The following is a 72,089-nucleotide window of genomic DNA, read 5'->3' on the forward strand; positions in this document are numbered from 1 at the left end:
ATATTGTAATATCAACCAAATGATCAATTGCTTTTGTTATTTTACAATCATACCATCCATCCATCCATTATCCAACCCACTACATCCTAACTACAGGGTTATGGGGGTCTGCTGGAGCCAATCCCAGCCAACAGAGGACGCAAGGCAGGAAACAAACCCCGGGCAGGGTGCCAACCCACCACAGACAACCATACCCTGTCTTGTATTTATTTTCTGATTACTTTGAAACATTATTTTTCATCCATCCATCCATCCATCCATTATCCAACCTGCTATGTCCTAACTACAAGGTCACGGGGGTCTGCTGGAGCCAATCCCAGCTAACATTGGGTGCAAGGCAGGGAACAAACCCCAGGCAGGGCGCCAGCCCACCGCAGGGCACACACACACACACACATCCACACACCAAGCACACACTAGGGACAATTTAGAATCGCCAATGCACCTAACCTGCATGTCTTTGGACTATGGGAGGAAACCAGAGTGCCCATAGGAAACCCACACAGACACGGGGAGAACATGCAAACTCCATGCAGTGTGGACCCGGGAAGCGAACCCGGGTCTCCTAACTGCGAGGCAGCAGCGCTACCCACTGCACCACCATGCCGCCCATTATTTTTCATGTTTTTGTGTTATTACTTATTAATTATTTTCTGTTTCTTTAAAATTGTTTATTTAATATCTAAACGTATGAGTAATGATTTGTTCCAATATGGTGCTTCTGCTTTGTGGGTGAATCCTCAGGAGGCGGGGCCACCCTGATGTCACTGCTGAAGGACTGCTCTCAGCTTTTATCTTCAGCGGCTGAGAGTAGATCCTTCAGCATTATAAGTATTAGATTTTTGTGGTATTGTAATTTTTTTGGTTCTGTTCTTGGTTTGTAATATTTGGATTAATCTACGATTGCTTTTCGACAAGTCCTTTTTGTCTTATTTGTCATGTTTATTCTTTTTACCTAATAAATCACTGCATTTATAAAGATTCTGCACCAGCTTTTTATTTCCTAGCCAAAGATTATAACGGTTCCTTTCCCTAGAAGGGCATTTTTGTGTATTTTAAATTTTTGGGACATATAAGAAATTGTTTGAAACATTAAAAGCAAGTTTCTGATTTTCAGCTTAGTAAGCCAAAGCCTCCCTGTGGAGTTGAGACATCAGACTGGTTAGGGTGAGGCCTATTTTAGGCAGGCAGGGAAGGTCTGAACTGGATTGTGGAGCTTTTTAGGAGGCCTCACACCCTCTTCATAAATAGAAATGCAATCAAATCATAAAATCTTTTCACAGCAGAGTGCAATTTTTGTGTCAGTTTAAAATGCAGCATGAGGGTGAATTAGCTCGTATCCATAGATTGAGGAACATAACTAACACAAAGCAAACGTAATGTACTGTATTTCCTTTAGCAGCTGCTCCTTGTTTTGCAATACATTAATCACACCGAAACTGAAAGTGATTAAATGACCGATCAGCATCAGAAGGTGGGGCAATGGGTGTCAGCAGTTGAGTAGGAAGCTTTGCTTCCAGTTCTAAACATTTCTGTGTTCTGGCAGCAAGTTTCATCAATGTGGAGTGTTTGACCAAATCTGTGAAAAGTATGTTTCAGGTGTCATTGAAAAATGTTATCCTTATGTTGTCTAAACAATATCTTATTCTTGGCTTGTATCAAATGGTTCCTGTAACAATAGCCAGTATTGTCATCACACTCTATTTACAAATCATATATATGGTTGATGATATACATAATTATATGCTGCAGGTTTTGGAGACATTAGGTCTTGAATGCGTTCTAAGGATGTTACCATAGAAGTTGGAAATTCTCCTGTTCTCTATTACTCTGGTCCTTTGCAGCAAGCAATCGATACAGAAGAGGTTGAAATTATCATTTACATCTCCAACTTGCACTTGTTCAATAAGACGGCTGCCTCTTTAGTGCTGGTGGAATACACTCGTGATTGGAATGCCTCCTACCCCAACTGTTGGCACCCCTTGCCCCACATTTTGATGCTGAATAGTCATTTGAATACGTTCAGTTTTGGCAAAAATGCAATGCGTTTGCTTTCCTTTTAGTGATGACACGTGATTTTTGGACAATAACAAAAATAAAATATGTTCATGTATTGCATTTTAAACTCACGGGAACATTGCATGCCATAGTGTAAAAGCAACCAATTCTTTGGTTTACATGTTTTTAATTTTGACACGACAAAACCATGCCAAAGTCAAGTGCACTATATGCATATGCATTTTATTACAATGTTGTTAATACATTGGATGGTACGGAGCCCCTAAAGAGATCTGACCCAAAAAAAAAAAAGTTATTTTTTTATATGAACGAGAACATTACACATTGCGAAAGCAGAACAGGTCTACCAGAAATATATACAAATACTTGTAGTCCAGAAACACTACTGCATGCAGGGTGTAAAATTTTCTCATACACATGCAAATAAGATCTCGTGCGTATACCAAAGGATATCATGAGCTTGTTAAACTGTCTTGTTTGCATGAGATCTTTTCTGTACATACACGTGAAACTGTAACTTTCTTTTCTGAGCTCATGTGCCTTTAGGGCCTCTGTAGGATGGCATTTAATTCTTCATAGACCATACATAAGACAAAGACTTGGGGCACCAGATGGTAACCTCTTGATTGCTATTCGGCTAGGTTTAAAAAAAAATAATGTATAATGCATATAGTGCATCACGTGGTCACTTGTAATATCAGGCATTTAAATATAGTTAGGACTGGGAAAGGCGTAGATTAAAGTGGTATGGCAGAGGGTTCACAGATTCTGTTCTGGGTCAGATTCCTTTTGGAGATAAATAGTTAAGCTGCAGTATCACATCTAAATCTTTCCCCCCATGCTCATTCCAACAGTCCTAGTAAAGTTTCATACATGTAGCAACAGTGTCAGGTCATAAGCTCCACTGAATTTCAAACTTCACAGGCGGAAGGTGGGGGGGGGGGGGGGGGGGGGATCAGACTAAAGATAGGACTCCGCATTTTATTAGAAAAAATTGGTAGCATCCAAAACTAACAGCCAAAGTTGTGGTCAAAGATCAGATCTGATGAACAGTGGGGCAATCTGACTGACAGAGAGGGAAAAGACAGGCCAGTTGCTTTGGATGTCCCAGTTCTTGTCACACAAACATTTTTCATAAGACTTAGGGGTCGTAGTGACCTTAGAAAGCCACCAAGCTTGATTAGTGCGGAAGCGGATGAGTTCCGGAGATCATTAATTAGTGAAAAAAGATAATAAAGTCAAAATTACAGGTTATTTACAACTTCCCATTCAAGTATTTTAATATTGACAACTGGGGCTTGTGACCTGCTTACATGGTCACTTATTGTTTGAGCTAGAAAGTTATTTATTCTATTCCAGGAAGTGGTGGAATACTTAAAATAGCGTTTTTAGGATTGGTAGGAGCAAACACTTAAATAATACAACATGATATACACTCACATGAAATAAAGCACTTGAATGATTCAGGTTGCATGAAAACCATCATATTTTAGCATGCAAATTATTAGGATTTCTTTTCCATGACACTCACAACCACCAGAAGAGAGCAGAATATTGGAGCTGTCATAAAAAGAAATGAATTGGGTGCGATCAGATCACAGTGATGCTTGTACTGCCCCAATAGCACACCAAGAACACTGTGGTGAAATATCTGTCAATTATACAAGTTTGGTAGTGTAATAGTCATTTCTATGTGTGTATTTTTTGTGATATTAATTTTTTTACCAGGGGTACTGAATAGGGTTTTTGGACAATTGGAATATTAGAACAATCCGGACAAGAACAGGCCATTCAGCCCAACAAAGCTCACCAGTCCTATCCACTTAATTCTTCCAAAATAACATTAAGTCGAGTTTTGAAAGTTCCTAAAGTCCTCCTGTCTACCACACTACTTGGTTTCCTATTCCAAGTGTCTATCGTTCTCTGTGTAAAGAAAAACGTCCTGATGTTCGTGTGAAATGTACCCTTAGTTTCCAACTGTGTCCCCATGTTCTTGATGAACTCATTTTAAAGTCACAGTCTCGATCCACTGGATTAATTCACTTCAGTCAGGTCACCTCTTAATCTCCTGTAAAGGCTCAGCTCTTTTCATCTTTCCTCATAACTCATCCCCTGTAGCCCTGGACTCAGCCTAGTCGCTTTTCTCTGGACCTTTTCTAATGCTGTTATGTCCTTTTTTGTAGTCTGGAGAACAAAACTGCACACAGTACTCCAGATGAAGCCTCACCAGTATGTTATAAAGTTTCAACATAACCACCTTTGACTAAAACTTAACCTCCTTATACTTGGGTTTTGGCAGGTTGGGTGATACCTTGGTGGTCCAAAAGCACTCTGATATGCACAGATTATATTGGAGATATGAAAGTACATTGTTATACAGTAATTAATGTTATGAACTACAGAGCTTCTAAGCACAAAGTCCAAAAATATCTCCAGAAGTGCACACTAGAGGGGCAAAAACTGTCCAACCCTGGCTAGCCAAAACAAATGTTGAATCTGTATAAATTAAAAGAGCTGTTTTTCAGGAGACTCTGTTTAACAAAAATAAGCTCAGAGAAGCACAAAGGCACAGAAAGAAATGCCTTCAAAGCAGGCATACCCAAAAGCAAACAAAGTATCAACACACAAATCCAGAATGAACAGTCAAAAACAGTATTAGGTCAAAAATCCAAAAAAATACACAAAAAAGTGCACTGTACATATCGAAAACTCTGAAACTCACCAATGCCAGCACTTTCAATGAACCCCTAGGGATTGTGGGTTTCCCATTCTGAGGGCCGCCCATTCTGTTGATGGACAGGTGGCCACGCCTCTTGGTGAACCACCCACAAGACACATGGAACCCAGCAATAGATACATATTGTCACATGCATGTGACATGCTTAGGGGACAGTTTACGGGCTCTAGTGATGGTGTTTCTCCACTACTCCAGGAGGTGGCACTGTGTGATGACACCTTCTCTTTTCCTCCCTCTGCACACTGGAAAATTCACGGCCTTTCCATCCCCAACGTCACTTCTGGTGTCTGCCCACCTGGACCCACATCTTCCTGCTGGAAATCAACATAACTGGATACTCCACAGTTTTTGAGTGACTTGGACTCCAGTCTGAATGGATGTTACTTCAGTGCTTTGAATCACATTTTGTTTCTATCTTTACAAACCAATTATTTGGGGTTTGCACAAATCTTGTTGTGTCCTTTTGTTCTTATAATAAATATTGTCATGTAAACCAAGCATAGACTAATTTCCTGGCTGGGATGGTCCAAGGATCCTTTCCTGACCGGGAGGTCAGTTTTACAGTAGGATGGAAGGAGACTGCCACCCAGAGCCATTTCCTCCCCAAGTCTGATAGGTGGCAGCAGCATTCTGATTGTTCTCCCATATGCACTCCCTTTATGGGAATTGGATTTCTAATGGGCAGCCACTAGAGGGAGCTGTGTGGAGGAGGTTTCCTCTTTTTAGGGAGGTTCCACCTGACCAAGAAGTACTTCCTGGATGCAGTATGGTAGCACCAGAAGAACACCTGGGTCCAGTATAATGGAAGCCATTCCTCCTCACTCAGGGAGTCAGAGTCGGGTGGAAGAGGACAAAGCTGACCTGGAGGAATGGAAGGAGAAGAAAGACAAATAGGGATGAAAAAGTTTATTGATTGTATTTTGTGTTTGTGTAACATTTGAGAGAAGCCTGTGAGAGGTATTTATGAAAAATAAAATAAAAAATTTTTTAAAAAATAAAATTGTGTTGATGTGTTTGCTGTTTGGGCCTCAGTGGTGCCACCCTAATGGTCACCATATATAGAAAACTAAAGAATCAAAAAATGAACATAAAAGAAAATAAACATTGCATTTGAACCCAGCCTGGGGGGACCCTGGCTGAAATGTAATAACTAGTGGTGAAGAATGAGAAGGTTTTGGAAGTAGTGCAAGGACAGATTTGTTTTCTAAATACAATACAGGTCCGTACACATACATACATAGATACATTAAGTATCGGTGATGATAAGTAGTGTTGATTGGTGAAATTCACCCAAACATTTCCCCGATTTCACCAAATCCTGAGGCAAAGTGAATTCATTACTTTATTATATCCCTCATGTCCTTTTCTTTACATATGAGAGTGATCAAAATATCTCATTCAGACATTGTAAAAGGTGTCAAGATGCTTTACTTTAATTTCATTACTCGGTAGTTTGTTCCAGACAATCCAATACCCTTTGTGTGAAGAAATGCTTCTTGGCTTCTGTCTTAAATGCACATTCCCACATTTCCAATGGCGTCCTTGAGTCTGGGCTTCACTGTTAACCAAATGAGTCGTGATTATCAATTCTAGCAATGCTTTTGAGAATTTTGAAGGCCTGGATTAGGATGTACAATGTCTTTTCTGTCTTTTCTGCTCAAGAATAAGAAGGTTTAATTCTCTTTGCCTTTCAGGGTAGTGTCGAGATCTGACTCACCGGCACAGATAACGTTGTAATGGATTACAATTTCATGTTAAGTAAGAGAAATTGTTGGAAAAGAAATGCCAAGAGAGATCAGTGGTTTTGTACCCCCTTCATTCCTAACAACATGTGGGAACCTACAAGGTTATGATTACTAGCTCCTACAAGCCAAGAAGCATAATGATACCACAAGTTCCAGCAGGCACACCTATGAAGAAATGAAAGAGCCAGAAGTCACAAGCAATGACTAACTTAACCACTTAATTCATGTTCAACAGCTTTTACAATTTAATGTTGTACTTGCCTTTTAAATTTTATTTAAATGCATTACATGAACAATAAAAATGTTTCATCAATGTAAAATCCTCAATCCTATTTCAATTCAATTGAATTCTTAATGTCAGCACCACCCATCTTGTATTTATTTGCATACAGCACTTTGCATGTCTCGACATTAAACTGTTTCTGTAACCCGCCATGGAAGGCCTAGTAGGGGTCAGTTTTCAACGGGATATTTCAGGAATGCCTATGGCTATAATCACACTGCAGCTAAATTCCTCTTTTTTTAAATGTACGTATGACTCAGATTTGATCTTTTAGAGAAGTGTGTACAGCAAAAAAAATATGGAATAAGAACTATTTGGTTAAATTTGGGCCTATTTTGTACATGGAATTTAATCTCATAGAGGTATATGAGACATGAATGTGACCTGCATATGAACGCTTGATTCAGATTTTTCAGGAAATTTTTCTTTATTGTTTATGTGAAATTCATCATATCTATGCATTGAAAATTATAGTTTGGACTCAGCATGCCAATGGGGTGAAAGTGAGGTAATCGATTATTTTTTTTTTATTTTTAAGTTCAGTAATCAGAAAAAGCACAATTTAGGAATTAGTTATTAACAACAAACTCCTGAAATTGCCCTGTAAAAAGGGTTCCATATCAAATTAAAAACTAATGATGTCTGCACAAACCGGGAAGAGAGGCCAGACAGAAAAGAGGAAAATAAGGAATTCAAATTAGTGGCCTGACATGGATACTTTTGCCAACCAGCTCTGAACCAAGTACGCAGCAGTTTGCCACTTTTCTATACTAGAAACAGATGATCCACTGATCTGCACTGCTGAACATTTAAGTAGAGTTAGACTGAGGAAAAATCAGGGTTAAGCTTTTCTGAGATAAAACTCTGTTCCCAAAGTCACTTCGGAATGCCCAAGAGCTTTCTTGGGAAGGGATAAGGCACTGTCCATCCAAACTTGGAGCCGTCACCCCTTTTCCCAACAGGTGTTTTTGGCATTATTATAATGTCAATATCTGCTTACAGATGGAGGATAGGGAACCCAGGGCTTATTTGCTATCTTTTTCCAGCCTTTCCTTTGGCCTTGTGGGCTTTGGAATTGGGTTAGGCTTTGGGGACGTGACTTTTGATCCTCGTCGCCCAGGCTCCCATGACCCTGTTAGCTCTGAGTTAGGGTTAGGTTCTTGGAAGTAGCTTCCTTGCCTCTAAACTCTGGGAGCTTCTACCTTGGCCTTGTGTGCTGTCCTTATGTGGGCCATGTTTGGGTTAGAGTTAGGGTTATGGCTTAATGTTATGAACAGGTTGTGCAAAAATCTGTTAAAACCATTCAGTAAACTAACACAGTAACATCCTCAGCCTTCGTCATGCAACAAGTTACTCTTGTCAGGCATTTTGCTATCCATTTTCTGATGGAAGTGTCTCACCTCATGCACATACTTTCAAAGAGAGCCTTGAAGACGAGCATTGGCATAAGTAATTGAAAGTCTCTCTCCAAAACGCTGTACATCTTGCCCCACCAGACCTAGTTCCTTTCTCGTGTCCACTGATTTCTACAAACAGCAGCAGCCTCCTGCACCTGAACAAGGTGGAAGGCCAGTTAGAGGAGGTCTCCAGGACTGTGTCTTTGAATTTGTCTGCTATAGCTGACCGTGAACACCTCAAAATGGTACTGCCGGGAACTTTTGCTTTCCCTTCCTCCATAGTTTAACAATTAATTAATTCACAGACATTACTGAGTTCCATTTCAAACGACTTTATTTCATGCATTTTTAAACAAACCTTTGTCTTTATATGCAGCCCTCAGTAATTTATAAAATGTGCAGTTGTGTCTAATGTGAACTTGTCATTCAGTGAAGAGCACCATGCAATAATAAACTGAATTGAATTTGAAGAAATGAAACTTAAAGAACTCCAAATACCAGCATCCTCAGGATCACTGCGCCACCAGGCTGCCTTTGCTCGCCTTGCAGGGGCTGTTGGGATAAGGATGAGCAAGGCGCTGGATTTAAATGGAGCTTACAAGAGGCCAAGGGGGATTGTGATCATCTTTTCTGTTTATCATAAAGCAAACCTTTTGACCAGGTATGTCTGGATCTTTTTCGTGAGTGATGGAAAAAGGGAATGTGAAATCAACAAGCAGACTGAAGTGGCAGCAGGTGTTCTACAGGTGCTATGCAGGGCTATGATGGTGAAGACACAATTCTCAGTTAATCCATTGATATACATTCCTGTCCTCAGCTATGGTCTGTGGGTAATGACTGAAAGAATGAGCTCACGTGTATGATTGGCAGAAATTTGGTTTCATTGTAGGGTAGATGATCTGATACATTGTGATATGGTCAGAAGATCAGCAATTCGGCAGAGCCTCAGAGTAGAGTCACTGCTCCTCCAGATTAAGAGAAGCCAATTAGTGTCGTTTGGACATTTTGTAAGGATGGCCCACTGACAGCTATTCCTAGAGCTCCTCCAAGCACATTGCACTGAGTGGAGACTTTGCAGCAGACACAGCACTCACTGGAGGACTTATACGTCTTGGCTGGCTTGGAAACACCTAAGAATTCCCCAGGAAGAGCTGGAATCTGTAGCAGGGGACAAGGAAGTCTGGGCTGACCTGCTTGGCCTGCTGCCACCGCGACTGTCAACAGGAAAAGTGGTTTCAGAAAATGAGATGAGGTTTGACAGTGTGGATTTGTATAGTGGACAAACATACATTCCACTTTAAACTCAGCTATTATCCACCTTCAGGATTCTTCCAGTTTAAGTAAGGCTAGCTGGGGAGAGCTGATTGAGAAATTAGGTCAACAAAGAACAATACTTTGTTATCCAAAATCATTATTGTGATTGAGAAAGAAGTGCTCCAGAAATAAAATGCATTACTATTTTTATTATTGTGCCTTTTCTGGAAAGTGTGGAGTGCAAAATACCCAATTTTAGAGAGTTTACCTTTGCTGACAGCCAAGGACATTCTCTCTGTATGTCTGTGCTTGACAAACCAAAAGGCTAGAGGAAATACTAAAATCAGGCCATGCTTGATGCATCAAGTTAGTTATTAAGGTTCACTTTATAAGCCAGATATCTCTATTATGTATCCATGCATGTGATTTTGGCTTTCCTTCTTCTTTGGGGACACCCAGTACAGCCTCTCAAACCACATTTCCATCACTTTGGTGTCTTTGTTATGCTCCATTCAGGGACCTACCCAGAAAAAGTGTTCCTTCTAGAGATGCCTTGTCCTATTTGTGTGGTGTCAAGCAGTATGGAGTTCTTTAGGCCTCTTGCAGACATTCAGTGTGAATGAAATTGACTTTGAGACTACTAGTGTGATCTTGTCAGTGCTTCAAGGGGTTTCAGCAGGTGGAACAAGTTGTGGGTTTTGTTTAGCTGCATCTTCACACAAGAGGGCCTGTTGTTTGTCAAACACGCTCATTTAAGCATCCCCATATTATTAAACAAATGAACAGTATAATCATATAAAGATGTGAATCAATACTTTTAGTGATGCAATGTAGTCAAACGTTGAAACAACATCTATAAGTATTTCTCATATAGGCAGGTACTTGAAACCCCTGCTCTAGGCTCTGGATGCCTGCTGTCTGGGTCATTCCCTTGCTGCTAATTAAGAGCATCCCATAACAATTTTTATCACTAACTCGTAATCAACTCAAAAATGAAAAAAGTCAGTCAGTCATTGTCCAACCCACTATATCCTAACACAGGGTCACGGGGGTCTGCTGGAGCCAATCCCAGCAAGCACAGGGCACAAGGCAGGAACAAACCCCGGGTAGGGCGCACACGCACACACACACACACCAAGCACACACTATTTTGACAATTTAGGATCGCCAATGCACCTAACCTGCATGTCTTTGGACTGTGGGAGGAAACCCATGCAGACACGGGGAAAACATGCAAACTCCACGCAGGGAGAACCCAAGAAGCGAACCCAGGTCTTCTTACTGTGAGGCAGCAGCGCTACCACTGCGCCACCGTGCTGCCCAGTATGAAAAAAAGTCTTATTTTTAATTATGGGATTTTATTAATTATTTAAATCAATTATATTCTCACTCATCTAATATCAGTCCATCTTAGTCCAGTTGAAGGTTGCAGGGGGCAAGTGCCTATCCAAAAAAAGTATGAAACACGTCAGGAATCAATCCTTGAATGAGCTACCAGTGCTTGTCAACCCACCCATCTATAGTTTCTCACATGGGAGCAGTTTAGAGTTCTTTAGGTGGTGGGCAGAAAACTAGAAGACCCAAAGAAACACTTCACAGAGCCACAGAAAGATCAAAGAAACTTCAAACAAACAGTGAAGACACCAGGATTTCAACCCTGGAGCTGTAAGGCAGCTGCGCCAAACTCCAAGGCACCATGCTGCCTACCTTAGACATATGAGATATACCGTACATTATGTGCTGTGATAGACAACAGGGATGGAGATAGGGGTTCTTACTTGGCTGGTCGTCCATTATTTAAGGAAGGCACAGATGGATGGGCACCCGGGCGAGGATGGTTCCTATTCACTTTCCCAGTCCCCAGGTAAAATGGATAGACTTGGGGAGACAGACAGCCTGCCAAGGACACTTCATTCTCCAGTATGACAGGTTGCAGTTTTCATGAGCGTAGTAGTTAGAGATACTAGCTCTGTCTGCATTCCTGGGTTTTGCCACAGGGTGCTGTTTTATGGAGGCTATACCTGGAACATGTTTCCTGTGTGCAAGGTTGTGGCACAGAAAGTACTCCCAGGTCCTGCATAAATGGAGCCACCTCACCTCATTCAGGGAGTTGGATTTGGATATGGAGTCAGGCAAAGCTTACCAGGGAGGACTGGAGGAGATAGAGGAAGAAGAAGAACAACAACAACAATATTTATTTATATAGCACATTTTCATACAAACGATGTAGCTCAAAGTGCTTTACAGGATGAATAAAGAGAAAAAAGACAAAATATAAAAATAAAATTAGGCAATATTAATTAACATAGAATAACAGTAAGGTCTGATGGCCAGGAGGACAGAAAAAAAAATAAAATCTGCAGAGGTTCCAGGCCATGAGACCACCCAGCCCCCTCTAGGCATTCTACCTGACATAAATGACCTCAATAAAGAAGGAGGAGAACTGTTTGTGGAGAGTCCAGAGAAGGTATTTTGTAAAATAAAAACATATTTATTTGAACCCAGGACTGTGTATTTATAGTTGTGTCAAGTGTTTGGAACTTTGAGACATCCTGCCGAGTGATCACAACGCACCTTAATAAAAGAACAAGTGTCTGTGTGTTTCTAGGCTTAGGAAGAAACATTTACAAATACAATAAAACCCCGCAACATGAACTTAATTCGTCCCGGAAAACTGATTGTGGACTAAGTTGGTCGTGGACCGGGGTAATTTATCCCATAAGAAATAATGGAAATAGAATTAATCCATTCCAAGCCCCCAAGACTCCCCGTATATAACCTATTTAATACCCATGTTTGAGTTTTTTCTGCATAATAAAATACATTATAGTTTAAGACTCCCATACCTAACCTATTTAATACCCATAATTCAGTTTTCTGCATATTAAAATATTGTTTTATGGAAAAACACATGAACAAAGAATAAATTGTACACTGCAAGAGATTGACATAAAAATAAGCTTAGCATGGCCGACACAATTGAAATTAAAAAAGAACATTTACTGTAACAGGACATTCCCTATCAGCCCTCCCTGAAGGATAATCATTCGTAATATCCGCATGTATTGCCCTAGCCTTTTCAGAAATAATAGCCTCTGATAGGTTCTCTCCGGCGCACTGTCTTTCCGTTATCCAAAGTAACAATAATCTTTCAACTTCATCGATCGCTGGTGGTCTGTTTTTAGAGAATACATGTGTCACAGAAACTTAGAAACATCAGTTTTTTTAATTTCCTCTTTGTTTTTCAAAATCATAGATCTAGTAGACTTACTCACGCCATACGAAGCTGCAAGATCAGTCACCCGTATACCTCTCTCGTATTTTTCGATCATTTCTTTTTCGTTTCTATTATTGATCGTTGTACCTTCTTTGGTTTTGTGCTTACCTCTCTAGCTTTCTTTGGACACATTATTATTTAGTAAAAAGCACAAAATAATCACAAAATAACCGTAATATCACGGGCACAGTAAGGAACGTTGTTTAGAAAGCACCGGGTAACGCCACACTTAACGTTTGTTAAGGCTTTGTTAACGACGCAGAAGGCGGCCATGTGATCGGAACGTGTTGGATCGTTAGGATTTTGGTTGTTTTCTAATGCATTTTGGACACAAAAAACCAGTCATGCTGTGGGTTATACATGTAAGGTACGTTTGTGCTTCGGGGTTTTACAAATAACGCAAAACATTTAGAATAAGGATAAAGAGAAATCAAAAATAATAATAAAAATAACAAATAAGTTGTCTATTCTGTTCTATTGGCCTATTCTGTTGTTCAACCTTATATTCAGGCAACAGCAATGCGGTAGTGACTTTCTTGGCATGTGAACGAGGTTTATAGCTGTAATGCTAATGACTGATAACTTCACATGGTGGGTAATAATTGAGCGAAAATGATGATAAATCAACACACACACGTTAGGAAACTAAAGCCACGACGCGACTAGGCTATGGTCATTAAAGCAGGTGACACATTTTCCCAGCAAAACACTACAACTATAAGAATGGTCAGTTCAACAAGCAATGGTGAGGACAGGCAGGTATATCCAAAGTGGAAAAGGCCGCCATGAGGGAAAAGGATCGGGTGCGTAATATTAAATCAGACCAAATGGACAACCCATGTATCAAAAAAACATGAGGTCTACATTGATAAAAGTCTTAGATGGATAACACAGCTAGTCTTTTATGCTATTTATATTACTTTCAAAGTCTGTCCATATAATGTATTGTACGTATTATATGAAACAGAGCTTTGATATTTGGATCAGCTGATTGCCTGCAGTCATGCAGACTGTTACAACTTATATATGAAAGGTCACAAGCCACGGACTTATGCCGGGAGTAAGTGTAATGCAAAACAAACATGTTATACAAACAGCTTTCTTTGTGCAAGCCTCATCCTGTTTTTCAAAAAGCCATAACAAGCAGCATTTGTGCCCAAGATAAATGATCTTAACCCCCCCTTGGAAGAAACTGCTGTAACAATAAGATGGAGAGAGTTAAAGGCTGACTAAGACTTAATTGATTCATCTGTCACTGAGTAAAGCATGATGGCCGCCTTATGGATTTTCTAAGCTGCTGTCGAGTAATAATTGCTTCCTTACATATTTCTTGCATACTTCATGACAGGGGTGTGAGAAGGTGAGATGTAACCTGGCAGCACTGGGTGAAAGGCAGGAATCAATGCTAAATGGCATGCCGGTCTATCCGATTTAACATCCATCAGGGAATCCCGCAAACTTACCATCATGACTTTAGGATGTGGGATGTGTATTACAGTAGTAGGTATATTGTTAGAACTTGCAGTAAACTCCAAACTTATTATCTAGATTTTTAATTTTCTTATTAATCGCACCCAGCAAGTGAGATTTACCATAATGTCCCAGGTCTGTGTGATGTCTCCTGCGCTGTACACTTTATATACAAATGAGTCCCGGGCTTCGTCACCAGCCAGCGCCTTTTATAAATTTGCAGATAACATGGCACTGGTGGGACTCTTAAAAGACTGACGCTCTGTCTAGTCATTATTTTGTCTGAAATATAGAAGAAATTACCAAATGGTGCTCTAAAAATTTCTTTATAATAAATGCAATGAAAACTAAAGGGATGGACATTGACATTTCGAAAATAAAGACAGAGGGCTCATGTATGGAAATAAATGGTGAGCTAGTAAAACGACTCACATGCTATAAATATTTAGGAGTGGGGACTGTTAACCAGTTACTATTCAATGAAAGTGCTTTGGAAACACTTAAACAATTCCAGAAAGGGCTGTTTATTCTTGAGTAACTTGAATGACTCTAGTGTGAACTGCCATATTCTCTAAATCTGCTTGAGTGTTGTTTCTGTTGGCTCAATCTGTGTCATTGGCAACATGCATGACAAAATCAAACAACATTTATTTACGTTGCACATTTTCATACAATGTAGCTCAAAGTGCTTAACATGATGAAGAAAGAAAAAAAAGACAAAATAAATAATTAAAATTAGAGAACACTAATTAACTTAGAATAAAAGTAAGGTCCGATGGCCAGGGAGGACACAAAAAAAAAAAAAAAACTCCAGATGGCTGGAGAAAAAAATAAAATCTGCAGGGGTTCCGAGGCCACGAGACCACCCGGCCCCCTCTAGTCATTCTACCTAACATAAATGCCCTCAATCAGTGCTCATTGTATTCAGGGTTCACATGGAAGAACTTGATGATGACGGTCATGTGGACTTCTGGCCTTTAATCCATCAATGTAGGAACATCACGGTGCTTTGATTATGTGGTGGTGGTGCAGATTGCCACCACAGAAAAATGAAAAAAGAACAGAAGAGAAAGTAGGGGTTAATACGGATTTTGGATCCACCATGAATAATAATGATAATTAATTGATAATAATGAAGCTATGAGAAAGCCATGTTAAAGTAACGTGTTTTCAGCAGTGTTTTAAAGTGCTCCACCGTATTAGCCTGGCAAATTCCTATTGGCAGGCTATTTCAGATTTTAGGTGCATAACAGCAGAAGGCTGCCTCACCACTTCTTTTAAGTTTAGCTCTTGGAATTCTAAGCAGACACTCATTTGAAGATCTAAGGTTACGATTTGGAGTGTAAGGTGTAATTCCAAAATATAAGATTATGTAAGGCTTTGTAAACCATAAGCAGTATTTTAAAATCAATTCTAAATGACACAGGTAACCAGTGTAGTGACATCAAAACTGGGGTGATGTTCTCGGATTTTCATTTTGTAATCAGTGCCTGATTAAAGCAATGGGTAATGCCTTTGGGGTGGAACAAAAATCAGTGCAACAGATATATGAGGGCCTCGTTCTTCAAAGGTTCCATCAAATCCTCAACAATCCCAGACACCCACTGCATAATAAATTTAATTTCAGCTCCATGGCATTAAACGGATTCTTACAATGCCGAATAAAAAATTTCCATATATAAGAGATCATTAGTAATGTCAAGCACTTAAGCTGTTTAATGAGAGAAGGTAACTGTTGTGAAATGATGAGCCTTGGCACAGAACAAAGGTTAGGGGTAGCCACCCGTGTACTTGACCTTGGCTGCATAAAAGGCAAAGTTTTTCAGCACAATAGTGTACAGAAGTGAGTACAAAGCACAACCCCTCAACAGAGGAAGGAAGTAGGGTTTTATAGGGAAGTTTAAGTACTAGGGTGTTGTACCGTGTTAGCCATTATGAATGTAGAGAAAAGCCAAGCAAAATGACACCTTTTATTGGCTAACTAGAAAGATTACAATATGCAAGCTTTCGAGGCAACTCAGGCCCCTTCTTCAGGATTACATCTTGCCTGAAGAAGGGGCCTGAGTTGCCTCGAAAGCTTGCATATTGTAATCTTTCTAGTTAGCCAATAAAAGGTGTCATTTTGCTTGGCTTTTCTCTAGGGAAGTTTAAGGAAGTGATGTCGTCCTTGGGGCCGGGGCAGGAAATGATGTTGTTCTCAGGTCCAGGGTGGAAGTGATGTCTCTGTACTCAGGCAGAATTTCCCGTGACTGGTCTGCGGGGACAAAATAAGAGGGTTGAGTGCACCCCACCACCTCCAGGCCAGGCATGGAATTCCCTTCTTTTGGTCCCTGTGGCTGGCTCCCATGCGCACATATGTGACACTGTCTATCAGATGACATGGCAGATGCATAGGATTGCAAGACGTCCCTTATATACGGGACATGCCCCATATTTGATAATTTTGTCCCCTGTCCCATACTGACCTTTCAGGGACACCCAAATGTCCCGTATTTAGTTCATTTTCAACTTTTGCAATAAAAATATATTTTTACTACCTTCTTACGGTAACTTTATAAGTAATTATACTTTCTTTTCTCAGATTCTCTTGATGAAAATAACCCAAATGTACTGAGGAAACAAGTGTTTGCTGCCTGTATGCAACTTGTTCAGTTGCTATGGTTGGCTGAGGACAGCGACACTCTTACCGTTTTGCTCTCCAGCTGCGCTGCTGTGCAGTTCTGTATCGGCATTGCAACATACGGGGTCAACAAAGGGTGTTCTTACTATTTGTCACGGCCCACTTTTTTTTCTAACTGCCTGTATTAAATAATAATAATACTGTATTTCTCTGTTGTCTGTATTAAATAATTTTGAAATGACTTACTTTTGTTTTCATCATAACCCATTAAAATCCTTGCTTTATGTTTTTAACTAATGTCTCTACTTTTATATAATACCAGTAATGGCGTACTGCACGATAATGTGCAGTGAATACACTTGACTTGAGCATTCATCGTTTCCATCCTCTTTCTCTATACATTTACAATTCATTTGCTCAGAGGTTGATGTGCTTGCTGCTTCCTGAGCAGCTCTTCTTTTCTCCACCCTAGCGGCCCGCTGCTTCTCTTCTTTTGTCGGCATCTTTTCACGTTAAAACTGATCAAGTTAGTTTTTGTGTTGCAATTACTTAGTACATTTTCTTTAATTTTTCACTTAATCTGGCACTTAAGTCTTCAATCTGCCTCAAGAATGATTAGCGAAGGTGGTAGGGAATGAGAACGGCGCCCGTACACATGCGCCGCACAGCCGCCCTGCTGCGCGCTGCTGACAGTTGATTCTACAATAAAATAAAATAAAAATAAAAAGAGTAATACAAATCATCACCCCGAAAGCGGATAGTAGACGTCACGTAGTATATGTGTACCAAATTTCAAGTCAATAGGTGAAACGGTTTGCGAGTTACAGGTGATTTAAAATTCTGGACAGACAAACGAACAGCCACTGTAGCGTATTATAGAAGAAGATATTTGTCTAGGTGTGTAGGGAGCATGTATAAATTTATATATAGTAATATAGAGAGAGATTTTAAGAGTGTCCTGTATTTCTAATTTTCTAATCAGGCAACCCTACAGATGCATGAAGGCACTATATACAGTATACGGGTGTAAAGTTTTTTGAGTGTATGTATTTGTATACACCGATCAGCCACAACAGATGAACAGAAGACAGGTGAGGTGAATACAATACAATACAATACAATACAATACAATACAATACAATACAATACAGTTTATTTTTGTATAGCCCAAAATCACACAGGAAGTGCCGCAATGGGCTTTAACAGGCCCTGCCTCTTGACAGCCCCCCAGCCTTGACTCTCTAAGAAGACAAGGAAAAACTCCCAAAAAAACCTAGTAGGGAAAAATGGAAGAAACCTTGGGAAAGGCAGTTCAGAGAGAGACCCCTTTCCAGGTAGATTGGGCGTGCAGTGGGTGTCAAAAGAAGGGGGTCAATACAATACAGTACAGTACACAGAACAATTTCTCAATATAGTAATAAATAAAAAAAAAAAAAATATATAAATTTTAGAAGTACAGAGCAGAATTTAACAGTAGATGATATATCCCATAATAAGATTTGTATTTGTATAGAGTCCTAGAGACCTCATCCTTCAAGCTGCCTCCCCCATTTGGCCATTCCACAGCTGAAACAGTGCTGGGCCAGCCAATCCGATGAAAGGACCCCTCTCTCCCACGATTCCTGCGATCCTCCATCTGGGATGACTTTTCCTTAGGCAGGCAAAACAACTTGGCAGGTGGGCCGTGGCACCAAGTGCCACATTTGAATACCGAGAAGAAAAACAGAATAAGTGAGGGTTAGTATACAATTATAACTGTCATGTTACTTATGTTTAAGTGCTAATGACTAACAACAGAGATGCAGTCTGTACAGTTAATCAGCAGCTCTAGTCAGGATATGCTAAACTGAAGTAGTGAGTCTTCAGCAGGGATTTAAAAGCTGAGACCGAAGGGGCATCTCTTATAGTAGCAGGCAGACCATTCCACAGTTTAGTTTTTTGAATACCATTGATTACCTTGTTACAATGGCACCTGTCACTGTATGGGATATATTAGGCAGCAAGTGAACTGTCAGCTGTCAAAGGTGATGTGTTGGAAGCAGGCATAAGGATCTGATCAGCTTTCACAGAGCATGTCCAAAATGGCAGGTCATGGTCACCCAAGGCTCACTGATGTACTTGGGGAGTGAAGGCTAGGTTGCCTGGTCTGATCCCATAGAAATGCTACTGTAGTACAAATTAATGAAAAACTCTGGCCTCACAGTTTGCTGCTTAGAATCAGCTTACTTACTCCTGTCAGAGTGTCCATCCTGACCCCTGTCCACTTGTGAAAGCTCCTACTGTGGTCAAGTGAGCATCAGAACTGGACCATGGAGCAATGGAAGAAGGTGGCCTGGTTTGAAGAATTGCGTTTTCTTTTAGTTCATGTTGAAAGTGTGTATGCCTCATTTCCCTGGGAAAGGGATGGCAGCAGGATGCATTATGGGAAGACGGCAAGTCGGCACTGTGATGCTCAGATTTTCTTCCGGGAAGCCTTGGGTTTTGGTATTCATGTGGTTGTTACTTTCATATGTACCATTTTCCTAAAGTTTGTGGCAGACCACTTACATTTCTTCATGGAAGAGCTGATGGCAGTGGCCTCTTTCAGCAGGATAATGTGCCCTGCCACACAGCAAAATAAAGTGTTAACGAATGGTTTGAGGAACATGACAAAGAGTTTAAGTGTGTTGACTGGGCATCCAAATTTGATTCAGCAAATGTGGATATACTGGAAAAACAACCATGGAGACCCCCACCTCGTGACTTTGAGGACTTAAGGGATCTGCTGCATACATCTTGGTGCCAGATACCACAGGACACCTTCAGAGGCCTTGTGGAGTCCATGCCTTGATGGTTCAGTGGCACAAGGAGGACCTACACAATATCATGCAAGTTGTTGTAATGTTGTGGCTGATTGCTGCATGTATGTATGTATGTATGTATGTATGCATTGTAGCAGAAGTGCTTGGTTGGCGCCATCCCGACACAGACTGACACCGGAGGCACAGGTGAAAATGAAAATAAAAGATTTATTTTGTCTTCAGCCATGGGGCACGTCTTCTCCGTGTTCCACAGGCCCTACACAGTCCCCAAAAATACACCAAACGAAAACACCAAAAAAAACACACTCTTCTCTCTCCTCCTCGCTTCCCAGGCAGCTTTGTTCTTGTCCTCGTTGTCGTCGTTGTCGTTGTCGTCGTCGTCGTCATCGTCGTCGTCGTCGTCGTCCTCCTCCTCCTCCTCCTCCTCCTCCCGACTCTGACGCCTTGAGTAGTGGCTGCTGGCTCTTCTTATAGCCCACCCGGTAGTGCTTCAGGTGATAATTAACCTAATTGAGGCTGCACTTGCGGGTGTGGCTGCATTCTAGCCCACACGGGCTCGTTAAGCCGTGCAGCTCCTTCCGGTGGTGGTCACGGAGCCCAACAGGGCTGAGCCCTGAAATCTCACGCCTGTGGCCCCGATGTAACCCAGGAGGGCTGCCACCATGCGTTCCAGTAGTAGACATAGTGTGCATCCCATGGCTGCTGCTCCGGTCCCAGTGTCAAAGGGGCGTCCTGGCTGGGCATGGATCCCGGCCATCCGCCACAGCATGTATGTATGTATGTATGTATTGTGGACCACCAGGGGGCATACTAGCCACCCTACCCGACACAGACAGATGCAAGACGCGTTGTTTTAGTCCAGTGATTCTCAAACTGTGGGGTGGGCCCCCCTAGGGGGGTGCGAAGTAACAAAAAAGGGGGGCGCGAAGATGTGAAAAAAAGAAAACAAGAATCGAAAATATGAAAAATACATCTGTTGAAACCAAAACAAATTAACTTAAACTACATTCTGATACTAGAAAAATAAATATAGAGTTAGATAAATGTTGATAAAAGTTAAGTAGGTATAATAAAATATGCATCTATGATATATCATTAATTAAAAAAGAGTAAATTGGTATTAGTGGGCTCGTTTAAAAAAAAAAAACGTTACGGGGGGGCGCGATTAAAACTGTTCTGAAAACTCGAGCCACAAATACTTAAAGGTTGAGAAACGCTGTTTTATTCTAACTGAGGCAGCGACTGTTCTTCCCTCTCCACTACAGAGCACAGTACAGAAGTATAATCAACTAAACACAGTCCCTTCCCTCTTCTCTTCTTTAGTCTACCGCCTTCACTCCTTTCCCAGCAAGCTTCGTCCACCTCTTCACGACTCTGGCTCCTCGAATGGAGTAAGGCGGCCCCTTTTATAGGGCACCCAGAAGTGCTCCAAGACCTTCTTCCAGCAGCACTTCCAGGTGTGGTTGAAGTGCTGCAACCCAGGGCTCAGCAACTGTCCAGGCACACTGGCAGGGTTGAGCTTCTATGCTAAAAACCTGCGGCCCTGCTGTGAGTTAGGAGGGCTGACCTCTAATGTTCTGGGGGAGAAAATACCCTGGACAAGCTCTCTCCCCAGGTCCTTCCATCACAGGAGCGTCCCTGCCGGGTCCTCCACAGTATGTATGCATGTTTATTATATGTATGCAGGCAGTGTGGTGCAATGATTCAGGCTTTGGACTTTACACTCTGAGGTTGTGGGTTAAGATCCCACCACTGACACTGTATGACCCTGAACGTCTGAATGGATGAGTAGTAATTTTCTCATCTCTATATATAATCTTCATTTGGATCTTGATCTTTGTTTGTCCGCAAATGAATTAGAAGAAGAAGCACTAGATGGCAGTAGAGAGACAGCTAAAACATAGGCATTGCATTAAGAATCTCCTCCAGGCTTATACTACTGAAGACTGTAGTACTCCAGTCACACCTCAAAACACAGACATTCAAACTAAACAAATTGTTGTACTTTAAATTAACTAATCTTTATATATAATCTTCATTTGGATCTTGATCTTTGTTTGTCCGCGAATTCATGTTCCCCTGACACTGCCTAGGTTGTTACTTTTCTTTACAAACACTGTCGATACCACTCTTTGTGTTTAGATCTGGCATCGACACCGTGCTTTGTGTTTAGATCTGGCGTTGACACCTGCTTCGTTGTCGAGACTGTGGTTTTTTCTGTTTCTATCCACCGTCGTTGGCAGCACTTTGTCCAAATCGAATGTTCACCCGCTTCTTGGAGTCGGCAGTCAGAGTATATAAGTCGGACACACTTCTGTGATTTTCCATCAGTCGGCGTTTGGAGTTCAAGAAAGAAGCATTGGTTCTTCCTTACTCTTTGGATTGGCGCAAAGCAACCTGAGAAGAGATCGTGAGAGGAAACGACAGCGTCGTGAAAATGAGACGGACTGTGAATGGAGAGAAATAGAAATGCTCCTCCACCACCACATAATTACTATTCGGACAGTGATTCTGAGTAGGCTGTTCCTATCGAATCAATGTCCAAGGGTTTTTTTTTTAAATTTTGATTCCCTTATAAAAAATCAGAATGCTGTGCGACGAAGGGCCCAGTTCATGACTGGCAGCCGCGTTTAAACAGGGAACCCTTCACAGACAACTTTAACACGCGCAACGTAGTTGGGCGCACATGGCTAGTGCTAAATAAAGAGAAAACTGAAATTTTTGTGATTGGCAATAATGGATATAATGAGGTTATTAGAAACAAACTTGATGCATTAGGATTAAAAGTCAAGACGGAGGTAAAGAATTTAGGGGTAACTGTTGACTGTGACCTAAATATTAAATCACATATTAATCGGATCACTAGAACAGTATTTTTTGACTTAAGAAATATAGCAAATGTTAGACCTCTTATATCATTGAAAGATGCTGAGAAATTACTTCACGTTTTTGTTTTCAGTCGACTAGATTACTGTAACGCACTCCTCTCAGGACCACCCGAAAAAGACATCAATCGATTGCAACTTGTGCAGAATGCAGCTGGTAGAATCCTAACTAGGAAAAGAAAATCAGAGCACATCACTCCAGTTTTGATGTCACTACACTGGTTACCTGTGTCATTCAGAACTGACTTTAAAATACTGCTTATGGTTTACAAAGCCTTAAATAATCTCGCTCCATCTTATATATCGGAATGTCTGACACCTTACACTCCAAATCGTAACCTTAGATCTTCAAATGGGTGTCTACTTAGAATTCCAAGAGCTAAACTTAACAGAAGTGGTGAGGCGGCCTTCTGCTGTTATGCACCTAAAATCTGGAATAGCTGGACAATAGAAATTCACCAGGCTAATACAGTGGAGCACTTTAAAAAACTGCTAAAAACACATTACTTTAACATGGCTTTCACATAGTTTGTTTTAGTTTAATCCTGATGCTTTGTATATTCAATTCATTATCATTATTATTCATAGTGGCTCCAAAATCCGTACTAACCCCTAATTTCTCTGCTGTTCTTTTCCGGTTTTCTGTGGTGGCGATCTGCGCCTTCACCACCTAATCAAAGCTCCATGATGTACCTACATTGATGGATTAAAGGCCAGAAATCCACATGACCATCATCATCAAGTCCTTCCATGAGAACCCTGAATACAATGAGGACTGATTGAGGTCATTTATGTTAGGTAGAATGCCTAGAGGGGGCCGGGTGGTCTTGTGGCGTTGGAACCCCTGCAGATTTTATTTCTTCTCCAGCTGTCTGGAGTTTTTTTTTGTTTTTTCTGTCCTCCCAGGCCATCGGCCCTTACTCTTATTCTTTGTTAATTAGTGTTCTCTTATTTTAATTCTTACTTTGTCTTTTTTTTTTCTCTTTCTTCACCATGTAAAGCACTTTGAGCTACATTATTTGTATGAAAATGTGCTACTGTATATAAATAAATGTTGTTGTTGAACAAGTCCCTTCACCCATCTGTGCTCCAATTAGAAAAACAAAAGAACTGTAACCAAGTGTATTTCACATGTTGTAAGTCGCTTTGGATAAAAGTGACGGCCAAATGAATAAATGTTAATATATGCATTTTGGTGTTCAGATATTTGTGGTTCCATGTACTGTATTTCATTCTTGTCTTTTCATTTCTAAAAACTATGCCTAATTAAGTTGATGCATAAACTAAATACATTTTCTCTTAAGGGACAATAAAGTTAAAGTTGAGTTGAAACCTCCTTAACAGGAGAAAAACCACAATGTCTGTGAGGTGGATGTGCAAAATTACCAGAAAAAGTGAAAGGGACAAAGCTGGAACCTGATACCCCAGAACTGTGTAGCAGAGGAGCAAACTACTGCATCACCTTTGTATCTTAACTAAAAAATAAATATGAAACATTTAGCTCTGATATCCACTGTGGCAAGCGCGACATAAAAATAACAAAAAGAACAATGGCACATGGGATGTTTGTTCTCCTCTCCTACAGTTAGCTGGGCAAATGGTTCCAGCAAAAGTAGCCAGGACTATTCGAGCAAGCCTATGTAAACTTTAATGTCTTCTTTTCCTTTACCTTTAATTTTGTTACTGACTGAATTACAAATCTCAGCTTGCTTATCTCCTCTCATTCTCATACATCATTGCCCAAATCTTCCAATCTTGATAGCCTTTCTTCCTTCTTTGCCAGCAGCATTCCAGCTGTAGTAATTTCCTTCCTCCATGTCAATCAGCCCCACTACTGTAACTGCACATAAGGGCTCAGTTTCATCATTTTCACGCCTTGTTGTTTATGTAGACTTGAACCTTAACTAAATTCTTAGGCATAGCATTTAACATGTAACACAATGCATTCCAAACCTGTGAGCTTATTTGTATTGATGACACAAATGCAGCCAACTTCAAAGTAAGCTAGAGAACCAATCTGATTTTCACTTTAAAATATCAAAAAGTGGCTGATTCTGATTTGCAGAGTCAATGGAGGCTCTGATCGGGGCTCTCGAGAGACTGAGTGTCTGGACCTGTGAGTGTCCTGATGAAAACCAAGATCCAGGCCTTTAATGACTTCTTGGGCACGGCCATCAGCAGTGTGTCTGTCTGTGGAGATAGTGTCGACCTCGTCAAAAGGTTTACTTACCTCGGCAGTGACATTCATGTCTCTGGTGACTCTTCTTATGAAGTCAGTAGATGGATTGTGAAAGCATGGGGGCTCATGAGGTCGCTGGAAAGAGGTGTATGGTGCTCCTGACATCTCTGTAAAAGGGCGAAGGTCAAAGTCTTTAGAGTCCTGGTGCTTCCTGTCTTGCTATACGGTTGTGAGACATGATTGCTATCCAGTGACGTGAGATGAAGACTGGACTCTTTCAGTACTGTGTCTCTTCGGAAAATCCTTGGGTATCCGCTGGTTTGGCTTTGTGTCAAGTGAGTGGTTGCTCACAGAGTCCCAAATGAGGCACATTACCTGCATTATGAGGAAACGTCAATTATGGCACTATGGGCATGTGGCGCGATTCCCCCGAGGGTGATCTGGCTCACAGGATCGTTATTGTTAAGGACCTGAGTGGCTTGACCAGGTCAAGGGGACACCTACTTTACACCTTGCTGTGGCAGATAGATGGTCATTTCCAGAGGGTGGGACTGGACTGTGTGTCTGCCTGGGGGGTTGCAAACTGAGATCCTGAGCTGTTTCGTCCTCTGGTGGGTGTGGCAACACGCTGTTTCAGTGCATGCTCCCCAACCTGACCTGACCTGCGGATTCTCAATTATTGTATTTTACACTACCAGTAAAAAGTTTGGACACAAAAATAGGTCCCAAAAAATAAAAAAGGACCAAATGACCAATAAGACCATTGAAGGTACAACAAAGGTGGCAGAGATATCTAAGAAAGAACAAGAAAGTAGGTTAAAGGTGCTGATCCTACTAACTTCAATAATTTTTGCCCTATTTCTAATTTGCCCTTCATCTCCAAAGTTCTTGAAAAAACAGCAGCTATCCAACTTCACTCCCACGTATTGTATAATAATCTGTATGAAAATTTCCAGTCTGGTTTTCGCCCCCTCCATAGTACAGAAATGGCACTTGTTAAAATTACTAACGACCTTTTTATGGCTGCTGACTCCGGTTTAATTACTATTCTCATCCTCCTTGATCTGAGTGCAGCCTTTGATACTATTTGTCATATCACTCTCCTTAATAGATTATCTTTGATTGGCATTACCCACACTCCACTAGACTGGTTCAAATCCTACCTCTCAGGCCGCACTCAGTTCATTCAGCTTAAAACTTTCACATCCCAACCCACCGCTGTTACTTCAGGTGTGGCACAGCGCTCTGTCCTGGGGCCTCTTCTTTTTATTATTTACCTTCTTCCCCTTGGCAATATTTTTTGTAAATATAACATTAATTTTTACTGTTATGCTGAAGACACCCAGCTCTACCTTGCTAGTAAACCCACCTCTTCCTTTCCGCCATCTTTGCTTATTGACTGCATTGCTGAAATTAAATCCTGGTTTTCTTCAAATTTTCTTAAATTAAACAGTGACAAAACTGAGGTTCTCCTTATTGGTACAAGATCATCATTATCCAAAGCCAATAATCTTTCTCTTATTATTGATAACTCTGTTGTTTCCCCATCACCGTAGGTCAAGAGTCTGGGTGTCATCTTTGACAGTACTCTATCTTTCCAATCTCACATTAATAAGTAAACCAGTCTGCTTACTTTCACCTACGTAATATTAATCGCAACCGCCCCCCCCTCACTTCCCATACCACTACCATTCTTGTTCACAATCTTGTTACTTTTCGTTTGGACTATTGCAATTCACTCCTGTTTGGACACCCTAATAAATCTCTCCATAAGCTTCAGCTAGTCCAGAATTCTGCTAGTTGCATCATTACTCGAACCTCATCTATTCACCATATTACTTCCGGTCCTGCAGCAGCTTCATTGACTCCCGATTAAGTTTTGAATTGTATTTTAAAATTCTGCTGTTAACATTTAAGGCCATCCATAACCTTGCCCCTCCATATCTGTCCAACCTTCTTCATGTTGCCATTCCCTCCCGTAACCTTAGATCCTCTTCCTCAATCCATCTGACCGTCCCTTTCACCCGTCTAACCACCATGGGGAGCCGAGCATTCAGCCGTTCTGCTCCCAAGCTCTGGAACTCACTACCTACTGAGCTTAGAAATATCGAATCATTTTCAACCTTTAAATGTAAACTTAAAACCCATCTGTTTAAAATGGCCTTCTCTCTGTGATTACAGTGGCTTGGTTTGGTTTTAATTTTTATATTTTCTGTATTTTCTGATGTTTTAAGTTTTGTTTATAAAGTTTTTTTTTATTTATTACTTGTTCGGTGTCCTTGAATGCTTAGAAAGGCACCTTGTATAAATAAAATGTATAATTATTATTATTAAAGTGGTGTGGAGATGTAATGAGGTGAGTCAAGGAATATGCGGGCAAAAGAGTGATGGCAATGGAAGTCCATAGGAAGAGAAAGTGAGGGAGTCCAAAGTGGAGGAGGATGGACAAAGTAAAAGAAGATTTGAAGGGAAAGGGCTTGACTGGGGAGGAGGTGCAGGGCTGAGCTGTATGGAGAAGGTTGATCAGACACATCAACCTCACATAGAAGTGGGAAAAGATGAAGAGGAAGAAGAAGAAGAAGCATCAATTTACATGCAAAAGTACAACGTAAATTTGGTTAACATGACAAAGAGAAGAGAAGAAGTTAAAAGTTTGGACACACCCAGAAATGTTCACGTTTTTGACAGAAATTGATACCGATTTTATGAAGATACCATTAAATTGATTTAAAAGTATAGCCAAGGCACTACTAATGAGTATAATGGCAGACCTAATTTTAATTTATCATTTACATTTGACTGCCAAGCCCTATTGTCAGCAGGCATTCCTTCAGTGTCCTAATGGTCAACTCCCTTAATTTGTCTTTATTTAGTCATGTTTAAATACTAATCGGTTATTAGAGAAACCTTTGTTATTGCATTAGCAACACTGGCACCTGTTATATTATTCACTTGTCCTGACATTGCTAAAGTTCAGTTCTGACTTCAGAAATGGCCAAAATAAAACAGCTTTCTCCAGGGCTGTCTTAATGCATGGGCACGTTGGGCAGTTGACTGGGGACCCCTCAAGCATAGGGGCCCCATGCTAATCTATGTAGAGTAGTTGTGTAGGTAGGGGACCCAGTGCACTGCTTTGCCCGGGGACCTATAATGATGTTAAGATGGCCCCGGCTTACTCAAGATAAGCGTCAGTCTGTTTTTTTTTTTTAAGCAGAATGAATTTTATTTCATATGACAGACTTACAAGAAATTGCAGATTTCATATAAAGGTATCTATTACTGCCTTCAGAGAATGTGGCGAACTGGATCCAACCAGGACAGACTGACAATACAACATTAGAACAATCTAGATGAGGACAGGCCATTTAGCCCACTAAAACTTGCCAGTCCTCTCCACTTAATTCTTCCAAAATAACATCAAGTCGAATTTTAAAAATTCCCTAAAGTCCTACTGTCGACCACACTACTTGGTCACTTATTCCAACTGTCTGTGGTTCTCAGTGTAAAGGAAAACTTCCAAATCCATCCATCCATCCATTTTCCAATCCGCTGAATCCAAACACAGGGTCACGGGGGTCTGCTGGAGCCAATCCCAGCCAACACAGGGCACAAGGCAGGAACCAATCCCGGGCAGGGTGCCAACCCACCACAGAACTTCCAAATGTTTGTGCGAAATTTACAGTTGACAAGTTCCCAATGGTGTCCCTGTGTTCTTGATGAACTCATTTGAAAATAACAGTCTCGATCCACTATTGACAGGTTTGAATTCTTGTGTCAATGGGCTATTTCAATTTCTAAAATCACATTTTCAGTTTATCATCCTGGGGTATCGAGTGTTGCTTGATTTGGGGGAAAAAACAAATTTAAATCATTTTAATTGCAACGTAACAAAATGTAAAAAAAGTGATGGGGTCTGAATACTTTCTAAATCCACTGTATATGAAATGACTGCTGTTTCTCAAAAGAGTTCCTCTTCCTCCTTTTAAATATAATATTTAATAGTTGCCATTTGTTTGTTTATTTCCTCCTTAATTTGAGTGTATGCTAAATAGTCTTTACAGCATATGCAGTATCTCTCACTGATGTCAACAATTCTGTCTGTCCTGAAATCTATAACAACAATAGCAACATTTATTTCTATAGCATATTTTCACACATAAATTGTAGCACAAAATGCTTTACAAGGAAAGAAAAACAAATGACAAAAGATAAGAATATTAATGAACCAGTAACGGCGTACTGTACGATAATGTGCACTGAATATTCTTGACTTGAGCATTCCTAGTTTTCAGACTCTTTCTCTGTACGTTTACAGATCTATTCACAGATATGTCCACAATCATTCACTCCCTCAGTTCATTATTTCTTCCATCCATCCATCCATTTTCCAACCTGCTGAATCCGAACACAGGGTCACGGGGGTCTGCTGGAGCCAATCCCAGCCAACACAGGGCACAAGGCAGGAACCAATCCCAGGTAGGGTGCCAACCCACCGCAGGACACACACAAACACACACCAAGCACACACTAGGGCCAATTTAGAATCGCCAATCCACCTAACCTGCATGTCTTTGGACTGTGGGAGGAAACCGGAGCGCCCGGAGGAAACCCATGCAGACACGGGGAGAACATGCAAACTCCACACAGGGCGGACCCGGGAAGCGAACCCAGGTCCCCAGATCTCCCAACTGCGAGGCAGCAGCGCTACCCACTGCACCACCGTGCCGCCCTCATTATTTCTTGACATAATGTATTAGATATTGAAAGTGGGTTAATGAATCCTATAGCTAAGGGAAAGAAAATAGTGTGAGGTCAGCTAGACTAACAGAACTGAAACTTAGAGAAAAAAAACAAATGACATTGCAAATCAAAATAAAACAGACAAAGTGGTGAAATGTTAGATGGAATATTTAACTTGCTGAGACGCTGAACAGGAAGAGCATAAACATGGAGTTGATGTAGCCGTCGAGAAGGAGTGTAAGCACTGTGCCCAAATAGGCACGCTGGATTGTCAAAGTAAGAGTCTGTGATCGGAAATCTGTACTGACATGACAGGAAAAGTGATATTTAAATAATTACTGTGGATGAACCGACCAGAGGATGGGTAAATGAAATATGTGGCCATTTGCTTCCTATCATCTTTAAATTCCAGTAATAAGTTTTTTTTTCCCTGATCGGTATTTGGCTTGTTTGTCTTGTTGGCCAGACTGCCATCTTGTAGTTTGAGGCTCTCACACATAAATAAAAAGCTTATCTTAAAAGACAGTTTACAGCACATATTCTTAATTTTGTTATTATGCACTTTCTGTGTGTAAACATAGTTGGTGTGTGTGTATGTAGTTGTCTTTGCTAGCTAAAAGCAAAGTAAAGGGGGACACTGAATTCACTGTGCACAAACAGACGTATCAGTTTTATGACCTTAATCATTGCCCGTATTTACCAAGGATGCTGATGTGGAGCGCTGCTAAGGTGCCAGGTGGACACCATGAGAAGCCAATGTGTGTACATCTCATGGGCACCAAGAAAGTTTGGCAACTTTTTATTATTATTGTTATTATTACTATTATATCTATCTATCTATCTATCTATCTATCTATCTATCTATCTATCTATCTATCTATCTATCTATCTATATCTATATACAGTGCATCTGGAAAGTATTCACAGCACATCACTTTTTCCACATTTTGTAATGTTACAGCCTTATTCCAAAATGGATTAAATTCATTTTTTTCCTCAGAATTCTACACACAACACCCCATAATGACAACGTGAAAAACGTTTACTTGAGGTTTTTGCAAATTTATTAAAAATATAAAAAGTGAGAAAGCACATGTACATAAGTATTCACAGCCTTTGCTCAATACTTTGCCAATGCACCTTTGGCAGCAATTACAGCCTCAAGTCTTGTTGAATATGATGCCACAAGCTTGGCACACCTATCCTTGGCCAGTTTCGCCCATTCCTCTTTGCAGCACCTCTCAAGCTCCATCAGGTTGGATGGGAAGCGTCGGTGCACAGCCATTTTAAGATCTCTCCAGAGATGTTCAATCGGATTCAAGTCTGGGCTCTGGCTGGGCCACTCAAGGACATTCACAGAGTTGTCCTGAAGCCACTCCTTTGATATCTTTGCTGTGTGCTTAGGGTCGTTGTGCTGCTGAAAGATGAACCGTCGCCCCAGTCTGAGGTCAAGGGCGCTCTGGAGCAGGTTTTCATCCAGGATGTCTCTGTACATTGCTGCAGTCATCTTTCCCTTTATCCTGACTAGTCTCCTAGTCCCTGCCGCTGAAAAACATCCTCACAGCATGATGCTGCCACCACCATGCTTCAATGTAGGGATGGTATTGGCCTGGTGATGAGCAGTGCCTGGTTTCCTCCAAACGTGACGCCTGGCATTCACACCAAAGAGTTCAATCTTTGTCTCATTAGACCACAGAATTTTCTTTCTCATGGTCTGAGTGTCCTTCAGGTGCCTTTTGGCAAACTCCAGGAGGGCTGCCATGTGCCTTTTACTAAGGAGTGGCTTCTGGCCACTCTACCATACAGGCCTGATTGGTGGATTGCTGCAGAGATGATTGTCCTTCTGGAAGGTTCTCCTCTCTCCACAGAGGACCTCTGGAGCTCTGACAGAGTGACCTTCTATAGACAGGTGTGTGCCTTTCCAAATCATGTCCAATCAACTGAATTTACCATAGGTGGACTCCAATTAAGCTGCAGAAACATCTCAAGGATGATCAGAGGAAACAGGACACACTTGAGCTCAATTTTAAGCTTCATGGCAAAGGCTGTGAATACTTATGTACATGTGCTTTCTCAATTTTTTTATTTTTAATAAATTTGCAAAAATCTCAAGTAAACTTTTTTCATGTTGTCATTTTGGGGTGTTGTTTGTAGAATTCTGAGGAAAAAAATGAATTTAATCCATTTTGGAATAAGGCTGTAACATAAGAAAATAGTGATGCGCTGTGAATACTTTCCAGATGCACTGTATATTATATCTATATATCTATATATGGCATTCGTAGTCTGAATCACAATCTGATTCTATGAGTGGTTACCTACCAGGTAACGCTTGTGGTTGGTCAGCAAGTCGGCTAACATCTGCCACGGTGCCCTGTTTCAGTTGCGAGAAGCAGATCATAGAATGGTTGAAATAGTTTTACTGTCAAATAATGCAAAGAGTACACAACACGTGTTTCACCCTAATTCGGGGCTCATCAGGCGTACACACTCACTGCACCCACAATCTCGGGGAATCAAACCTAGGACAGTAATTACATTCATGGCATCGGGGTAATTACGTATCGGGGTAATTACATTCATGGCATCAGCGCCTCTGGCGCTGACGTCTGAGGTTCGATTCCCCGAGAGGGGGGGGTGCAGTGAGTGTGTATGCCTGATGAGCCCAGAATTAGGGCGAAACACGTGTTGTGTACTCTTTCCATTATTTGACAGTAAAACTATTTCAACCATATCTATATATCTATATCTATATACAGTATATATATATATTTATACTAGCCATGTAAGCCGTGCTGTAAAAAGCCGGGGTCCTAGAAACTATTGAAATCATCAGATAATAAACTGAAACATAGAGATGTCAGATAATTGAAAGGAAAGACTCTGGGCATCTCACTCCTAGGAGGATTTGTTTTGCCGATGTGCTCACCTCACTTGTGCATTAGCGGCAGGAGGAAAAGTAAAAGGAATACCGTTTTGCTGATGTTAGTGGCTAAGTGACTTTGTCTTTCTTTGGTGGTTTCGTTTTGCTGACGTGTTGGCCTCACTTCTGTTATTTGCGGCTAAGCGAGTTTTCTGTTACCTTACCCCGACTCCACCTCTCACTTCCGGGCTGTACAGACACACACACTTCCACACGTAGACGTTTAAATATAAGATATATATAAAATTCAATGTCTGTCTGTCTGTCTGTTCGCTTTTCATGAGAGAACTACTTAACAGATTTAGATCGTTTTTTATCTATAATTTGCTTTAACATTCCATTAGTTTTGCGACTTCTCTCATCGGGCTAAGCATCATAGTTCGCTTGCTTTACTGATTTATTTGTGCAAATCCGAGAGAGAGGCTGCGGGACGATGGGAGGGGGATGAGAGCATTTATCCAGCTTTTAGCTCTTCCTGCTTTGAGATTTTAACATTGATTTTAAAGAATACTTATTTATAAATATTTTTTTCAACCTCTACAGTCACATACATTTTTTATTGGATTATTTTTTTATTTATTGAAGGTTTCAGTGCACTGCACTTTTTGAACACAGTTAGGTTTTTGTTTAATTTTAAAAAAGCACTGACTCTTTTTGCTCCTACGCCTTGCTTTAAGTATGTGTCCTCATTTGCCCGGCTCATCTTGGTTCATGACTATCAATGTTTTGGGTTCAAGAGGCTCCCAAATGCAACTGGGACCATGGAGCCAACCTGGACTGTCACAGACACTTGTTTCCACTTGCTGTTCTGCTGCTGCTGACCAGTGAAAGTCATGAAACCATCTGTAACTTTGTGGAGTGTAAAGTGTAGTTTTTCTTTTACAATACATATGCACATAATTCAGATGTATATATTTATTTCATATCACACTAATTATACTACCTGTCTAGGATGGGCTGAAATCTAAATAATCAAGGTAGACCTCAGTGTTACCGTTTGCAGTGTACCATACAATGCTTATGTCTCTGTTGGATGCCATTGGGTATGGAATTAGTGAAAAGCTGTCCTAATGCTTGCGATGTGCCCTCTGTTGGAATGATGAATGTAATGCATTTAATTACTACAAATGTTTGTGATGTACCGTCTTTTGGAAATGACAGACACATAGAAATCAGATGGCCAAATAGTCAGACAGACGCTTATTCTTTTATTAAGGTGGACTACATGGCCAAAGGTTTGTGGACACCTAAGCGTCACTCCTATATGAGCTTGTTGGACATCCAATTCCAAAACCACAGGCATTATAATGGAGTTGGCCCCCTCTTTGTAACTTCTCCACTCTTCTGTATCTGTGGGAATTTGTACCAATTCAGCTAAAGGAGCATTTGTTGGATAAGAAGACCAGGCTCACAATCAGTGCAGGATTTACGTATAAGCTACACAAGCTATAGCTTAGGGCCCCCGCCTTCTTGGGGGCCCCCAAAACAAATTGTCCGAGTGAGCAATTGTCATATATACTTAAATATACTACAGCATTATTTGTCCCAATCAGGCCCGGCCTTAGGCATAGGTGAAGTAGACGACCGCCTAGGGCCCCGGCGTCTGGGGGGCCCCGGATCGACACCTTGGTCTAATTTTCACGCATTTCACAGAGGGGGGCCCCTGGACCCCCCTTTCGCCTAGGGCCCCATAATACCTAAGACCGGGCCTGCTCACAATCAGCATTCTAAATGACCTCCTAGGTGTTCAGTAGGGTTGAAGTCAGAGTTCTGTGTACATCTTGCTTTCCCTGGCTTTATGCATGTGGGCACAATCATGCTGGAACAGAAAACGGCCTTCACAAACTGTTTCCATAAACTTTCAAGAACACAGTTGTCTAAAATGTACCTGTACCTTTCAGTGAGATGAAGGGGCCTAGCCCCAAACCCTGAAAAACAACTCCAGACTGTTATCCCTCCTCAACCAAACTTTACAGTAGGCCCTATACAGTTTGGAAGGTAGCATTTTCCTGACATCCACCCAACCCAGATTCATCCATCAGACTGCCAAATATTGAGCATGACTCATCACTCCAGAGAACACATTTCCACAACTCCAAAGTCTAATGGCGGCATTCCTTTACGCTGCCACAGCCATACTTGGCATTGAGCACAGCAATCTTAGGCTTGTTTGCAGCTACTTGTGATGCACATCAAATGTCATGGAGCTCCCCACTCACAGTTCTTGTGCTCATGTTGCTTTCACAGGCAGCAATGCCACAGACGATTGGCAATTTTGACGTGCCGTGAGCTTCAGCACTTGATGGCCCTGCTCTGTGACTTTGTGCGGTTTACCACTTTGTGGCTGAGCTGCTCCTCAATGCTTTTACTTCACAATAATGGCACTTACAGTTGACTGTGGCAAATCTAGCAGACCACAAATTTCACATGCTGACTTGTTGGTAAAGGTGTCATCCTATGACAGTGCCACGTTTAAATTCACTGAGCTCTTCAGTATGACCAGTTCTACTGCCAGTTGATATCGTGCGGCTCTGTGCTTGATTTATGTGGCTGGCACACCTGAACTTATGAAATTTGGAGTGTTGTCCACATAATTTTAGTCCTATAGTATAGATTAGTTTTAATAAAATAATGCAACAGGATAGACTTAAGCAAGGTTATGATGCCGTCATTTTCCTTTACAACTTTATTTTTCATGCCAGTAATACTCAAAGTTGCTCTGAGTAGAGTCCAGTGTGGCTATTGTATCACATTCATTAAAAATAACTTGATCACCATTTTAATAAAACATTGGTATTGCATTTAGGGAATACATCCTACATGTCTACTATTCAGTTGTGAAACATTTAGTAAATAAAAAGTTTACAAATTTCACCTGATGAGTATAAGTTGGGAAATGAAGTTTAGTGAGTGACAAGCGATTGTCGAGAAGTTAATTTGTATTGTGTAATCAATAAGAAGTGATGAGTGATAAAGTGACGAGTGGCAGTCAACATGCCACGGATGATATATGACAAGCAGAAATACTTGTGTCTGATGAGTGAGAACTGAATAATACATATGTTAAAACAATACTTTTAAAAAGTATTAATGCTTAATGCTTATATTAAGTTAAAAAGTAAAGTAAAAAATAAGTCTCTCAAACATCACTCTCCAAATGAAAGGTGGGCGCTTTTGCTAAGATTTTAAGAAGTGTTTTTTGAATGTTGATTAATGAAAAGCGCCCATGCTTTTTTTTTTACGAGTGATGTATGAGAGATTTATTTTTTACTTTTTAGTACACTTTTTAACTTAATATAAGCGTGATTTTTTAAAAAGTATTTTTTATATATATATTATTTTGAACTTTTTAGTCTTGGGTTTGTTTTAGTTCTATCCATTACTAGCGCCATCTATTGGTGAAATCTTGAACTATTCTTCATATGAAAATTTCATTTCTTAATTAACATGGATTAATTGGTCAATTAGTGAAACTGATTATTGATTCATGTATTGTCATCGGAAGTGAGTAAGTGTGCAAAATTTCAAGTCATTTGGACAATAGGAAGTGGGTTAAATACAGTCATATGAAAAAGTTTGGGAACCCCTCTCAGCCTGTATAATAATTGACTCTCCTTTCAACGAAAAAGATAACAGTGGTATGTCTTTCATTTCCTAGGAACATCTGAGTACGGCGGTGTTTTCTGAACAAAGATTTTTAGTGAAGCAGAATTTAGTTGTATGAAATGAAATCAAATGTGAAAAACTGGCTGTGCACAAATGTGGGTCCCCTTATCATTTTGCTGATTTGAATGCCTGTCACTGCTCAATGCTGATTACTTACAACACCTGATTGGTTGGATGAGCTCGTTAAGCCTTCATAGACAGGTGTGTCCCATCATGAGATATAAAGGTATTTAAGGTGGTCAATTACAAGTTGTGCTTCCTTCCCTTTGACTCTCCTCTGAAGAGTGACAGAATGGGATCCTCAAAGCAACTCTCCAAAGATCTGAAAACAAAGATTGTTCAGTCTCCTGGTTTAGGGGAAGGCTACACAAAGCTATCTCAGAGGTTTAAACTGTCAGTTTCAACTGTAAGGAATGTAATCAGTTAATGGAAGGCCACAGGCACAGTTGCTGTTAAACCCAGCAGATCTGGTAGGCCAAGAAAAATACAGGAGCGGCATATGTGTAGAATTGTGAGGAATGGTTACAGACAACCCACAGATCACCTCCAAAGACCTGCAAGAACATCTTGCTGCAGATGGTGTATCTGTACATCGTTCTACAATTCAGCGCAATTTGCACAAAAACCATCTGTATGGCAGAGTGATGAGAAAGAAGCCCTTTCTGCACTCACACCACAAACAGAGTCGCTTGTTGTATGCAAATACTCATTTAGACAAGCCAGATTCATTTTGGAACAAAGTGCTTTGGACTGATGAGACAAATATTGAGTTATTTAGTCAGAACAAAAAGTGCTTTGCATGGCGGAAGAAGAACACCGCATTCCAAGAAAAACATCTGCTACCTACTGTCAAATTTGGTGGAGGTTCCATCATGCTGTGGGGCTGTGTGGCTAGTTCATGGACTGGGTCCCTTGTTAAAGTTGAGGGTCGGATGAATTCAACTCAAAATCAACAAATTCTTCAGGATAATGTTCAAGCATCAGTCACAAAGTTGAAGTTACACAGGGGTTGGATATTCCAACAAGACAATGACCCAAAACACAGTTCGAAATCTACAAAGGCATTCATGCAGAGGGAGAAGTACAATGTTTTGGAATGGCCGTCACAGTCCCATGACTTGAATATCATCAAAAATCTATGGGATGATTTGAAACAGGCTGTCCATGCTCGGCAGCCATCAAATTGAACTCAACTGGAGAGATTTTGTATGAAGAATGGTCAGAAATACCTCCATCCAGAATCCAGACACTCATCAAAGGCTATAGGAGGCGTCTGGAGGCTGTTAGATTTACAAAAGGAGGCTCAACTAAGTATTGATGTCATATCTCTGTTGGGGTGCCCATATTTATGCACTTGTCTAAATTTGTTATGATGCATATTGCATATTTTCTGTTAATCCAATAAACTTAATGTCACTGCTGAAATATTACTGTTTCCATAAGGCATGTCATATATGAAAAGGAAGTTGCTACTTTGAAAGCTCAGCCAATGAGAAACAAAAATCCAAAGAACTAAAAGGGGTTCCCAAACTTTTTCATATGACTGTATCGATTACAAGATTTGTACCAGACAACAAACAGGTGAAGTCAATATAAAGCGTGGTAAAATAAAATAAATAACAACATCCTAAAATGGACATTCATACTACTGGCCTCTGTCTCCTTTCTCTGAAGGGTCAGTGTCATTGCTGCATCTGCTGGAACTGCTCAAGGTGGAGTTCTAGTGTGCTGTTCGGTCTAACTGTAGAAATGAGGCTTTGATTACTCTTCACTTTGCACTCTGAGCCCATCCATCCATCCATCCATCCATTTTCCAACCCGCTGAATCCGAACACAGGGTCACGGGGGTCTGCTGGAGCCAATCCCAGCCAACACAGGGCACAAGGCAGGAACCAATCCCGGGCAGGGTGCCAACCCACCGCAGGACACACACAAACACACCCACACACCAAGCACACACTAGGGCCAATTTAGAATCGCCAATCCACCTAACCTGCATGTCTTTGGACTGTGGGAGGAAACTGGAGCGTCCGGAGGAAACCCATGCAGACACGGGGAGAACATGCAAACTCCACGCAGGGAGGACCCGGGAAGCGAACCCAGGTCTCCAGGTCTCCCAACTGCGAGGCAGCAGCGCTACCCACTGCGCCACTGTGCCGCCCCACTCTGAGCCCAGTAACACATATTATAAAGTTTACATTTTGAATGACTTAGCAGAAGTGTGCCAAGAAATGCTACTGGTGCACCATCACACCAACGGTAATATGCCAATATACAGGTGCTGGTCATAAAATTAGAATATCATGACAAAGTTGATTTATTTCAGTAATTCCATTCAAAAAGTGAAAGTTGTATATTAGATTCATTCATTACACACAGACTGATGTATTTCAAATGTTCATTTCTTTTAATGTTGATGATTATAACTGACAACTAATGAAAGTCCCAAATTCAGTATCTCGGAAAATTAGAATATTGTGAAAAGGTCCAATATTGAAGACACCTGGTGCCACACTCTAATCAGCTAATTAACTCAAAACACCTGCAAAAGCCTTTAAATGGTCTCTCAGTCGAGTTCTGTAGGCTACACAATCATGGGGAAGACTGCTGACTTGACAGTTGTCCAAAAGATGACCATTGACACCTTGCACAAGGAGGGTAAGACACAAAAGGTCATTGCTAAAGAGGCTGGCTGTTCACAGAGCTCTGTGTCCAAGCACATTAATAGAGAGGCAAAGGGAAGGACAAGATGTGGTAGAAAAAAGTGTACAAGCAATAGGGATAACCGCACCCTGGAGAGGATTGTAAAACAAAACCCATTCAACAATGTGAGGGAGATTCACAAAGAGTGGACTGCAGCTGGAGTCAGTGCTTCAAGAACTACCACACACAGACGTATGCAAGACATGGGTTTCAGCTGTCGCATTCCTTGTGTCAAGCCACTCTTGAACAAGAGACAGCGTCAGAAGTGTCTCGCCTGGGCTAAAGACAAAAAGGACTGGACTGCTGCTTTCTGATGAAAGTAAATTTTGCATTTCCTTTGGAAATCAAGGTCCCAGAGTCTGGAGGAAGAGAGGAGAGGCACAGAATCCACGTTGCATGAGGTCTGGTGTAAAGTTTCCACAGTCAGTGATGGTTTGGGGTGCCATGTCATCTGCTGGTGTTGGTCCATTGTGTTTTCTGAGGTCCAAGGTCAACGCAGCCATCTACCAGGAAGTTTTAGCATGCCTCTTGCTGCTGACGAACTTTATGGAGATGCAGATTTCATTTTCCATCAGGACCTGGCACCTGCACACAGTGCCAAAGCTACCAGTACCTGGTTTAAGGACCATGGTATCCCTGTTCTTGATTGGCCAGCAAACTCGCCTGACCTTAACCCCATAGAAAATCTATGGGGTATTGCGAAGAGGAAGATGCAATATGCCAGACCCAACAATTCAGAAGAGCTGAAGGCCACTATCAGAGCAACATGGGCTGTCATAACACCTGAGCAGTGCCACAGACTGATCGACTCCATGCCACGCCGCATTGCTGCAGTAATCCAGGCCAAAGGAGCCCCAACTAAATATTGAGTGTTGTACATGCTCATACTTTTCATGTTCATACCTTTCAGTTGGCCAACATTTCTAAAAATCCTTTTTTTGCATTGGTCTTAATTGATATTCCCGAGATATTTTCCGAGATACTGAATTTGGGACTTTCATTAGTTGTCAGTTATAATCATCAACATTAAAAGAAATAAACATTTGAAATACATCAGTCTGTGTGTAATGAATGAATCTAATATACAAGTTTCACTTTTTGAATGGAATTACTGAAATAAATCAACTTTGTCACGATATTCTAATTTTATGACCAGCACCTGTAATGCCTCGTTGTGACTGCGACCGCTCTTTTTATCTTTAGTCAAGTCAGAAGTTTTCATTCTTTTTTAGTAATAATTGTGTATATTTGCTATTGTAATAATTATGCCTTTATTTATTGAGCTTATGTGGAAAATGCTGACCTGGATAATGGACTATATGTTGGGCAGGCCACAGTTTGTGAAACGTAAGGACTGTGTTTCTGATAGGATGTGAGCAGCACTGGAGCACCATAAGGTACAGTCTTGTCTGCTTTCCTCTTCACTCTGTACACCTCTGACTACTCAGCAGGTCAGGTCACTTGTGGAAATTCTCAAATGATTCTGCACTAATGTGGTGTATTGATAAGGGGGAATGAGAGAGAGAGAGGAGAGAGGAGTCAAGGGGAGAACTTTGTTTCTTGGTGCAAAGAGAATTGTCTGCATCTCAACATCAGCAAAACCAAAAAACTGCTTATTGACTTTCACTGCACCAAAGAGTCTCTGCAGTATGTCCGGTCACTATTCAGGGAGTGGATGTAGAGGTGGTCCACTCCTACAAGTACTTGGGGGTCCACATTAATGACAGGTTGGACTGGTCTCAGAACACAGAGAAGGATCTTTTTTGTTCCTTTAATGTGGGAAGTAACATCTTCTACAACTCTGTGATGGCCAGTGCAATTTTCTGCACTGTGGTGTGTTGGGCTGGTAACATCACTTAAAGAGAGGCCCACCAAGTCAACAAACTAATTAAAGGACAAGCTCCGCTATGGGGCATACTCTGGACCACTGGAAGTAGTAGAGGAGGAGAGAATGGAAACAAAACTGAGTGCCATTATGAGCAAAGCTGCACATCCTCTCTGTGACACAACAACACTGAGGACTTTCAGCCAACAAATTACTCAACAGAGGTGTGTCAGGAAACATTACGGGGGCTTCTTAATACCAACAACAATACGCCTGCATAATGAGACTGAGACAGCCAAGTCAGAAGTTTTCTTTGCTTTTAAAATTTCTTTCATTTAAGTCATTGTGGCATGTGTTCAGACTAAAATGTGTGTGCATATGTTTTTATTTATTTCTTTAAAGACCTTCTGTAAAAAGCCAAATATCCCCCGGCAACAAATAAAGTACTATCTATTGTGAAAGACGGGATGCCTTCACGCTGGGAGCACCGGGGGAGCAAGTTTGGCCTGAGCATTACCTCCCCCGGAACGTTAGATGGCAGCCCCCCTGGGTTAGATAGATAGATAGATAGATAGATAGATAGATAGATAGATAGATAGATAGATAGATAGATAGATAGATAGATAGATAGATAGATAGATAGATAGATAGATAGATAGATAGATAGATAGATACTTTATTAATCCCAATGGGAAATTCACAATTTCACAATGGTTGCAGCAGTGCCTCAGATTTCCGCAGGGCTTCATAGGAGTTGGTGTTTGGTAGAGCCCTGTTGGGATCCGCGGGTGCCGCCAGGGGGTGCGACAATTACTGCAGAGCCCTGGAGAGCAGCTCTTTCACCACACCTGGAAGGGCTGCCGGAAACACATCATCAGTCACCTGGAGCACTTCAGGGAGCCCTTTATAAGGGGCCAGAAGACACTTCTCCAAGAGCCAGAGTCGGGTGGAGGAGGCCGCAGCTGGCTGAGGAGGAGTGGAGGAGAGAGAGAGAAAAGGACTGAGAGATAAAGGAAGAAGGAGAGAAAAGAAATGGAAAGTAAAGAAAGTGTGTTTGTGCTTGTTGGCACACTGTAAATTTGTAAATACAGTAAGTCACATGTACTTTGGGACTTCTGTGTGTCCTGGTGTCTGTCTGTAATACGGGCAGGAATCTTCACACTATCTATCTTACATTTACACGCTTTATACTTCTCTTCAGGAGTCAGTCTCTAACATGTTCAGTTCCATCACTAACATAGATAGATAGATAGATAGATAGATAGATAGATAGATAGATAGATAGATAGATAGATAGATAGATAGATAGATAGATAGATAGATAGATACTTTATTAATCCCAAGGGGAAATTCACATTCTCCAGCAGCACCTTACTGATACAAAAAACAATATTAAATTAAAGATTGATAATAATGCAGGTAAAAACAGACAATAACTTTATATAATGTTAAAGTTAACCCCCCCCGCCCCCCCCCCCCCCCCCCCGGGTGGAATTGAAGAGTCGCATAGTTTGGGGGAGGAACGATCTCCTCAGTCTGTCAGTGGAGCAGGACAGTGACAGCAGTCTGTCGTCGCTGAAGCTGCTCTTCTGTCTGGAGATGACACTGTTTAATGGATGTAGTGGATTCTCCATTATTGATAGGAGCCTGCTGAGCGCCCTTCGCTCTGCCACATATGTCAAACTGTCCAGCTCCATGCCAACAATAGAGCCTGCCTTCCTCACCAGTTTGTCCAGGCGTGAGGCAGAAGCTTTGTATAAATATCAATATTTTATCTTCTAATTTCTGGACTCAGCGAGTTAGTAGAACTAAAAATCATAAATCACTTCAGGAAAGTCCAGCCTCCAGGGTAAAAGAGGCGTATAACAAGAGTCAGGGGAGTATCAGAGAGGCACAGTACTACAGGCACCATTACTTATTACTTATTACTGCTTGTTTTGTTTTGACAGGTTAATTTGTGATACCATGATAGGGACAAACATGCTGGATTTGAAAGATGGCACTCCTTTTTCACTCTCTACTTTTAGATATTTTGCTCCCCCAGCTGCCTTTATGTATTATGTCATTTTAGAGAAAGGGTGTTGTACTGTGTTAGCCATTATGGATGTAGTGAGAAGTCAAGCAAAATGACACCTTTTAATGGCTAACTTTCAAGGCAACTCAGGCCCCTTCTTCCGGCAAGATATAATCAAGAAGGGGCCTAAGTTGCCTTGAAAGTTTGCATATTGTAATCTTTTTAGTTAGCCAATAAAAGGTGTCATTTTGCTTGACTTCTCATTACATTTTTGAAAAATAAATTTGTTACAATTTAATAAAATTGAACAAATTGCAATGTTGTGCTGTATATGCATTTGATAAGACTTATTGTAAGAAACCTGTGACTCATAACCCCTTTATCGCATTTTTTAAAGAGGGAGAGTTTGCAAATACACAAAGAGTCATTGCACAGAGAAACAACATTTAGCGTGTCACAGTATATGGAGTATAAACTGGAGGTGAAGTGATAAGGCTACCATTGAAACCTGACTGGTGAAGTGCTGCTAAGGTGGCAGTCCTTCTGACAGATTCTCCCATCTCAGCAGAGCTCTACAGGACTTACCATTGGGTTCTTGGTAACCTTCATCAGCATGGTCCTTCTTGCCCAGCTGCTCTGTTTCACCAGATAACCAACTCTAAGAAGAGTCCTGTTTGGTTATCAAACTTCTTCCATTTCATAATTAATGATGCCACAGCACATCTGACAACATTCAAAGCTTTAGAAATGGTTTCACACCCTTGTCATGGTCTTTGGCTCACAACAATTTGATCCTAGAAGTCTACAGAGAGTTTCTTGGACTTCATAGCCTGCTTTTTGTCCTGCCATGCTGTACAAATTGTGGGACCTTCTATACACACAGGTCCACGTGTGCCATTCTAAAGAATATCCAGTCAATTCATAGATGGACCCCAATCAAGGAAGCAAACTGGAAAGATGCTGACCACAATCTGAAGTGCCACAACAAATGGTCTGAATATTTGCATTAATGAGAGATTTCAGTTTTAAAATTTGAATCCATCCATCCATCCATTATCCAACACTGCTATATCGTAACTACAGGGTCACAGGGGTCTGCTGGAACCAATCCCAGCCAACAAAGGGCACAAGGCAGGAAACAAACCCCAGGGAGGGCACCAGCCCACCGCAGTAAAATTTTAATAAATATGTAATTTTTCTACTAACATGTTTTCTGAGTTATTGAGTCTAGTGATTTTTTTTTCAGTGTGTCAACAAGAAAAATTCACAAATTATTCAATTCCAAACATTTCAAACAGTAAATAATATGGGAAAGGTTTCAATAAATATACCAGGATGCTTGGTATTGATCTCTGCTGTAGCTTAGAGCTGATTCAAAGCAACGTGTCTCAAATAAAGCTGTCAGATATGAAAGAGGTCAGTGAAAGTGTGAAGTGGGCAGGGAAGTGCTGTAAGTAATAGAACACATTATTTTGACAGAATATGGTAAGAAAATATATCAAGAATGGCTAAACAAGTGATTTATGCAGTTCATTTACAACTAATTCAGTTATTACAATGTATTTTGATTTAATTTTGAAAATTAAATGGAAGATTAGCACCCCAGTGAATACCATTGATTAACACCAATCAGCCACAACATTATTAGTGAATATCATTGATTATCTTTTATAATGGCACTTGTCATGGGTTGGGATATGTTAGCCAGCAAGTGAACGGTCAGTTCTTGAAGGTGATGTTTTGAAAGCTAGAGAAATGGGCAAGCGTAAGGATCTAAGCGACTTTGAGAAGGACCAAATGGTGATGGCTGGATGACTGGGCCAGAACATCTCCAAAGTGACAGGTCTTGTGGGGTGTTCCCAGTATGCAGTAATTAGTACCTGCCAGGGTCTTGGGCCCTCATGGCTCATTGATTTGCATGGGGAGTGGAGGCTAGCACCATTTGGTCCAGTCCCTCAGAAGAACTACTGTAATACAAATTGGTGACAAACTTGTTGTCCACGAGAGGAATGTGTCAAAACACACCTCGCATCATAGCTTGCTGCATATGGGGCTGCATAGCCACAGACTGGTCAGAGTGCCCATGCTGAACCCTGTCCGCTGCCAAAAGGGCCTACAATGGGCATGTGAGTTTTAGAACAGGACCATGCAGTAATGGAAGAAGTTGGTCTGGTCTGATGTATCGTGTTTTCTTTTAGATCATATGCAAGGATAGGTTCCGTGTATTTCGTTTACCTGTGGAAGGGATGGCAGCAGGATGTACTATGGAAAGAAGGTAAGCCAGTGGACGCTATGTGATGCTCTGGACAATGTTCTGCTGGGAAACCTTGAGTCCTAGCATTCATGTGGATGTTACTTTGACACGTACCACCTATCTAAAGATTGTTGCAGATCATGTACACCTCTTTATGGCAGGGGTATTCCCTGATGGCAATGGCCTCCTTCAATGGCAGGATAATGAACCCTGTCACACAGTAAAAATGGTTCAGGAATGGTTTGAGAAACATGACAAAGAGTTCAAAGTGTGGACATAGTTAATCAGGAGAAGAGATGGTACCAGGGTGAACTATGGGTAGAAGGCAAGCCGGTGGAGGCATTGTGTTGTGGGAGGTGCTGCAGGAATATGGGGTTACAGGGCAGCTTGTGTATATTGTTTATTCCCTATACCAATGCAACGAAACTTGGCATTAAGTTGAATTTGTTCCCTGTTGGTGTCAGACTCTGTCAAGGCTGTTTCTTGTCACCACTCTTGTTTGTTTTTCATGGACAAGATATCAAAGTTCTGCTGAGGTTGAAGAGGCTAGAGGTAGCATTGTTACATTATGTAGATGAAGTTGTCGTATAATGTTGTTGATGTTGTTGAGGTAATGGTTCTCTCTCAGAAAAGAGAGGATTGTTCTCTTGCGGTGAGTGACGAACAGCTGCTGTTAGTAGAGAAGTTCAAGTATCTCCATATCTTGTTCATGAGTGATGGAGTGGCGGAAACTGATGTGCACGAGCTGTACCTGTCCATACTGGTGAAGCGGGAGCTGAGTCTAAAGACAAAGCTCTCGGTTTACCTGTCAGTCTACGTCCAAGTCCTCAGAGATCACAAGTTCAAGTGGCAGAAATTGGGTTTCGTCGTAAGGTGAGACGCTCAATGATTCAGTAGAGCCTCCGAGTAGCTGGATCAAGAATAGCCAGTCGAAGTGCTTGTGCGGCTTCACCTACAGCTGCTCCAGGCACCACCCAGTGAGCAGAGACCCTGTGACAGACCCAGGACAAGCTTGAGGAATTTTACTCTTCGGTTGGAATGGGAACGCCTGGGAAATCCCCAGGAATAGCTGGAATTTGCAGCTATGGCTAGGGAAGTCTAGGTTCACCTGCTAGGCTGGGTGCCACCGTGAAAAGCAGATAAGGAAGATGAAATTGGATAAGTGATAAAATTCTGCTGGATAACCATGTGCACATGTGGCTTCTTAGCTTTGTAATTAATAAACAGCAGCTTGGATTTAGAACCCACCAGTGGTTTTTTCAACTCCTTTACACACAGTGCGTCAAGTTGTGGTATTTCTGTTTTATCAAAAAAAATATCTGCCATGAGCCCTACTTTTATTATAAACTGCTAAAAAAAGTTAAAGGAATACTTTGAAAACACATCAGGTCTCAATATCTCTACTGATATGGACTGATATGGTAATGTGTTAGGAACGAAAGGATGGCACATCGTTTGATGGAAATGAAAATGATCAACCTACAGAGGGCTGAATTCAAAGAGACCCCGAAAATCAAAGTGAAAAAATGATACGGCAGGAGGGCGAGTACATTTGGCCAAAAATTCATTGCAGCAACTCCAAATCGTACTCAGTAGTTTGTGTGGCTCTCACGTGCTTGTATGCATGCTCCTAGTGAGATGACAGATGGTGTCCTGGAGGATCTCCTCCCAGATCTGGACCAGGGCATCACTGAGGTCCTGGACAATCTGAGGTGCAACCTGGTAGCGTTGGATGGACCGAAACATAATGTCACACTCAGAGGTGTTCTATTGGATTGAGGTCAGGCGAGTGAGCGTGGGGGCCAGTCAATGGTATCAATTCCTTCATCCTCCAGGAACTGCCTGCATACTCTCTCCACATGAGGCCGGGCATTGTCGTGTACCAGGAGGAACTCAGGAGCCACTGCACCAGCATAGGGTCTGACAATGGGTCCAAGGATTTCATCCCGATACCTAATGGCAGTCAAGGTGCCGTCGTCTAGCCTTTAGAGGTCTGTACATCCCTTCATGCATATGCCTCCTGTGATGGACGACCAGCTATGGACTCCGGTCGCCACCCCCAGGCCACTAGGAGGAGCCCTCCGGACAGCATGATGGTGCCCCGACTTCCAGCAGGGCCTCATGGACTTTGTAGTGTATACACACAGCCCTGCTGGATATCTTGGGGGCCACCGGGAGTCGCTGTAGGGGGGCTAGTGGGCTCTTGTGTGCCCTATAACCCGGGAGTGCGTCAGCATCACGTGTCCGGAAGGAACGACGTGCTCCCGGGATGAAGAAGAGGACTGTTTGCCCTGACCCGGAAGGAAAACGGACTTGTGGGTTTGGCCAGAAACCATTTCCGGGTCAGGGGCAATAAAAGGATTGTGGGAAGCCCAGTACACTGAGCTGAGCTGGGAGGTAGGGTGGCAAAGTGTCTAGGCGAGGAGGAATTGTAGTATTATTGAGAATTTATTGATTATATGAGTGTGGAGTGGAGGGTGCTTGGTACACTGTATAACAGAAAAATAAATAATTGTTGTACTTTTACCTCGTGTTCAGAGTGGTACCTGAGGGTGTTAGAGGTGGCTCCACGCCTCTACTGCTACACTCCCCAGACCATCACTGAGCCACCATCAAACTGGTCATGCTGAACGATGTTACAGGCAGAATAATGCTCTCCAGGACTTCTCCAGATCCTTTTACGTCTGTCACATGTGCTCAGGGTGAACCTGCTCTCATCTGTGAAAAGCACAGGGTGCCAGTGGTGGACCTGCCAATTCTGGTATTCTATGGCAAATGCCAATCAAGCTCCACGGTGCCCACTAGAGGATGTCGGGGGCCCTCAGGCCACCCTCATGAAAGTCTGTTTCTGATTGTTTGGTCAGAGACATTCACACCAGTGGCCTGCATGCTGGAGGTCATTTTGTAGGCTCTGGCAGTGTTCATCCTGTTCCTCCTTGCCCAAAGGTGCAGATACCAGTCAGTCCTGCTGATGGATTAAGGACCTTCTATGAGGGGCCCTGTCCAGCTCTCCTAGAGTAACTGCCTGTCTCCTGGAATCTCCTCCATGCCCTTGAGACTGTGCTGGGAGACACAGCAAACCTTCTGGCAATGGCACGTATTGATGTGCCATCCTGGAGAAGTTGGATTACCTGTGTCAGCTCTGTAGGGTCCAGGTATGGCCTCACGCTACCAGTAGTGACACTGAGCGTAGCCAAATGCAAAATAAGTGAAAAAACAGACGAGGGAAAAATGTCAGTGGCCTCCACCTGTTAAACCATTCATTCCTGTTTTGGGGGTCATCTCATTCTTGCCCCTCTAGTGCCCCTGTTGTTAATTTCATTAACACCAAAGCAGCTGAAACTGATTAACAAGCCCCTCTGCTACTTAACTGGCCAGATCAATAGCCCAGAAGGTTCATTGACTTGATGCTATACTCTGATTACAAACTGTCCCTTTAATTTTTTTTTGAGTAGCATATTTCAATTTGTACAAAATCTTGCAGTTTCCTTAAGTATGTTGCCTTGTTTCTTTGTGTTTAGGTTTGTGATTCAAACTACAGTACATTGTTAATTTCTGCAATTGCATTTTAAACTTCTTTCTTATGTATTTATTGAACTAAAATCATTTTTTGCCTTTTTTTTTGTGTGTGTACTGCAATTAGATGAGGGAGTACAAATAATGAGGACCAGAAGATGAGCTTAGAGGTAAACAAGCCAAAGTTCTTTACTGGGATGTCAAAAATAATCTTTCGTCAAAGCCTAAACAAGAGCAAAAACTCGAAGTCAAAAAGGTACTTTTACTCATTTCTTGAAACCAGGAGGGCCTTTAGGAAACTTGAAATCTTTGAAATGCAAACTCTGTAACACAATCCAGTATCAGATGCTGGAAAGCATTCCTGGCTGACCTTAAAACAGCGGCACCCAGTGACATCACAGTGTGACTTCTGGGTTGTTTCCATGATGTACTCCCTGCAAGTGAAGAAAGACGACTGGGAAACGAACGTTAATCCAAATGAAGTTGAAGACATATGAGATCAAAACCATGAGATCAAAAGAGACAGGCAGCCAACACAAAATGCAAGCCAAAAATCAGAGTCAAAAGTTCTGGGCAATGTTCGTAGTTTAAAGACAAAGGTTTTGATGTTCTTTCATTTAAGAATTACGCCAAAAACACGAACAGTGAGAGAGGTCTGGCTGCAGACACTGTAAACTGTGGCGCTTCGTGCTAGACAGAATCCATGTGATGTCCATGCGAGGTCATTTTTGTTACTTTGAGTCAGACGACCCCCCTCCGACCTGAATCTTAACCATAATGTAAGCTGGTGCATTGCGAAACATCACGAATTTGAGAATGGAGGTCACATGTGTCCTGTCTAGCGGGAAGCTCCACACCTTCCAGTAGCGGCAGCGAGATACTCTTGAGAAATGCAGTGAAACTGACTTGCTGGTTTGCATTTTGTTGCACTTGATGAGCTCAATTGGCCTGACTTCCTGTATCCAGTCCTTAGCAACAAGAATTTGAATCTTTACAACCGCAACTTACAATAATTCTGCTTATCCCAAAACAATGATGGCATTGCGGCAGGATAATAAATAATGAATAATTAAATAGTATAGGCTTAACACATAGCATATTTTTAAAACAAATTATTTTTGGGTGCTTCCATTGTGGCTAGGGGCATGGCCTCTGAGGTCTTGACTGATGCGTAATCGACACGCTGGGATAAAAGGATGGCCAAACCTCACACTGTAACATCACACTGTTCCATACCATTTGAACTAGTATGGTGCTGAGGTGTCACTCATTGCACACCTGCACTTGGATCCTGATTTGGGATCCTGAGGCGGTTTGTCGTGTGGCGGGTGTAGCGACGTGATGTATTAGTGCAGGTTTCAAACCTCTCTCTCTCTCTCTATGACTTCCAATCCCTATCCTATCTGCAGCTACCAAAACTCTGAAGATCTCCTAGTTTATCATTGTGCTCTTCTCTCGTGTGTACTTTTAGCTTCAACCCTCTCGTTCTCTCAACCATGATTATTGTCTCTCCTATTCGTTTCACTTTCTGTCTTTTTTTTTTGTTTTGTTTTTTATACGCCTCTCCCGGTTTTGCTCAAAAAGGTGTATCTGCCAGTTTGCTGATGGCCCACACGGTACAGGCATTATGTGAAAATGTAAGTCTGGTATTAGAAAGATTCATTGCAAGGGGAAGTAATTTATAAAAGACCCTCTGTTATATTTCAAACTTATGATATGCAATGGCAGTTTTCTAGTGGCTTATCATCTCAACAGAACTGTGGCAAGAAACCAATATACACAGAATATAGTTCAAATATACAACAAACCTGAGGTTCAAAGGTAGCCACTGCACAACTGTATTTTTACTTGAGAAACACATTGATATTACAAAGCAGCTTCTTCTTCTTCATCCTTTCCAACTTCTGTGTGCAGGCCCTGTCTTAGGTATTATGGGGCCCTAGGTGAAAGGAGGGTCCAGGGGCCCCCTGAGGGGGGGGGGGGGCAGAGCCCCCCTGGAAGCTCTGTGAAATGCGTGAAAATTAGACCAAGGAGTCGATCTGGGGCCCTAGGCGGTTGCCTACTTCGCCTATGCCTAAGGCCGGGCCTGATTGGGACAAATAATGCTGTAGTATATTTAAGTATATATGACAATTGCTCACTCGGACAATTTGTTTTGGGGGCCCCCAAGAAGGCGGGGGCCCTAAGCTATAGCTTGTGTAGCTTATACGTAAATCCTGCACTGTCTGTGTGGGGTCAATGTGCCTGATCAACCTTCTCCAAACATCTCGGTCCTGCACCTCCTTGCCAGTCAAACTCTTTTCCTTCAGATCTTCTACTTTATCCATCCACCTCCAATTTGGCCTCTCTCTCTTTCTCTTCCCCTGTACTTCCATTCCCATCACTCATTTATCCACATTTTCATTGTTTCATTGTTCCTCATCACATGTCCATAACACTTCAACCTCAACCTTGTACTTTATTAGATGTCTCTCCTACTTTTGTTGTATCAGTCATTGTCTCATTTCTTATTCTGTCATCTTTTGTTAATCCACACATCCATCTCCACATTCTCATGTCTGCCACATCTCACTTCTTCTCCTGCTCTCCCTTCACTGCTCATGTCTCAGCTCCATACGCCATTTCTGGTTTAACCACTGTCTTAAAAACCTGACCATTAACCTTCACCTCAATTCTTTGATCACACAATACTTCTTCCAATTGTTACCTTCTTCCAATTGTTCCATCCACACTGCACTCTGTGGGTTATCTCTGCATGTAATGAATGATCCATCTTGGGCTACCCCTGACACTAGATATGTACTTTTTATGCCAACTAAAGAAATTAAATATTTCCCAGACAATCCTAGTTCAATTTTACAAAGCCGTAATTGAATGTGTAATCACATTATCCATTGTTCTCTGGTTTGGTTTAGTAACTGCACACTCTAAAAATAAATTACAGTGCAGTGAGGTCTGTTGAGAAAATAATTGGCTGTACCCTTCCATCTGTTGCAGACCTGTATACATCTTGTGTCAAAGGATCACCACGGACTCATCTCACCCTGCTTATCACTTATCACTTCCATAAACTCCTCTCTGGTAAACGCTTCAGGTCAGTGAAAACTAAAACTAACAGACACCTTGATAGTTTCTTTCCCAGAGCCATAGCCTTCTCAAACCAGTAACTTAGCCTGACTCCTTTGCATGTTCATTCATTCTGTCAGATACTGTATGAATGTGTGTGTTTGTGTGTGTGTGTACAGTATGTCTACATGTATGTGTGTTCATGTGTGTGCACACTACACACTCTCCCTTTCACTTGCACATCATCATTTGCACATCTCCTTTACTGTATAATTGCACTATTCTGCAAACTTGTATGACATTTTTGTTTTTAATTTATGCTATTTATGGTTATTTGTATGTGATGTTGTGTTCTGTTATAAAAGCTCCAAATCTACCAGTCAAATTCCAGTACATTAAGTACTGGCGAATAAAAGTGATTCTGATTCTGATATTTAAACTTCTCTACTCTTTTCAACAGCTGCCCTTGCAGGCTAACTTCTGAGTCCCGATCCTCATGTATTCTGTTTTCTTCTTCTTCTTCTTATTTATCTTTAGTCTTCTATCTTCTAATGCTCTTCTCCGCTCTTCCATCTTGCTCTCCACTGCCTCTTTTCTGGTGGTACACAGCACACTGTCATCAGCAAAAAGCCTACCATGAACGGATTGGTCTTTTGTCCCACAAGTCAACACATTCATAAACAATGAAGTGCATGGTTATAAAATTGAAATTTTTAAACTTTGATATTCATGTTGACTTTCCAGGCTCATTAAAAAATCTTTTTTTTTTTTAGATCTAGAAATAAAATAGCTTGTTTTTTTCACCTGACAATGTCAAAATCTAAACTGAAAAATGTTGATATCGGATGAATTAGATAATGACTTAAAATTCTAATCTTCTTATCCTATTATGCAGTATATGTAGGCGGCAGCTTGACCGGTCATTATGAATTTAGAGGTTGCCTATCCATCTTGCAGTCCTGTCGTTTCCTCCAGCTACTCCTGTCTACTCCCACATCCCCAGGATGTCCCTGGTGACTTGTTTAGTGACCCTAAACTGGCCTTGTATGAGTGAGAGTGCCCTGCATTGGACTTCGCCTCATCCAGATCTATTTCCAGCCTTGCACTTAATGTTTTAGGGACAGGCTCCAGTCATTCTGTACATCTGAAAAAGTTAGAAAATGGTTGCATTCAGAGATAGGATTTGTAAGCTGGTGTCATTTACGTTTTTAGTGTCTTCATCAAGGGGATAGTTATCATATTTCTGTTTATTAAATTTTTTATAGCAAAAAGTCATATTTAAAATAACAGTGATAATAAAATGTAATTTCACGTATTAGTAGACTGCATTAAATGCCTGCTTTATGACATCACCTCACAATGAGTTAGATAAAAATGGATCACAAATAGGCTCAGTTTCTAATTCAAATGATTTGAAAGTGGCATTGATTGATGTGCTGTTAATAGTTGAGGAAAAAATAAAAACCTCAATAACCACCCAATATGTATTTAGTGCAGTAAATAGAATCCCCTCTTTCTGAATTTTAGTAATAAATAATACCATAGGCCAACTGTTACTGTTTGAGCAATAAAGAGAAATTATTAAAAGAAAAATAACTTTAAAAGAAAATGAAGCTGCAGGTTGGTTCTTTACAATAATGTACAAATAATGCAACTGTGAGGTAGTTTATACAGGAATGTAAATGAATACATTTCTTTTCTCTTCCATTCATTCCCAGATAGGTGACTTTTTCATGTGTGTGTTTCTGTATGAACCGTTTGCACACGAGCCTTCCACAGAGCTTTAATGAACTTGTACTGGGAATCAGAACGGCTACCAGACGAGTTAAAGAGTAAAATATTCAAAATATATAGTACAAGTTAATGTAATTGCTCTCAAAGCAAAACTGAGATAGTATAATAATTCATAGTCACACTGAATGATTTTTCCATTTTAAGATTCCATTTTATAATTCACAAATGCTTTTCAAAAAGAGATTTGGAAATTTCAAAACTTTGTACAGTGTGATCTGTTATATCTCATTAGAAATTAAACTATCTTGATAAATCACATTTCTATGGGGCCCCAAATTGATTAATTCGGACAGACAGACTGACAGACATTGCTATCACAGTAGGTACGAATGCACCTAAAAATGAATGAATGAATATCTGCAGATGTGTACAAGATAGATAAATAGATAGAAAGGAAGGGCACCGTATCATAGATAGATAGATAGATAGATAGATAGATAGATAGATAGATAGATAGATAGATAGATAGATAGATAGATAGATAGATAGATAGATAGATAGATAGATAGATAGATAGATAGATAGATAGATAGATATGAAAGGCATTATATGATAGATAGATAGATAGATAGATAGATAGATAGATAGATAGATAGATAGATAGATAGATAGATAGATAGATAGATAGATAGATAGATAGATAGATAGATAGATAGATAGATAGATAGATATGAAAGGCATTATAGATAGATAGATAGATAGATAGATAGATAGATAGATAGATAGATAGATAGATAGATAGATAGATAGATAGATAGATAGATAGATAGATAGATAGATAGATAGATAGATAGATAGATAGATAGATAGTACTTTATTTTTCCAAAGAGGGACATTTAGCTTTTTTCCTTATATCATTTATTTCCTTCCTTATATCACGTATTTCTTTCTTTATATCTTTCTTGAGCTCCTTTATGTTTTGAACGGTGGCCATTGCGGTGATTATTACCTTCGGTTCGGACAGATCGTTTTGGTCTTCATGCTCCACAGGTGAAGTGGCAAGCCCAGTTAAAGTCAATGTTCCCGGCTGGCGAAGAGCAGATGACAATGCAGAAGGCAAGGCCATTTTCAGTTTCAATTAATCTTCTGGAATCGATGAGCTAACGTGACCTGAATCACTTGCATATTCGTTCCCACTTTCGCTCTCGACTGGAGATGATGCAGCAGCGCCAGGTCCCGAGAAATTTGTGCTTTTGCCTGTCTGCTCCGGGTCAGTCTCTGAAAGGCCGTACCTTGAGCTTGGACTTGATGCCTGTCTAGGCTTGGATGAAGCTTTAGCTTTCTTTTCCTTTTCTTTCTGAGCCCCTTTCCTGCCGCTCCTGTTTTTATATGATTGCATATACTGTAATAGAACCTCCTTGAGTTGGGTAAATACAGGATACCTCGGGATGCTAAAAAATAAGACAAAAAATAACACCACTGCAAACGGAGTTCCACTTCAGATGTCCATCTCCCATAATGGACGAGACCACTTTCTAACATTTAGCTTTTTACAGAAGCTCAAGAATATTATATCTAGTGATGAGCAAACACCACTGAAATTTCCGGTTTGTCAAAAACTTGGAAACGTTTGGGAATATTGGCATACTGTGCAAAATACATTGAAGTCAAAGGGGAAGGAAAAATTGATCTAATTTTGAGTAGTCTACAATGATGCAATAGTCCTTTAAGTGTTACTGAGGACTACAGAAAAGTTATTTGTGGCCAAAAATATGACCGGAGCTGTGAGGCATCAGTGCTAAACACTACACTACTGTGCCTGCTGAGATAATATTATACTCTGAGTCCACATTATTCTGAGTCTTATATCACTCCCTGTGTCTCTCAGGCTCTATCAGAATGACTAACTAACACCCACAGAGCCTTTGATGCAAGGGATCATCATTATATACTTGGGAGGGCTATCCCTTTCAGTACCTAATCTGTGCTACATAGTGAATAGCACAACATGTTTAATTCAGCAGTGAAGACACCCCATGCAACAAATCTTTGCAGAACACCAAAGTATTTTCATAATATTCTCATTATGATCAGCTAATGTACCCCATAAATCAATGTGCAGTGCAGAATTGGCCGTAAAGTGTAATGTTGAGTAAGTTTTTCTCATGTGCATAAAGCAGATCAGGCAGCACCATAAAGTGTGAGGTGGCATATGTTCACAGTACACCTGCATGAAAGTTCTGCACATATGTGGCAAAAATCAGGTGTCTAGTGCAGAACAGGTAGTGATATCTCCATCCAACATTTGCTGCCACAGCCCTGTGATGTCACATTGACCTTGTGAAGCATCATGGGACGCTGGGAAAAAAAAAGGTTTGGTTAAGCCAACCACACAGAGAATTTTCTGTGAAAAATCTGGCAAACAAGGTCACCATCTAACCTAGCAAATTTGCTGCGAAAACAATTGCATAAATTCTCCCAATCAACATTAATTATAACAAACAAACAATCGATGTCGTAAAATGTGGTGGCTCTGAGGCTAAGGATCTGAACTGGTGTCTGAAAGGTTGCCGGTTCGAATCCCAGTTACTGGAGAAAGGAATCCTACTCTGGTGGGTCTTAACCTGCAATTGCTCCAGGGGTGCTGTATAATCACTCTGACCCCAAGAGATATGCGAAAACTAATATATTCCTAATACAAGAAATTGTAAAAGGTGAAATAAAAAAACAAAAAAGCAATGATAGTCGTAATGGGAACAGTATTTATTACCTATATCAGCAGTACAACTTGTACCGTCAAAGAAAAGTATAATAAAATCTAAGTTTCATAGCTATAAAAGTATAGAGGAGCCAAATACCCGCTAATACATGAAGGACAGATATGGGAATTGGAAATCAGAATACCATCAAACAATTTTATTTATCATTTGGTGCACAGTCCATTATATAACCCATCCTAGTTTGCAATAGAACCTTATTGTTATATTAAACACAATCAATAAATCACTGCAACATCCATGGCCCAGGATGAAAGGACCTGAGACGCCCATCACCACTCGTAAAGTCTGAAAAATGTCACATCCTTCCAAAAGGGATGGGGTAACTGTAGCCGTTGCATCTGGAGAATGACCAAAAGTTACTAAAACATCTCCCTCTGAATAACGGCATCCAACGTGATCTACTGGATGACAATATTTATTAGACACTCTGTGCTCTGTAGCTATTATAATCCTAGCTCTTTATGATTACTACCCATCCATTATTAAATCAGTATAATCCAATTTAGCATTTCCTGAAGGGAGGTGACACCATTTTACTGCGAGGCCTACTCCATATTCAGTGATATTAAACTGTTGTTATAGATTTGTATGCTTCATTCTGCTAATTTCTGAATTTCTGCACAATACAGTGTATGCTATCTATAGTAGTATCAGCATTTTTGAAAAGATTCAGTCAGCATTGCTGCTTCGTGTTACTAAGATTCAAGAAAACTATGCACTGTATATTTTATCTCCCCATGTTGTTGTTTCCCACTTTTCCCTTTGCTGCTACTTGGCAAGTTTCTGAATAAACATGGAAGTTCAGATGTTCATCCTGTCTCCCCAGTGGCAGTGAAAGGAGCTCTTAACTGTCTGTCAAATGGCACAGCATCACGCACAGGGAGGACAGAATAATAGTCACCATCAGCAACTGCTCACTTGGCATTTCCTGATAACGTTCTCACTTTAGCCATGACAATGAAACGTTACTAAAGCCTGGCTTCTGTGCTTGACCTCCTTTTATATCAAGAGACAGCAAGATTGATCTTTGGAAGCTCCTCTAAACCTCCCAAAGCCTCTATTAACTTTAGAGAATGGAGAAGTGGAGCAGGCATTTAAGGAAAAAAAAATACAATAAAAACACATCTGTCAGTTCGCACTGCGCTTCAGACATTGAGTCACTTGTAAAGCATAAGATGGTCATCACTGCAGTGGTCTGCAGAAGTTTTCCTTAAGGCTCCAGAATCATTGTGTGATCTCCTGTACTGTACCTTACAAGCTTGGCACCATATTTTTGTTCTGTTTTATAAATTGATTTTGAGCAAGGCGCTATATCAAACAGAATTTGATTGACTGGCATTGCCCTACTGTGCTTTAAATGTTCTTTTGACAGAGACACCTATCTCAGGAGTGTGAAAAGGCACCTCAATAGAAATTAAATTATCTTGATAAATTTCCTTGAAGAACAGGTTTGCCACATTTCAACAAAATTGATCCAATGAGGGGGCCAAGTCGTTTCATTTGGACAGACAGACATGGCTATTGCAATAGGTGCTTTTAGCATTATATATGAATGCGCCTAAAAATGAATGAATGAATATCTGTCAATTTGTACAAAACAGATAAATAGATAGGCAGGAAAAGCACCGTATGATTGACTGGCCTTGCCCTACTGTGCCTTCCATGTTCTGCTGGCACAGACACATATCTCAGGAGTGTGATAAGGTACCTCAATAGAAATTAAACTATCTGGATACATTTCTTTGAAGAATATGCTCAACAAAATTAATCCAATGAGGGGGCCAAGTTGTTCCATTCAGACAGACAGACAGACATGGCTATTGCAATAGGTGCTTTTAGCATTATATGTGAATGCACCTAAAAATGAATGAATGAATATCTGTAAATGTGTACAAGACAGATAAATTAGATAGACAGGAAAGGCACCGTATGATTGACTGGCATTACCCTACTGTGCTTTAAATGTTCTGTTGGTAGAGACGCATATCTCAGGAGTGTGATAAGGTACCTCAATAGAAATTAAACTATCTGGCCGAAGGTGGCATTTCTTTACGTAATTTTCAGTTTTATTACTGGGCAGCAAACATACAAGCCATAAAAACCTGGACACAAATATATGAACATACACAGGCCTGGTCCGCAATAAAAGTAAAATCCAGTAGTACTTCTTTATACTCCCTGCTCTGCTCTCCAATAAATGCAAGTTATCGCAAATATACTAATAACCCAATTGTACTTTACTCACTCAGAATATGGAACCAACTTAGAAAGCATTTTAAGATGGAAAATCTTTTATCTGGTTTAGGTTTAGGTTTATTTGTCATATATAGGTTAACACAGGGTCAACATACAATGAAATGTGTATGACGAGAAAAACAAGTCACTCAGCCTAGATCCAATAAAGCTTAAAAAAAGATTACAAGTTAAATATAGACAAGCCATATAAAATAAAATGTGTATGTTTTAAAAGAAGTTATAGAGCAATATGAGTTGAATGAGTAGCAAGTACAAATGACAGTTATTGCACAGATAATGTTTTATAAGTACAGATGCATATTCCATAAAGTGCAGATGCATGTTCCAGTCAGTATTCTGAGTGTGAGTAGTGGCACCTCTGCAAGAGAACCACCTCTTTCAACCCTCGCAAACATATCCAGTTTTTAATACCTGGAAGAGTTTCGGGATTAAAATGCTCAGAGATCTTTATATAGACAACATATTTGCATCTTTTGAACAATTAGGTTCAAAATTCAACTTCCCAGCTACACATTTCTTTCACTATCTTCAAATTAGAAATTTTGTTAAACAGAAACTGCCTGATTTTCCTCACCTCGTACCCTCCACAATGCTGGAAGAAATACTGCTCAATTTTGAGGAATTAAACACCATTTATATAAAAATGGTGTAAATTATATAATTATATTATATAAAATTATATAAAATCTTATTAGAGTCCCTACCATTCAAAGATCCAATAGGGCAATGGGTAAAAGATCTCTTAATCAATATATCAGAAAAGGAGTGGAAGGTAGCAAAGCAGAGAATTCACTCGAGCTCCATATGCACAAAGCATAGAATTATTCAACTAAAAATTATATATTGAGCTCATCTGTCTCGCTTAAAACTGTCCAAAATGTTTCCAGGGCAGGATCCAACCTGCGAGCGCTGCAACCAAGCTCCTGCCTCACTGGGTCACATGTTCTGGGCCTGCACCAAGCTAACATCATTTTGGACCAAAATTAAGTGCCTCTCAGACAGCCTTAGTATCACAATCCCTCCTAACCCATTAACAGCTGTGTTCGGTGTTCTTCCAGACGGACTTGAAGTGGAGAAGGACAAGCAAATGGTGATTGCATTAACTACACTTGTGGCACGCAGACTTATTTTGTTAAATTGGAAGAATCCTAACTCTCCTCTGATAAATCAGTGGGAAACCGATGTTTTATATTATTTGAAATTGGAATAAATCAAATTTTCAGTTAGAGGATCTGTACAAAATTTTTTCAAAACCTGGCAGGATCTAATCAATATTATTTTAGAATAAGAGAAATAACTATTACCGCATTTAATTCCCTTCTCCATTTCTTATTTACCTATATATATTTCTCCCTTTCTTTTGTTTATTATTGCCTTATTAAAAAGCCCTAAGCAATTCTCCTTTGGCTAAGCTCTCCTTCTCAGGGGTGGGGTTTGATTTGTCTTCAATTTTGTTTGGTTATAAATTGATCTATTTGTATGGAATGATTACAATAAAAATGAATAAATAAAAAAAAGAAAAGAAATTAAACTATCTGGGTACATTTCTATGAAGAACAGATTTGCCACATTTCAACAAAATCGATCCAATGAGGGGACCAAGTTGCTTCATTCAGACAGACAGACAGACAGACTTGGCTATGGCATTAGGTGCTTTTTGCATTATATGTGAATGCACCTAAAAATGAATGAATGAATGAATATCTGTAAATGTGTACAAGACAGATAAATAGATAGACAGGAAAGGCACCGTATGATTGACTGGCATTGCCCTACTGTGCTGCTGGCACAGACACATATCTCAGGAGTGTGATAAGGCACTTCAGGTTGCATTTCAGACAGTTTACTGTGAGGGGATTGTTTTCTTGCCTTCATTCAAAAGAAAAAGTATGAAGGGGCGACCAGCCAACAAGAAGTCGCCAGCGGCAAAAGCACCCCCAGATTGGTACAGGACAGAGCTAAAAGGGAACGATTAAAAGAGAGAAAGGTAGATACTGGCAGCAGAGAGGGTCTGGGTGTGTCATTGTGGGAATACAAAGGCAGCAGTGGGCTTTGAGCACTTCATGTGTCTACGTGGGGGTGCCAGCTTATGTGTCAGAGAATGAGAAGCAGCCTGGAGCTCCACCATCATTTTAGCAGTAGTAGCAAACTTAGTCTGGGGATGGTAGCGGGAAGACCCCACTCATGTTTGGTTTTACTTTGCTAGTTGAGCTTATTTGTGTGCTGCAGAGAAGTCGAACCACATTAATAGGAACAGCATATTTCAATTGTGGGAGGTATGCTCCTTCAGGTTACTATCATCCCGCCTGAGATAGATGGTTCTTTACCCTGCAAGGAAGCCTTTATAGTATGTGGCAGGCAGAGGGCGCTCTTGCCGCCCAAATCCAACACAGGTTTTTTTTTTTTTTTTCCACGTGGGAAACGTCTTCCCCCATTTCCCACCTGCACAGCACAGCACAGTCACAGCACAAGTTCAACCGCTCTTTTCTTCTTTTTCTTCCTCTTCTCTTTCTCTCTTCACCTCCACTTCTCCTCCAGCAAGCTTTGTCAGCCTCCTCCCAACTCTGGCTCCTTTTATTGGTCACCCAGAAGTGCTCCAGGTGCTCAACGACCTTCTTCCAGCAGCACTTCCATGTGTGCTGGAAGTGCTGCTACACAGGGCTTAACAGTACCTGCAGCACTCCATGGCGGTGCCCATGGAACCCAACAGGGCTACACCAAACTCCAACTCCCATGGAGCACTGTGGGGGTCGGAGGCACCGCTGCAACCCAGGGGGGATGCCATCTATCACACCAGGGGAGGTATGGATCTGAATGGGAGCAATTCAAAGGTGTGACAATTCATAACAGTGACATAACAAAGGAGTGAAACCTCAGATATAAATTTCAAAGGAGTGACAACCATCCAACCAACCATCCAAGTGGTAGGTGAGGTGACAATGATTTTAATTGGCGAGCGTACTTTCAGTTGTTCTCCTGCTCTCTGCTGAAGCATCCATCCATCCATTATCCAACCCGCTATATCCTAACTACAGGGTCACGGCCAACACAGGGTGCAAGGCAGGAAACAAACCCAGGGCACACACACACACCCACGCACCAAGCACACACTAGGGACAATTTAGGCTTGCCAATGCACCTAACCTGCATGTCTTTGGACTGTCAGAGGAAACCGGAGCACCCGGAGAAAACTCACGCAGACACGGGGAGAACATGCAAACTCCACGCAGGGAGGACCTGGGAAGCGAACCCGGGTCTCCTAACTGCGAGGCAGCAACACTACCGCCACGCCACTGTGCCACCCCTGTTGAAGCAAGATAACAAATTATTTAATAAAATTTTAATCATAAATTGTCACTCCATCGTTACGTGACTCCAATAAAATGTCACTCCTTTAATAGGTATTTATGTCACTCCTATGAAGTGTCACTCCTTCGATACAGACCACTCTGGATGTGTTCTCTCCCCCAGTCCTTCCAGAATAGAGGCGTCCTGGCTGGGTAAGGGCACCGGCCATCCGCCACAAGTGAAAGGACTGAAGGCAAAATGAAGGAGTAGAACCTTTTCGGTTTAAGAAAATAGAGGATACGTGATTGAAGTGTTTACAGTTATGAAGGGATTTAATACAGTGGATCCCAGCTGTGCCTTTAAAATAATTTCTTCCATGGGGAACCAATTGGAAAGCATGCAAAGAACCAGATTTTTCATGCAAAGAACCACAAATACATGGAATAAATAACCAAGTAAAGTGCAGAGAAGTTGGACTTTAGAGACCTTCAAATATCAACTAAATGTTATTTTGGACCATCTAGGTGAATAGGATGGCTGATTCTCATCACGATTGTTCAAATGTACCAAAATGAAACCAAATTGAAAAACGTTAGTTTAAAAGGAAAGAAATTTTCTCAAAATTAAAAAAGAGAGAAAAAAATGTATCTGACTTTGATATAAAAATTTTTTTTTTAAATCTCAGAAGAGAAACCACATTGCAGAAAGCCATGTGTTTCAATTTACTTAAAAAAGCTTGATTAAAGATCACAGTTGTTATGAAAAATAATTAAGGGGTATTAAAATTCTATCAGTTGCTTTACTAGTGATGCATAGCATCAAAGATTTTCAACAAATTATATTTTTTACTAAAAATAGAAAAAAACATGTCGTGTGACATGCCACAAGATACCTTTAGAAGTACAACGCAGGATTTTATGATTAACATCAATAGCTTGTAAGCTGCGTAGTTGTGCTTCTCTGATTAATAGCCATGATTTTAGTCTTTGGCATGACAAATGTTGATCATTCTATTGCCAGTTAAATGAATTGTTCTGGAAAATAAGGACACAGTCCAGTATTTGATATGTTTTACCCAAAGTAAGTAATTATACTGTGTAAACTAGAGCAGCTACTGTAAAGTGAAACAGGGGGCAGTGTGTTTGCACTGTGGTTACCTCCACTGCATGGTTCATATTCCACACCCGGGGTCAAATTTGTAAAAGTTGTTTACACACAAAAAAGAAGGCCAAAATGTGTGGCCCCAAATCTGCATGCAAACATCACTATTTATAAAAGAAAACTTGACAGGAGAACTAGCATACGCAACATTTAAAAGACAGTGGGAATGATGACACCCTTAAGAAAATAGGGAATTTCAGCCAAACCAGATAAATGACAACTCAGGCGCGTAATAATTCATATCACCAAGCCGTGTGTGGATGTGACAAGCATGTTAAAACTCAAAAGTCATGAATATGATGTACAGACTCTATTTTAGTTCCCATTTAAGAGGGCCAATGCTGCTTTTTTGCTCTAAAGAACTTTCTTGTTTTGTTTCCTCTATTTATATTGGGTAACTGTTGCTACTCCCCAAGATTAGAAACTGAAGAAATCAATCCCTTGTCAATAACTGCATTAAATAATCTGATATGTGTGTGCGACTCAGTCGGCCAGGTACCTCAATTAACTACAGAGCGAAATACACTTGCACACACCTGCGCCCAAGTGGTGCCTACACCTTCTTAGGGTGCGATTATTTATTTAAAAGGAACACCTATTGCTGAGCCGCTGTACAGAAATGATTCACTCCCTGCATACAGAAAGCTGTAAATATCATGCACTACAGTACATACTATTCATAGCCTAATGGTTTGACACAGCATGGCTTGTTTGATGCTACTTGACAACTATGCAAATGATCTAAAGTCGTTTCCCAATGCAATTTGCCAGAGCTGAGTATTTTCGGCGACGTACATTCATCGAACACTGCAACCGCCTATAGTTGCTTACCAGTGCAATTTTCCAGCACGCCGGTGCTGATCAGTCTGTACCATACATTCGTTGAGCAGCCAGCTCATGACCACTGGCACCCCCTACAGTACTGCAGCCTCACTCTCTCTGGGATTCAGCCGCTGCACTAGACCGGCCTGCCAGCTTCAGCGTTGGCCTCTGTGTGCTTACGTGCAGCCAGTTCAAGTGCAGTTGGCTTGGTGATTTACTCAATTTCATCAATGGCGTCATTTGCACCTTGTACATACTGTTCCAGTAGTTTTTAAAAAAGTTTTTACAGTGATCAGTGTTGCAGTAATTGTGATGCTCTTTGCATGAAAAAAAAAATGTGTTCCATTAAAATTTCACTTTTTCTTTGTGAATTGTGACATTTCCTTAAAAAGTGCAGCAAAAAAGTATTTGACGTCCAGGGGTGCATTACCCCCAAGTATGTGGTAGATTAAGGGTTAAAAAACAACTAGGCAGCTGTTATGAATAGGTGACAGAAACATGTCAAAAAGGGGTGAATGGATTTTTCTAAAAAAAAAGAAGCACACAAACAGGTAAAAAGGCAAATCAAGACCATATCTAAAGGCAATAATCAAAATGTAAAAAAACAGAAAATAAATAATCTAAATGGCAGACAAATTCAAAGAACAATACTCACGGAGAAAAAGCACTTTACACATCATGGATTTCTGCTAAATAAATGTACTCAAGTCCCTGTGCCAATGGGTCTTCATATATGTATGTATGTATGTATGTATGTATATATGTATGTATGTATTGTACGTATGTATATATGTATGTATGTTTGTATGTATATATGTATGTATGTACTGTATGTACTGTATGTATATATGTATGTATTGTATGTATGTATGTACTGTACGTACTGTATGTATGTATGTATGTATTGTATGTATGTGTGTATTGTATGTATGTATATGTATGTATTGTATGTATATATGTATGTACTGTATGTATATATGTATGTATGTATGTATTTATTTATATACTGTATGTATGTATGTATGTATGTATGTATGTATGTATGTATGTACTGTATGTACTGTATGTATGTATGCATTGTATGTATGTATGTATGTTTGTATGTATATATGTATGTATTGTATGTATGTATGTATGTACTGTATGTATTGTATGTATGTATGTATGAATGTATGTATGTATTGTATGTACTGTATGTATGTATGTATGTATGTTTATATGTATGTATGTATGTATGTATGTATGTATGTATATATGTTTATATGTATGTATGTATATATGTATGTATTGTATGTATGTATGTTTGTATGTATATATGTATGTATTGTATGTATGTATGTATGTACTGTATGTATATATGTATGTATTGTATGTATATATGTATGTACTGTATGTATGTATGTATGTATGTATGTATGTATGTATGTATGTATTTATTTATACTACTGTATGTATGTATGTATGTATGTACTGTACGTACTGTACGTACTGTATGTATGTATGTATGTATGTATTGTATGTATGTATATGTATGTATTGTATGTATATATGTATGTACTGTATGTATATATGTATGTATGTATGTATTTATTTATATACTGTATGTATGTATGTATGTATGTATGTATGTATGTACTGTACGTACTGTATGTATGTATGTATGTATTTATTTATACTACTGTATGTATGTATGTATGTATGTACTGTACGTACTGTACGTACTGTATGTATGTATGTATGTATTGTATGTATGTATGTATGTACTGTATGTATATATGTATGTATGTATGTATTTATTTATATACTGTATGTATGTATGTATGTATGTATGTATGTATGTATGTATGTACTGTACGTACTGTATGTATGTATGTATGTATGTATGTATGTACTGTATGTATGTGTTGTATGTATGTATGTATTGTATGTATGTATGTATTGTATGTATGTATATGTATGTACTGTATGTATGTATGCATATACTGACCTCACCCCCAATGGATGATGGTGCTTGAGTTGTCAAGTTTGGAGTGTGCAGTTTTGGAGTTGCAGACATTCTCACACCTTAGTGTTTTTCTGCTATCGAAGTCAGAGGGATGGGGTGTTTACCCCTTGGAGTTTTTATCTCTTGTCGGGGTCCAGGTGGGGGGGTCCCCTTTCAAATTTTAACATTGTAGGTGGCAACCAGGATATGTGGTTTACAGGTTCAGGGATTTGGGTGGTTGCACATATTCTTAGAAAATAGCACAAAAAACACACACACACTGCCAAATATTATTATTTTTTTAAATTTTATTTTTATTAATTTTAATTCAAATCAAATAACAAGCTATTCATTCAAATCAAACTTAACAAAACCAAAATTCAAACCCACCCAAAACAGAGGTTAGCCAGCTAACAAAGCACATTTTTAAAAGCAGTAAGGAAGGAAGAGTATTCATTTCCCAGATATAGAAGATTATTCTAAAATGTTATTGGTTAGATCCTGCTATAGTTAAAAAAAAAATTTGAACAGATCCTCCGAGTGACAATTTGATTTTTTCCAATTTCAGATAGTATAGGACATCAGTTGCCCACTGACTTAATTTTCCCTGCAAGTGACAAGCGCTTTCAAAAAAGCCCAATTTGGCATGAACACTGTACTGTATATTTGGCAACCCTGCTGCCATCTCTTTCACCTCCATATAAAGGCTGAGGGATGGCCTCACTGCTTCCTCTCACAAAACACAAAGTATTAAAGCAAGTAATGTAAAAACACAAATATTTAAAAATTAAATAATTAAACAACACAATATCAAAAAGAAACATATTTTTATAAAAAGGCAAAACAAAACCAAAAATAGAATTAACTACAAAAGATGGCAGCTTATTAAGGAACAAAAAATTTTCAATACACAAAAATAAGGCTAAAACAGGGTAATAATCCTCCTTTTCTTCTTTTTTTCAGTTTGACTATTTGTTGTATAAGTTTGACTTGATTGTATGTGTAACCACAAGGGGGCATCACTGAGCACCAAACTACAGACACAGTAATGCCTGAAAACTATTTGGGTTCAAATGAAAGGTTTTTATTCACCCCCAACACATTCTTTATAAGAACACCAGGCCCCATATACAAATGCAAATTGTCTCCTTCCATCTCCAAGAGAGTGTTGCCTGCTGCCTCCTGACTTTGACTCATATCTATCTATCTATCTATCTATCTATCTATCTATCTATCTATCTATCTATCTATCTATCTATCTATCTATCTATCTATCTATCTATCTATCTATCTATCTATCTATCTATCTATCTATCTATTTAAGTAAAGCAGTGGAGTCTCTTTTAAAGCCAACCCAGGAACTTCTTCCAGTCTTCTGTCTAAGTTGTCCAGAACACTTCAGGGTCATGCAGAAACCAGGGAAGCCCTCCTCCAGCAGCACCTTCTAATAGTCCCCAAAGACCTCAACAAGGCTCCGGACTCCAACTCCCACGCCACCCTGTGGGTGTCCCAATCTGTTTCAGCCCTAAGGAACACTGCCACCTGTCATGTGGAGGAATGATCTGATTCTGGTAAGCCCGTTTGCCCAAGTCTTTCATTATGGCCTCCTTGCTTGGCATGAATCCTTCCTTTATCCTGGCTAGGATGCTTGTCCTTCCTTCCTGGCACCTACAAATGCAATGTTATTTTCTTAATAAATAATTACAAAAAAGAAATAAAAGAACCATAACACTTACAGCATTTTGGGCTTCCACATGGTAAAAGGAGAGTCTTAAATAGTGAAGAAATTCATGCGTCTGTTACAAATTCCACAGAAGCAGAATTGTCAATGTTAAAATTTAGAGTTAATATGAAAAACAGTCAGCAAATATTAGAATATCAGAGCTGTAAGCAGTCAAAGCAGCTATTCAGGACACATTTTGGAGTTTATTTTTTTGTAGTGAAGCTCTGTATAATGACACATATAATTAAATTACTATCAAAACTAATGTACTTACATAGAATAAAGGAAAGGCCTTTAGTGTGCATTACAGAGAAAGCAAAAAAATGAAATCCATTCATATTGCTGCATTTTGGGTTGTACTTTCTGCCTGAAGCAGATTACTTGCTAATCCTGAGCCAGCATTCCACCAGATATCCCAAAGTTTCTTTCTTTTTCTTAGCATCTACATATCAAGACAAATACCAGGAAAGAGCAAAGCAAGTTATTGACCCCGAGCTCCTCACTGTTTGATAGCTGACATTCCTCATGTTAAATGGAATCAAAGGATGGGCATGCAAACGAGCCCATGTCATTTGGAGGAATCACATAAGGTGCTGGAAGTAAAAGAGCAAAAGTAAAAAATTCCTAAAAAGTTATATTCTGAAAGAAAATTAAAAAGGAGTGTTACTGCATTATATTTTAATAGCATTACAGTAATCCCTCGCTATATCGCGCTTCGCCTTTCGCGGCTTCACTCCATCGCGGATTTTATATGTAAGCATATTTAAATATATATCGCAGATTTTTCGCTGCTTCGCGGGTTTCTGCGGACAATGGGTCTTTTAATTTCTGGTACATGCTTCCTCAGTTGGTTTGCCCAGTTGATTTCATACAAGGGACGCTATTGGCAGATGGCTGAGAAGCTACCCAACTTACTTTTCTCTTTCTCTCGCGTGGACTTTCTCTGATCCTGACGTAGGGGGATTGAGCAGGGGGGCTGTTCGCAGACCTAGACGATACGGACGCTCATCTAAAAATGCTGAAAGATTATCTTCACGTTTCTATCTTTTGTGCAGCTGCTTCCTGAAACGACATGCTGCACGGTGCTTCGCATACTTAAAAGCTCGAAGGGCACGTATTGATTTTTGCTTGAAAAACAAACTCTGTCTCTCTCTATCTCTCTCTCTTTGTCTGCTCCTGATGGAGGGGGTGTGAGCTGCCGCCTTCAACAGCTTTGTGCCGTGGTGCTTCGCATACTTAAAAGCAAACAGCCCTATTGATTTGTTTGCTTTCCTCTGTCTTTCTGACAGACTCTGCTCCTGACGCGCACTCCTTTGAAGAGGAAAATATGTTTGCATTCTTTTAATTGTGAGACAGAACTGTCATCTCTGTCTTGTCATGGAGCACAGTTTAAACTTTTGAAAAAGAGACAAATGTTTGTTTGCAGTGTTTGAATAACGTTCCTGTCTCTCTACAACCTCCTGTGTTTCTGCGCAAATCTGTGACCCAAGCATGACAATATAAAAATAACCATATAAACATATGGTTTCTACTTCGCGGATTTTCTTATTTCGCAGGTGGCTCTGGAACGCAACCGCCACGATGGAGGATGGATTACTGTAGTTCAGAATGTATTAAATGGCAGCTCTAAACTGAGCACTAGTGTGTGCCTTTTCGCAGTTATCATCTTGATTGACTCATATTTGTCGTGATTGTTATGTCAGCTAAATTTAATTTGTACTTTTGCATGTAAACTGATTCTCCTTCTTCTTTCTCTTCATCTTTTCCCACATCTATGTGGGGGTGATGTTCCTTATCAACCTCCTCCCCTCTCAGAACCTTTTCTTTCAGGTCTTCTTTTGCTGTATCCCTGCACCCAAGAGTGGCATTGGGGATGGCAAGTGGGGTGACCGCACCAGGCCCCAAGCCTAAGGGGCCCTGGTTTTGAGGTCCTTGTGTCCTGTTCAGACAGATTTGTCAAGTTATATTCTCCAGTATATATATATATATATATATATATATATATATATATATATATACTGTATATATATATCTATACATATTAATAAAAGGCAAAGCCCTCACTAACTCACTGACTGACTGACTGACTCACTGACTGACTGACTCACTCATCACTAATTCTCGAACTTCCCGTGTAGGTGGAAGGCTGAAATTTGGCAGGCTCATTCCTTACAGCTTACTTACAAAAGTTAGGCAGGTTTCATTTCGAAATTCTACGCGTAATGGTCATAACTGGAACATGTTTTTTGTCCATATACTCTAATGGAGGAGGCGGAGTCACGTATCGCGTCATCACGCCTCCTACGTAATCACGTGAACTAAAAACAAGGAAGAGATTTACAGCACGAGTCAAACGCGGGAACGAAGGTAAATGACGTTAATTTTTGAGTGTCTTTTAATACTGTGTAAGCATACATATTAACACATGTGCAATTAAACGTGTGCATTTACGGGGTGATTTCTCAGGCTTAAAAGCTCACCTTTTATCAAACGCGGGAACAAAGGTAAATGACGTTGTTCACTGTCTTTTAATACTGTGTAAGCATACATATTAACACATGTGCAAATAAACGTGTGCATTTACGGGGTGATTTCTCCGGCTTAAAAGCTCGCCTTTTACTAAAAAGGTAAATGCAAAACTATTTTCAATCATTCTATGATCTGCTTCTCACAACTGAAGGCACCGTGGCTGATGTTACGTCACTTGCTGGCCAACCATAAGTGTTACCTGGTAGGTAACCAGCCACTCACTTCACTCCCTTACGGGAATCGAACCTCTGAGGTTTTCTTTTGTTCTTAATTAAAATTTAAAAGCAATACTTCACCGCTGCTAAGCCCCTCTAGCGCTGACGTCCGAGGTTCGATTACCGTAAGCAAGTGCAGTGAGTGTGTACGCCTGATGAGCCAAGAATAAGGGGGAAAGACGTGTCGCGTACTCTTTGCATTATTTGACAGTAAACTATTTTCAACCATTCTATGATCTGCTTCTCACAACTGAAGGCACCGTGGCTGATGTTACCTCACTTGCTGGCCAACCATAAGCGTTACCTGGTAGGTAACCAGCCACTCACTTCACTCCCTTACGGGAATCGAACCTCAGACGTCAGCGCTACAGGCAAAGCCCCTAAAATTGCGCCACGGCGTGTGGTTCGTTTATTTGACAACATGTAGATCGGGGTAATTACATTCACGGCATTCGTAGTCTGATTCACAATCTGATTGTATGGGTGGTTACCTACCAGGTAACGCTTATAGTTGGCCACCAAGTCAGGTCGAAGTGATCACTCGAGTGAAGGCAGCTTCACAAAAAAACAGATCCTTAACAAACTGTTATTAGTATATTTTCCCTCAATTTAAAAAGGTTTTCTTTTCTTCTTAATAAAAATTTAAAAGCGGTACTTCGCCGGTGCGAAGCGCGTGGATTTGACTGACTGACACATACAGACATATTCATGAGTGCAGGTACTTCGGAAAGAAAGCACCGTGTAAACCTAAAGTTTAAATTAAGTTCATAGACCTACAAAAGGTTGCCATTCATTAGAGGCAAGATTGCTTTTCTTCTGTACAACTATACGTTGCATTCTCAAAAGAGTGTGCTTGCACGGCTTCGGATATAAATATATATATATATATGTATGTATGCCTATATATAAATATGTAAGCTTATAAGTACTGCCTTACTTCTCTTTAAGAAAGGAAGATGTAATGATACTTGTTTTAAACGATTCCATGTCTTCCTGGGTTTGCTTAGCTTATTGTCAATATATTTACACCTTTTTTTAAGACTTATTGACTGAAACGGGCTTTCACGAAAAAAGTTAGGGCTTTGCTACAAGATACACCCTCCACAAGTTAAGCAAGTAAAAATAAAATATATATTTCTGTTTTATTTAAACCTTTTAAGTTCGTATGCATAGCCCCATTTGGCTGTTTAATTTTTTTTTTTCTTTCTTCAGTAATATTTAATCTCCTTAAAGAAAAAGAATATATCCATTTTACTTTTTTTGTATCTCTTTAGTAATATTTTAGTGTAAAAGGATAACCAGTATTTAAACCTTTTATGTTACTTTATAAATTTATTTTACACAATGTTGAAAAATTAATAAGAAAGCTACATATTTTGGCAGCTGCTGCTTTAATTTTCAATGAAATGAAAAAAGCTCTCCAAGAGAAAACGTCAATGAAGAAGAAACAGTTTGCACTATCTAAAAATGAGAAACCCTCATTTATAAAAGTTTGCTGCAGATGACTTAACTGAAAATAAATGAATAGTTCCTATGTGTATAATACATATTTATCTATTTTACGTATGCCTTTATTCCAGCAATTTGCAACTTCTGAGGTACAATTTGTTACATTACTTTTGTTTTTTGCAGCACAGGCAGGTGAAGTGACTTCCTCAGGGTCACACAGTGGTGTCAGTACCAGGATTTGAACTGACAAGCTCCGGGTTTACTGAAATATTACTGAACAAAGAAAAAAAATGAAAACGGGCAAATACGGCGATGCATACAGATGTCCATCCGTCCATTATCCAACCTGCCATTTCCTAAATACAGGAGCCAATAAGTACATATGTATATATACAGTATATATATATATATATATATATATATATATATATATATATATATATATATATATATATATATATATATATATATATATGTGAATGTATGTATGTATATATGTATGTCTATATTTATATCTATATATATATATATGTAGATATGTAAATTTGTATATGTATATATATATGTATATGTGGATGTGTATATGTATATATATGTATATGTAGATATGTGTATATGTAGATATGTATATATATGTATATATGTTTATGTATAAATATAGTTACATAACCTCTTTAACACACTACTTCTCCGCTGCGAAGCGCGGGTATTTTGCTATATATATATATATATGACAGCAACACTCATAACAATGACAACACAATTACATATATA

Source organism: Erpetoichthys calabaricus, chromosome 7, assembly GCF_900747795.2.
Source record: "Erpetoichthys calabaricus chromosome 7, fErpCal1.3, whole genome shotgun sequence".
NCBI lineage: Eukaryota > Metazoa > Chordata > Cladistia > Polypteriformes > Polypteridae > Erpetoichthys > Erpetoichthys calabaricus.